This window comes from Panthera uncia, chromosome X (assembly GCF_023721935.1).
Source record: "Panthera uncia isolate 11264 chromosome X, Puncia_PCG_1.0, whole genome shotgun sequence".
Lineage (NCBI taxonomy): Eukaryota > Metazoa > Chordata > Mammalia > Carnivora > Felidae > Panthera > Panthera uncia.
In genome coordinates, this window is record NC_064817.1 from 82517405 (window position 1) to 82589493 (window position 72089).

General features: G+C 36.5%; 1 protein-coding gene and 1 pseudogene across 2 annotated transcripts; both read right to left on the reverse strand.

Annotated features, from left to right (window-relative positions):
- Positions 1 to 17543: 17543 nt before the first annotated feature.
- Positions 17544 to 42964, reverse strand: PWWP3B (PWWP domain containing 3B). Of its 2 annotated transcripts, XM_049644149.1 has the most exons (5): positions 42739 to 42964; positions 32526 to 32657; positions 24696 to 24829; positions 22327 to 22398; positions 17544 to 21288 (listed from the first exon to the last, which is right to left on the reverse strand). In XM_049644149.1, exon 5 carries the CDS (start codon positions 21065 to 21067, stop codon positions 18986 to 18988), a length of 2082 nt encoding a protein of 693 aa, XP_049500106.1. In that variant the 5' UTR covers positions 21068 to 21288; positions 22327 to 22398; positions 24696 to 24829; positions 32526 to 32657; positions 42739 to 42964; the 3' UTR covers positions 17544 to 18985. The 2 variants fall into 2 exon arrangements, with proteins under 2 accessions (XP_049500106.1, XP_049500108.1); XM_049644151.1 differs by lacking the exons at positions 24696 to 24829; positions 32526 to 32657; positions 42739 to 42964 and adding an exon at positions 35309 to 35465.
- An 8049-nt stretch (positions 42965 to 51013) lies between these two features.
- LOC125931360 (histone acetyltransferase type B catalytic subunit-like) overlaps positions 51014 to 72089 on the reverse strand; it is a 27658-nt pseudogene continuing 6582 nt past the window's right edge.

Here is a 72089-nt window from a genome sequence, read left to right on the forward strand (position 1 = left end):
CAGAGTGGCTGCACCAGCTTGCATTCCCACCATCAATGCAAAAGAGATCCTCTTTCTCTGCATCCTTGCCAACATCTGTTGTTGCCTGAGTTGTTAATGTTAGCCATTCTGACAGGTCTGAGGTCATATCTCATTGTGGTTTTGATTTGTATTTCCCTGATGATGAGTGATGTTGAGCATCTTTTCATGTGTCTGTTGGCTATCTGGATGTCTTCTTTTGAGAAGTGTCTATTCATGTCTTTTGCCCATTTCTTCACTGGATTATTTGTTTTTTGGGTGTTGAGTTTGATAAGTTCTTTATAGATTTTGAATACTAACCCTTTATCTGATATGTCATTTGCAAATATGATCTCCCATTCTGTCGGTTGCCTTTTAGTTTTGCTGATTGTTTCCTTCGCTGTGCAGAAGCTTTTTATTTTGATGAGGTCCCAGTAGTTTGGTTTTGCTTTTGTTTCCCTTGCCTCTGGAGACGTGTTGAGTAAGAAGTTGCTGTGGCCAAGATCAAAGAGGTTTTTGCCTGCTTTCTCCTTGAGGATTTTGATGGCTTCCTGTCTTACATTGAGGTCTTTCATCCATTGTGAATTTATTTTTGTGTATGGTGTAAGAAAGTGGTCCAGGTTCATTCTTCTGCATGTCACTGTCCAGCTTTCCCAGCACCACTTGCTGAAGAGACTGTCTTTATTCCATTGGATATTCTTTCCTGCTTTGTCAAAGATTAGTTGGCCATACGTTTGTGGGTCCATTTCTGGGTTCTCTATTCTGTTCCATTGATCTGAGTGGATGTTCTTGTGCCAGTACCATACTGTCTTGATGATTACAGCTTTGTAGTATAGCTTGAAGTCGGGGATTGTGATGCCTCATGCTTTGGTTTTCTTTTTCAAGATTGCAAAAGCTTTAAATTTAAAACGTGTAGGGGCTTCTGGATGGCTCAGTCAGGTAAGCAACCAACTCTTGATTTTTGCCTCAGGTCATGATCTCACAGGTTCCTGGGATTGAGCCCTGCATTGGGTTCTGTGTTGACAGCAGGGAGCCTGCTTGGGATTCTCTTTCTATCTCTCTCTGCTCCTGCTCCTGTGTTTCTCTTAAAATAAATTAATTAAAAAAAAAGAAGTTAGTTAGACAATAATCTCTGCGGCCCTGAAGCTGGCATTCTAAGAAGCTCATCATGTGTACAAGTATAAAACAGAAGATACTTCCATATTTTTAAGGCAATTATCTCATGGAAAATTATGTTCCTAGAGCACAGTACATGATGTTGCCAAAGACTATAGCAACAGTTGAATGGCACTTGATGAAAAGAGAGTATGTGAACAAAATCTTGGCTTCAGTATTGCTGATCATTTTATGCAACTTGTTTAGATGAAAAGTCTAATCATAAATTCAATGAAAGAGATATCCATTTAAGAAGTCAATTATAGAATCATGTTATTTAAACACTCATTAATACTGTTACCTCTATCAGAGGGTGTCATTTGAGACATTGCTATCTTCTAAGTTTAGAAATTGGCAACAATTAATAGCCCCACTCACTGTCTTACCCAAGGTTCCTATCTTTACTATGCAATACATTTAAATCCTCCTAATTTCCATTTATACTCTGAGCCTCTTGATTTTGGTATGATGATACTTAGTGCATATGGGTTTTGTCTAGTGACAGTTTCCAGACACTTTCATGAGCATACATTTTTAATCCTATGCCATAAGAGCTGTTACCACTTATTCATATAAAGGAATTGTGTGGGTCTTGTGAAACCTGCATAGAACTGATCAGTCAGTTCAGCAAGATCACAGGATAAAGGATCAACATGCAAACAGTTGACGTGCAAAGATGGAAATTAAAAAAAAAACCAATATGATTTATTATAACTTTAAACAAAATGAAATACTTAGGTGTACACTTATCAAAGCATGTACAGGATCTGTAGGCTGATAATTACAAAATGTAGATAAAAGAAATCAAAGAAGATCTAAAATGGAAAGGCATACTGCATTCATGGGTTGGAAGACTCAAAATAGTAAAGATGTAAATTCTCCCTAAATTTATCTATAGCTTGATTGCAATTCCTATAAAAATATTAGAACTTTTTTTTATAAACATAGATAATCTTATTCAAAATTGTATGTATAAAGGCACAGGACTTAGCACACCCAAAACAAATTTGTAAAAGAAGAATAACACCACTCCTCCCAATGTTGTGTGTGTGTGCTCTGTCTCTATATCACCTCTATCTACCTCTATCTCTATTGCTATCTCTATCTCTATCACTATCTCTATCTCTGTCTTCTATATGGTGATTAAGATATTGTTGTACTGGTGTGGAGACAGATATATAGCTCAACCTCACAGAACTGACAACCTAGAAATAGACTCCTACAACTATGCCCAACTGATCTATGACAAAGTTGTAAAAATAATCCAGTAGAAGACAGATAAGCTTTTCAACAAATGGTGTGGAAAAAATGGACATCTATAGACAAAAAAAGAGAAAAGAACATTGACATAAACATCACAGTTTCTTAAAAAAACTTAACTTAAAATGGAATAGCCTTAAATGTAAAGCACAAAGTTATAAAATTTCTAGACAAGAAATAAAGCATAGGAGAAAATCTTTAGGACCTAAGCCAAAGCAGTTCTTAGTATTTACATTAAAAGCATAATGAAATAAGGAAAAATTGATCAATTAGACCTTAACAAAATTCAAAGCTTTTGCTCTCAAAAGTCCATGTGGAGAGGATGAAAAGAAAAGTTACAAGGGCACCTGGGTGGCTCAGTTGGTTAAGTGTCTGACTCCTGGTTTCATTTCGGGTCATGATCTGATGACTTCATGGGTCTGAGCCCCACATCGGGCTCTTTGTTGGCAGTGCCAAACCTGCTTGGGATTCTCTCTCTCTCCTCTCTCTCTGCCCTTACCTCACTCGCACTGTCTCTGTCTCTTTCAAAATAAGAAAATAAACTTTAAAAAGAAAACAAAGAAATAAAAAAGCTACAAACTGACCAAACCAATTTTTACAGTACACATCCAACAAAGAACTAGCATTTATGCTAATTGGAATATGCTCAAAAAATAGAATATACAGGTGAAAAACAAGCACATGAAGAGGTATTCAATACCTTTAACCATTGGAAAAATGCAAATTAAAATAACAATGAGGTATCACTATACACCTATTAGAAGGGCTAAAATAAAAGGTAATGCCAATGCCAAATGTTGGCGAAGATGCAGAGAAATGGTATCACTTACATATTACTAGTGGAAAGGTAAAATGGTACATACAGTCTGGGGAATTTTTTTTGGCAAGTTCTTGTAAGGCTGAGCATGCCATTACCAAAGGACCCAGCAAGTGCACACTTGGGCATTTATCTCAGAGAAATGAAAATTTACAATCACAAAAATTCCTCACACAAATGTTCACAGCAGCTTTATTTGTAGTAGTCTAAAATGAAAACAGCTCAGATGTCCTTCAAAGGATAAATGATTAAAGAAACTGTAGAACAGCCATACTATGGAATACCACTCAACAATAAAAAAGAACAAGCTCTACACACAACTTGAATGAATATGGTGAGTGAAAAAAGATAAATACGAGAGGCTATAAACATTATTATTTCATTTACGTAACACTTTAAAAATAATATTTGAGAAATGGAAGACAGATTAGTGTTTGCTAGTGGTTAGGGATGGACAAAGGAGGAGAGAGAAGTAAGCATGTTTACAAAAGAGCAACAAAACAGGTCTTTTTAGTGTTGGAACTGTTCAGTATCTTGACCTGCCATATAGGTAAAAATAGACAACCACAATTCTTTGAAAACTAGGTCCACATTACTCCTCTGGCACTGGCAAGCCATACAGGGCATGTAGGCTAGCTATCATTCTCATGGTCACCTCCGAGCTGGCAAGTGGCAAATGATAGGTAAATAAAAATGCCTTAACCATCTCTTACCCAAAATTATCAGCTTATTTCTTTTTTAAGGATCTCATGATTGTATATTTTCTAAAATTATGCTTAAAAACCCATGTTACATAAAATTTACTGTCATAATTATCTTTAAGTGTATAGTTCAGTAACATTAAGTCTATTCATATTGTTGTGAAACAGATCTCCAGATTTTATCTTTACAAACTGAAACTCTATACCTATTAAACAGCAATTCCTCTTTTCTTTCCTCCCCAGCTACTGGTAATCACCATTCTACTTCTGTTTCTATATATTTGACTACTTTGAATACCTCATAGAAGTGGAATTATACAGTATTTGTCTTTCTGTGAATGGCTTATTTGACTTAGCATAATATCTTCAAGGTTCATCTATATGGTAGTTATGGTTGAATAATAGTCCATTGCATGTATACACAATATTTTCCTTATCCATTTTTCAGTCAATGGACATTTGGGTTGCTGTTGTGATTTTATTGGATTCCAGAATTTCCAAAAAGTTGATTCTGACAGTTTTTTGCGAGCTTATAGTTTGCTTCAGTAGACTGAAAGAGACTTGGACTTTTCTACCTCACAATTTCAGCAATGCCATTAGACTATTTTTTACTACTATATCACACTTTGAAATCAACATTGAGAAAGGGTTTAGCAGGAACACCTGGGTGGCTCAGTCAGTTAAGCTTCCAAATCTTGATTTTGGCTTAGTGTGGGATCAAGCCCCATGTTGGGCTCTGCATTGACAGCATGAAGCCTGCTTGGGATTCTCTCTCTCCCTGTCTCTCTGTCCCTCCCATGCCCTTGCTCTCTCTCTCTCTCTCAAAATAAATAAATAAACATTAAAAAAGAAAATGGGTATAACATATTTCAAATTTTGTTTGTAATTATTTTGACTGAAAGTCTGTATTCCTCTTAAAACATTAACTTACTAATTGAAAGGAAAATGGACAACCACCCATCCAATAGAAAATGCAGTATAATTTTTACTAAAGGAATTTCTGTAAAGTGAGGGGGCAATTAGGGAAGTGGCCTCATTTTTCCCACAAATTCAACTTCCATAGTCATTACTGTGAAAAAAATATATGTAAATGACTTCACATGTCAGTTGTAGTTAATCTACCATAAAAGGTAAAAAAATATAGTTAGGTCTAGGGTAAGCCCTTAGTATTTATTTTCACATCAAGTTTTAAAAATACAACAGTTTTTCAAACATTTATTTTCACAAAAAGTAGTGTTTCAAGTTAAGATAAACATTCAGCTTCAGGCTTTAACTTTTAATTTTTTATATTTAACCATATTCAGATAACTGTCAAATTTAGCCAAGTGGCTTTTTCCATCATAAATTTCCAATTCTTAGATCTTGGCTTATCTACTCATTCTAGCAGAAAGGAGTAACTTACCAGTCCGCATTTTTATTGTTGGAACCTATTAGAGATACTTTAGAAATAAGCCAGATGACAAAGCTTGCTTGGTTTATGACAAATGACTATGTTTTGGGAGATACAAGAGTCAGAACAAAGTGCTTATATTTCCTACAGTTTAGAGCAAACTGTATAGGCTCTTAAGCAGTCAGCCTGGACTCATATTCTAGAGTAGCCAGATCATGAATACAATGACTCTAGCTATCTTCCACATATTGTCATATGGCTATATTAAGAGGATCCAGTCGCTTTCAGTTAGGAAGGCAACCAAAAAAAAGCCTGTCTATTTTAAGAAGACATTCATCCATTGAAGAATTGATACTCCCATAAATGAAATTTCAGGAAAGGTAGAGTGAACAATTTTTATCAAGGGTGCCAAAATTGATTTATTACATGTTGAGATTTCATTCATGCACATACACACTGCAGACAGATAATGTGTTAACCTTATTTTTTAATTGCAGACTGTTTTCTTGCAAATGCAACTGAAGTTAGTGATAACACATAATAAAGCATCTTTGTCATTGGCTTGATGTCTCTTTAAAGTGATTTTTCCAAAAATAAATAGGCATTATAGGGAAATTTAAGAATTATGTTTAAAAAATCAACAGATTATATCAATGAAAAAAAGGGAAAAATTCAATATATATTTCAGGAAAATATACATTAAGTTTTGAAAATTATTACTGTTTAATATCTGACACCAGTGCCTTTTCATATAAAAAATATGAATCCTATTTTAAAATATCAAGTACGGTAAAAAGAAATGTTATAAAATAAAATACTTCCCTTTCAAATTATTTGAGGAATTGGTCCATTTCATCTAAGTTATTTGTGTATATATTGTTATTGATAATATTTTATGATCCTTTTCGTGTCCATGAGATCAGCAGTAATATTCCATCTTGCATTCGTAATATTGATCATTTGTGTCTTCTTTTTCTTAGTTACCTTGGCTAAAGTCTTATCAATTTATCGCTCTTTTCCAAAAATCAGCTTTAGGTTTCATTGATTTACTCTATATTGCCCTGTTTTCAAATTTGTTGATTTATGCTCCACTATATATTTTCTATCTTCTGCTTGTTTCAGACATAATGTGCTCTTCTTTCTCTAGTTTTCTAAGGTAAGAACTTAAGTTATTGATTTTGGCAGGATGAATGGGGGAAATGTATGACTCCATCCTATCCAGAGCAGGAAAACATTTCATTCATTCATTCATTGATTCATTCATTGATTCATTCATTGATTCATTCATTCATAATTCCAGTGTAGCTAGCATACAGTATTATGTCAGTTTCAGTTGTATAATATAGTGATTCAACATTTCCATTTATTAGTGCTCATCAAGATAGGTATACTCTTAATCCCCTTCACCTATTTCACCCATCTGGCCATCTACCTGCCCTCTGGTAACCGTTTGATTGTTCTCTACAGTTAAGAGTGCATTTTTTTGTTTTGTCTCTCTGTTTTTCTTTTGTTCCTTTGTTTTGTTTCTTAAATTTGATGTATGAGTGAAATCATATAGTATTTTTCTTTCTCTGACTGGCTTATTTTGCTTAGCATTATACTCTCCAACTCTCTAGATCCTTCCATATTTGTGTAAGTGGCAATATTTTGTTGTTTTTTATGGTTGAATAACATTCCATTGTATATATACAATAATATATATATATATATGGAAGTTCTTCTTTATCCATTTATCTACTAATGGACACATGGGCTGCTACCATAGTTTGTCTATTGTAAATAATGAGGCAATAAACATAAGAGTGCATGTAACTCTTCAAATTAGTGATTCATATTCTTTGGGTAAATACACAGTAGTATGATTACTGGATTGTAGACTAGTCGTATTTTTTCTAATAGTATAATTTTGTTATTATTTTTAAATTCAAGTGTAATTAACATACGGCATTTTGTTAATTTCAGATATTCAATATAATGATCAACAATTCTATACATTACACAGTGTTCATCATGATACACTTGATCCCCTTCACTGATTTCTTATTTTAGTATATATTTACTCAGTTATTTTAAATTCCAGTATAGTTACTTTACCGTGTTATATTAGTTTCAGATGTATAATATAGTGATTCAATAATTTCATATATAACCCAGTGCTTTTCATGGCAAGTGCATTCCTTCATTCCCATTACATATTTCACACATCCCCCTACCAACCGTCCCTCTGGTAGCCATCATTTTGTTCTCTGTAATTAAGAGTCTGTTTCTTGGTCTCTCTCTCTCTCTGTGTTTTTTCCTTTGCTCACTTGTTTTGTTTTTTAATTTCAACATATGACTTAAACCATATGGTATTTGTGTTTCACTGACTAAATTATTTTGCTTAGCATTATACTCTTTAGCTTCATCCATGTCATTGCATAGGGCAAGATTTCATTTTTTAATGGTTGAATAATATTCCATTGTGTATACATATCATTTCTTCTTTATCCATTCATCTACTGACAGACACTTGGGCTGCTTCTGTAGTTTGTCTATTGTAAGTAATGCTGTTATAAACATAGGGGTGCATATATCCCTTTGAAATAGTGTTTTTGTATTCTTTGGGCAAATACCCAGTATTGTGATTACTCAATCATATGGTAATTTTATTTTCAACTTTTGAGAAACCTCAGTATTGTTTTCTAGAGTGGCTGAACCAGGTTTAATTCTCACCAATAGTGCATAAGGAGGGTTCCTTTTTCTCCACATACTTAACCAAACTTGTTTCGTGAGTTTTTGATGTTAGCCATTCTTACAGGTATTAGGAGATATCTTACTGTAGTTTTGATTTGCATTTCCCTGATAAATGATGAGTATTTTTTTCATGTGTCTGTTGGCCATCTGGATGTCTTCTTTGGAGAAATGTCTGTTCATGTCTCCTGCCACTTTTTAATTTGAATTATTTTGTTATTTTGTATACTAACTCTTTATCAGATATATCATTTGCAAATACCTTCTCCCATTCAGTAGATTGCCTTTTAGTTTTGTTGATTGTCACTGTGCAGAAGCTTTTAATTTTGATGTAGTCCCAACAGTTTATTTTTGCTTTTATTTGCCTTACCTCAGGGGACTTATCTGGAAAAGTTACTATGGCCAATATCAGAGAAATTACTGCCTGTACTCTCTTCTGGGATTTTTATGGTTTCAGGTCTCACATTCAGGTCTTTAAACAATTTTGAATTTATTTTTGTGTATGGTGTAATAAAGTGGTCCAGTTTCATTCTTTTGCATGTAGCTGTACAGTTTTCCCAACACCATTTGTTGAAGTGACAAACTTTTTCCCATTACACATTTTTGCTTCCTTTGTCAAAGATTGACTGACCATATAATTGTATGCTTATTTCTGGGTTGTCTATTCTGTTCTATGATCTATGTGTCTATTTTTGTGCCAGTATCATACTCTTTTGATTACTAAATCTTTGTAATATAATTTGAAGCCTGGAATTATGATGCTTCCAGTTTTTTTTTTTAACTTTTTTCAAGATTGCTTTGGTTATTTGGGGTGTTTTGTGATTCCATAAAAAAATTTAAGATTTTTCTACTTCTGTGCAAAATGCTGTTGCTATTTTTATAGAGATTGCATTAAATGTGCAGATTGCTTTAGGTAGTATAGACATTTTAACAATATTTTTTTCTGTTAATTCATGAGCATGGAACGTCTTTCCATTACTTTGCATTGTCTTCAATTTCTTTCATCAATGTGTTATAGTTTTCAGAGTACAGGTCTTTCATCTTTTTGGTTAAGTTTATTCTTTCTAAATTTTTTTAATGTTTATTTATTTTTGAGAGAGAGAGAGAGAGAGAGAGAGAGAGAGAGGGAATGGGGGAAGAGCAGAGAGAGAGAGGGAGACACAGAATTTGAAGCAGGCTCCAGGCTCCAGGCTCTGAGCTGTCAGTGCAGAGTCCGACGGGGAGCTTGAATTCACGAACCGTGAGATCAGACCTGAGCCAAGGTCAGACACTTAACTGACTGAGCCACCCAGCCACCCCAAGAAGCTGTTTCTCATTAAAAATTTTTTTTAAATGTTTATTTATGTTTAAGAGAGAAAGAGAGAGAGAGAGAGCAGGGGAGGGGCAGAGAGAGAGGGAGACACAGAATCTGAAGCAGGCTCCAGGCTCTGAGCTGTCAGCACAGACCCCCACGCAGGGCTCAAGCTCATGAACCGTTAGATCATGACCTGAGCCGAAGCCAGACACTCAACCAACTGAGACACCCAGGCACCTCTAAAGCATTTTGTTTTAAAGTATTTTGTCTGATATATTGTTACCCCAGCTTTGTTTTGACAACCATTTGCATGAGAAATGCTTCTCCATCATTTACTTTCAATCTGCATGTCTTTAGGTCTGAAATGTGTCTCTTGTAGGCAGCACATATATGATTCTTGTTTTTTTTTACACATTCCATCACCATATGTCTTTTGATTGGAGTGTTTAGTCTACTTACATTTCAAGTAAATATTTATAAGTATGTATTTTTTTTTTACCATTTTGTTACCTTTTTTGTGGTTGTTTTTGTGGTTCTCTGATCCTTTCATCTCTTGCCCTCTTCCCTCAGTTTGCTGGCTTGCTTTAGTGATATACTTGGATTTCTTTCTTCTTATTTTTTGCATATCTCTTGCTGGTTTTTGATTTGTGGTTAACATTAAGTTTGTATATAACATACATTAATTAGTCTATATTAAGTTGATGGTCGCTTAAGTTTGAACCCATTCTTTACTCCTCTTCCCGCCACGTTTTAGGTATATGTTGTCATATTTTACATCCTTTTATTTTGTGAAGCCCTTGACTAATTTTTACAGATATACTTATTTTTAGTGCTTTTATCCTTTCTACTTTTCTTACTCTTACTTATGGTCCATCCTTCCCCTCAAAGAGTTCCCTTTAACATTTCTTATAAGGCTGGTTTAGTGGTCATGATTTCCTTTACATTTATTTGTCTGGGAAACTCTATCTCTCCTTCTTTTCTGAATGATAGCCTTACTGGACAGAGTGTTCTTAGCTGCAGATTTTTTTTTTCCTTTCAGCACTTTGAATATATCATGCCATTCCCTTCTGGTCTGCAAAGTCTCTGCTGAAAAATTCACTGATAGCCTTATTGGGTTTCCCTGTTATGTAACTTATTTTCTCTTGTTGCTTTTAGAATTCTCTCTTTATCACTACTTTCTGCCATTTTAATTACAGTGTGTTTTTTGGGGGGACCTCCTTGGATTGATTTTGTTGGGCGATCTCTGTCTCCTGGATCTGGATATCTGTTTCTTTCCATAGATTAGAGAAGTTTTCAGCTACTACTTCTTCAAATGAATTTTCTTCTCCCTTCTGTCTCTCCTTTTGGTATCCACATTATGTGAATGTTACAACTGATGGAGTTGTTGAATTACCTAAGTCTATACTCATTTTTCATATTTTTTCTCTTACCTGCTTAGCTCAATTGCTTTTCATTACTCTGTCTGCCATGTCACTAATTCATCCCTCTGCTTCCTCTGGTCTGCTATTTATTCCATCTATTGTATTTTATTTTTATTTATTGTGTTCATCTCTGACTGCTTGTTTATGTTTTCTATCTCTTTGATAAGGGTCCCACTGATGTCTTCCACTCTTTTCTCAAGTCCAGTGAGTATATTTATGATCATTACTTTAAATTCTCTGTCAGGCATAATACTTTTCTCCATTTAGCTTAAGTCTCTTTCTGTGGTTTTGTCCTGTTCTTTCATTTGGGACATATACCTCATAGTTTCCTCATTTTGTCTAACTCTATTTGTTTCTCTGTGTTAGGAAAGTCATCTTGCATCCTGCTCTTAAAAGTAATTGCCTATGAAGATGAGGTCCTTTAGTGCCCTGCAATGCAGTGTCCCCTGTTCACCAGAACTTGACTACAGGAATGTCTCCTGTGTGTGTTGCATGCACACAACTGCTGCATGCTGCTGTTGTGTCTTGGCTGCTTTTTTCTTCATTCTAGTTATCTTCAGTGGCTTTCTTTGCCTGCTGTAGGCATGTTGGGTCTCTGTGTTATTAGTGGACCAGTCTGGAGCCGCCTTGGGCTTGAGTTGAGTCACACCAGGCTTTTGCTAAAGATGCAGTAGTACCAAACTGTGTGGCAGTTTCCCTGTGTTGTTCACTGAAAAATTTTCATTGGTGGGCGGGGCCTGCATTCAGACCAGCTGTCTGCCTCCATCCCACTTCTGGGGCTACAGTGTGACTGGCATGTATGGTTATCTTTCCCTCTTTCTAGGCAGTAGTCACTTTGGAGTGGTGCTGGCCTCTGTTGGAGCTGCTTGTGCACTTCCAGGCTTGTGGCAATGCTTTGGATGGGCTCTAGCTGATGGCATATTGGAGGGTATGTGCTGCTTCTGGGACTGGGCCATAATGGGGTATGCAGTTTTAGCATGGCGACTGCTGGTCTAGTTGCAAAATGATATCTGCTGTTGTGGCTCCGAGGCCCCATGCTAGCCTGGGAAGATCTGCAAAGCCCATGTGCTTGGGGCGTGCTATTTCAACAAGGTACCCACTGGTCTTCTGCAGGACTGGCTTCTGCTGCTCCCACCACCACCACTGAGACCAAGGACTTGAAAAATGTGCCAGTCAGGAGACACAGTATTGGCAAGGTTTGCACTGGTCTTCTGTAGGAGGGGACCCACAGTGTTGGGACTGCGGTGAGCAGGACTGGGAAGGGAGGATCAGAGAAAGCTGGGGGTGGGAGAGAGGGACACATTGTTAGCAAGTTAGGTAGTGTGAATGCTCGTACTGTGATAGTTCCTACAGGTGGCTTTGCGTTTATGCTGGGGGGCAGAGGAGGGAGATGGTGCCTGTCAGCTCTTTTTTTCCTGGAGAGATCTTCCTGTGATCCCTGCCCCTCTAAGATGTGCTCTGAAATGAGTAAGCTACTCTTCCTCCTGTATGTCCCAGGCTGTATCTCTGTGAACTATTTGTTCTGCTGTCTCTTTAAGGGTGGGGACTCAGCTTCTTCTTGCCCTCTGGGCTTTCCCAGACAGGAGTCCAATTTTTAAAATTCCAGGTTTTAAGTCCTGTTGGTTGTAAGAACTCATGAAATTTGAAAATTTGTCCCCTCTCACTTTCAAAGCCAAGTGTTATGGAGATATTTCCCTGTGTGTGCACTCTGGTATGACAGTCTGTTTCTCCCCTTCTCTGTGCCTATGGCTTCTTCGCCTTATAGATGGCTATGGTCCATCTAGCTTTCTGCACATCTCTACTTTTCTTACCCTCTTTGATGTGGCCTCTTCTATACCTTTAGTTGTGGAGTTTGTTTTTCCAGCCTTCAAGTCATTTTCTGGGTTATTTACACTGATGTGAGTGTTATCTAGTTGTATCTGTGGGATGAGGCAAGCTTAGGGTCCTCTTACTCTGCATTTTCCCAGCCTCTCCTGGAAAATGTACTTTTTTGAAAAAATTTTTTTACATTTATTTATTTTTGAGAAAAAGAGTGAGACAAAGCGTGAGCAGGGGAGGGGCAGAGAGAGAAGGAGACATAGAATCTGAAGCAGGCTCCAGGCTCAGAGCAAGCAGTCAGCACAGAGCCTGATGTGGGGCTCGAACCTACAAACTGTGAGATCATGACCTGAGCCAAAGTTGGACGCTCAACAGACTGAGCCACCCAGGTTCCCCTGGAAAATGTACTTTTAATAGTTTTTACTTATGAATAAATTTAAAATCTTTAATACATTTTTGATATATAAGTACCTAATTATGATATATTTTGATATAGAAGTACCTAATTTTGATATATAAGTACCTAATTTAATACATTTTTGATATATAAGTACCTAATTATATTTTATAAAATATAAACAGAATTATTGCTGGTTGTCTTAGCCTGAGTGCCCACAAAAGAGAATGCAATACAACAGTTTCCACATGAGTAGTTCATTTGGGTAAATGGTTCCAGTGAGTCAGAGTAAGGAAAATGAGGGGTGAAACAGAAAAGTGGAAAGATCAAAGATGTGTTATGAAGTTTCACACCACTATAGGCAAGCGTAGTTGATCCTGTGGGTTCTGTGTGACCTGTGGGTCCAAAGTTGGTATGCATTTTTGTGAGAACAAATAACTACCACTATCTATTCTAAGATAGAATGAGTGTAGTGCATTCAAAGTGGAATGAGGTAGCTGAATGATATCCTTGAAGGAAGGTTTCAGAATTGAGGGCCCAGAATCAGCTGTTGCTCTTAGGGAGTTATACATTCAGCAGTAGCAGTAGCTTAATCACTCTTAGTGAGGGAGATCCAAAGCTATTGAACTCCATCCTTGTCACCATGACAATTCATCATTCCTTGTGCCAGAACTAAGATGACTGAGGACAGAAGCTGTTTCATATCCACAGCATGAGGCATCAGATCCACGTGGTTAAGTGCCTTTTTTACAGTCAATTCCTTGGATAGTTATTATTATGAGGCACAGAGATGCATATGCTTTGTTTCCATTCCCATAGTCCCTCTACATGCCTCTTATCCAAACTTTCTTGTCCTCAATTTCCAATTTTTCTTCCAAGATCTTGACATACCAAATCATTCTTCACAGTCCAGGACATCACCTCAAGCTACTATTCAGTCCAGGACATCACCTCAAGCTACTATTCCGTCCATGTAAAGTGAAGGATCAGGTGGAATACTCACAGCTCTGCCAACTGGTAGGTTTCTCCTTTGAATATTATCCTTTAGGGCTTTTCCAACTGAAGCTGAAGTATGGTGGCAGTTCATTTACAGCTATCATCAATATTTAATGTGCTGACACATTTTGCACTATCATCAATATTTAGTGTGCTGACACATTGTACACTATCTTCCATTAGCTGATCGTACATCACCCCATACCCCAGGAGGGACATCATTGCAACAATGGCCAATGTCATAGGGGTTTGTGAAATCTGATTTATTTGTCCCTTCTCAGGCTGCATCTTGAATGTAGCATTTCCACCATAGGGTGGACTGCTCTTAAACCTGCCAGACCTTGGGGCACCTAGGTGGCTCAGTCAGTTAAGCCTCTGACTTTTGTTGGCTCAGTTTTGTGAGTTTGTGCCCCATTTTGGGCTCTGCAGTGACTCTGCAGAGCCTGCTTGGGATTCTTTCTCTCCCTCTCCCTCTCTCTCTCTCTGCCTGTCCCCAGCTTGCACTTTCTGTCTCTCTCAAAATAAATAAACTTAAAAAAATTATTTAAACCTGTCATAACTTATCACTTGGTGCATCTTATAATGTACAGCTTATGGTGGAGTGCTCCTATATATAGTCATTTGTTCTCTTGGCTAGGCACTCTATAGCTACTAAGCCTCTAATAGCATATAAGAAGCTGTTCTTTTTTAAAGACTTTTCAGAAATACTTATTTTTTTAATGTTTATTTATTTTGAGAGAGAGAGAGATGGAGCATGAGCTGGGGAGGGGCAGAGAGAGAGGGAGACACAGAATTTGAAGCAGGCTCCAGGCTCTGAGCTGTTACTGCAGAGTCCGACGGGGGGCTTGAAATCACGAATTGTGAGATCAGACCTGAGCTGAAGTCAGACACTTAACTGACTGAGCCACCCAGCCACCCCAAGAAGCTGTTTTTATTTTTTATTTTTTAATTTTTTAATGTTTATTTATTTCTGAGAGAGAGAGAGAGACTGAGTGCGAGCAGGGGAGGGCCAGAGAGGGAGACACAGAATCTGAAGCAGACTCCAGGCTCTGAGCTGTCAGCACAGAGCCTGACCCAGGGCTTGAACTCATGGACCATGAGATCATGACCTGAGCCAAAGTCAGATGCTTAACCAACTGAGCCAACCAGGCGCCCCAAGAAGCTGTTTTTTAAATAACAAGTAGTTTACAGGCACAGAATATATGGATTTTGTTCAGAATCCCAGGATTCTGTGTTGTGCCTCCCATATTATGGCTTAGAATGACTAGATAGTGCATCCTTATCTACCATAGATACCACCATAAGCACTATCAGATATGCTGAATCATACGGTCAGAGTAGCAGGACAACTTGCACTGCAGATCTGAAAAATTGGTGGGGGACCATGATATTCCACCAGACCTGCTAACATCAGACTTTGCCTTGCCAAGTCTCATGTTTTCCTTTTTGTATTAAAGACAAAATGGACACCTGTCCATACATTTAGCCCTGGAATACAATATATAAAGCATCGCCACAGATTTTTGTCAGTCCAAAAAGCCTCGCTCCACTCTGACCTTGTTTCCCATTATGGTAATGATGTCCTGAAGTTTTGTGCTTGGCACCTGGGCCTGGAATCCTATCATCTTTATTGCAGCATAGTTTACTTCCAATCATGGTTTGCAGAGGAGAGCCAATATTGAGCTTCTAAAAAAATGTGTTTCCCCTCATCCACAGAGTCATTATAGTAGAGTCTTCTCTGCCCACCCCCCCACAGGAAAATAGTTTAGAGATAGGTCCTCTTGTCTCACACTAGAAATCATTTCTAATACTTTCACTCCCTTTGACCTTTTCACCAATTCTTCAGCATTCTGGCAAGGAAGTTCCAGTATTGCTATCTCATTTACTATAGGTTGTTGTCCAAGCTTAAAGAAGTCACCTGAGCAGCATATTAAGGCAGCTCTAGGTCACTGAATTCTGAGTCATAGTTTTGCATTCCCATGTTAGTAAGTACTCTTGTATATTCGCTTTTTTTCTGCTTCCTTCTCTTGATAATTCATTATCCTCAAAGTCAATTCCAACATATATTATCCCGGTTCGTGCTAGTACATATCAGCCAGTCTCTGTAGTTCCTTCTGGATTTTCCACCTAAACAAAGACTACATTTTGCTCTTTGTGCTGTGATACCTCACCCTTAAGAGTTAGAAGTAATGAAATATATCAATGCTGGGTGTTGAGGAAGACAAGCAATTTCTTTTGAGGTAGCTGCCTTAGATGAGGTTATTGCCTTGTCTTTAGGAACAGAGAGTCTGCTCTCCAATTATAAGGGTTAAGGGGCTGCTTTTGCCAGGCTGAGGATTCAGGGGATTGTAGATATTCAAGATTCTCATATTCATTACCATTCCAACTCCTAGAGTTCTACTCTTTATTAGAATACATACATTGATATAGAGACATGTAATGTGAATGCAGTTTCCATGAAACTCTTCTAGCCTTACAATTAGTACCTGTGCCTTATATTCAGTAGTCTTCTTTATGACTGAAGGAGATGAAGGTCTCCTTAACCTAATGGGTTAGTGTAGATGACAGGTTGGGCATTCTTACTAGACACACAAACTTGGGTTAGAGATTCAGATTAGGGCAGTCTTAGAGGCTGCTCCAACAACCACTTTAGACTGAAAGGTATCTCAGAATCCACGCTGAGTTGGAAGCCAAATTCATTCACTCCCATACCTCAAATGCCAACCCATTTAAAGAGAATAGATGCATGTCTGAAGCACATTTCCCTCACTGCAATAAATGCTACAACATGACATCCCAGGAGGAGTCAGTTACCCTCCTTTTACTCCAAACCATATACTCAGGACTCAAATATGGGGAAGCCTGGGGCTCTTGTTTTGAAATATAAGCAGTCCACAAGGTTAATAAATACTTCTCACTATTATGATGTAGTGCATCCTAATCATTTTAGAAATTAAATTATCATCTGGTTCACCTTAGATCTAACCCTGTCGTTTGGGGTACCTTAAATCCTCAGAGTTGAGCTTTAAACCACACATTGTTTGCTCTCCTGACTCACAACCATATGAATGAATGAATGAGGTAGGAAAGAAAATATTGGAACCAAGTGATAGAGTTGGCTCCATTGAGAAAACTGAAGGTTGGTAATAGATTGGAATCAAAGGGACACAGTTTTATAGAGTAAATACAGTGTTTTCTCAGGGTACAAGGTCACATATAGTGTGGTGATGTCTGTTGTCAAATACATCTCAGAACCATGAAGAAGCTATATGGATTGATTCGGCTGTATGCCCAGAGTCTTGGTCTTTGTCAGGCAGGGTCCAAAGAAGGTTCTGTGGAATCTGAAGCTTATACAATTTAGATGGCTTTCTTTTAAAATAATACAAAATCAATCATGAAAGTGAATATTTATTTAGAATGATAATGTATAACAAGTGTTAAACTTATGACGACTACAATAGGCAAAAATTCCAAATTATAATATGTGTGTGTGTGTATAATTTTTTTTACAGAAACAGTACTTTGGAGGCTGCACAATCTGAAGTATGATAAAGTGACAATCCAAAGTGAAAGGTGTAATAGTTTTATTGCAAATCAAAACATAAAACATTTGTAACTTTTACATAAACATGTGGCCATGTGAACACATAACAAAAACCCAAGAATGGTATGTGCCTCACTCAGTAAAAATGCAGACAGGTAAATGTTAAGCCTTTAGCATTTATTTTTACATCTATTTTTAAAAATAAAGCAGCTCTCCTAATATTTATTCTCACTAAAGTCTTGTTTCAAGTTAGAATAAACAATTCATTGGCTTCAAACTTTAACTTTTAATTGTATATTTTAAATCATATTCAGATAACTGCCAATTTTGGCCAAATGAAGGCTTTTTCTGTGACCCATTTCCAAATTCACAGATTCTGGTCCATCCACTCTTTCTAGTAGCCTGGAATAACGTACCAGTTGGCATTTATACTACTGGAACCAACTAGAACTATCTTACGAATAAGCCAGATGATAAGGATTGGTTGGTTTGAAACAAATGACTGTATATTCAGAGATACAAGACTCAGATCAAAGTGCTTGAATTTCTATAGTTTATATCAAATTAGATGGGCTTTTAAGCAGTCAGCCCGGATTCATTCATCTAGAGTAGCCAGACCATGAATACAATGACTCTAGCTGCCTTTCACATGTGGTCAGACGGCTATATTAAGATACAGTCTCACTGTTAATGAAGACAGCCAAAAGGCAAGAAACCATTCAGCTATTGAATAAAAGACACTCCATAAATGGAATTTCAGGGAAACATAAAATGAACAATCCTGTTCAAGGCTGCCAAAATTATTTTCTGCATGCTGAGATGTTATTAACACACATAAAGACTGCATGCAGGTAATCTACTTTATTTTTGAATTCCAGACTGTTATCTTGCAAAAGCAATTGCAGTTAGTTATAGTATATAGCAAAGCATCTCTCTATCTTTGGTTCCATGTCTCAGAGATATTTTTTTCCAAAAATAAATAGGCATGGCAGGAAAAATAATTCAACTATCTTAAGAGAAAACCCAATATTTTATAAAAATTAGGCAAAAAATATATGTGATGTTCTTTAGACTTTTTTCTAATTATCTCTGTTAATATCTAACACCAGTACAATTTTAATATTAAAATGATTGTGCACACTGTATTTAACTATACAGCATAGACACAAAAATGTCAAAAAACAAAACAGTACTTTCCCTTAAAAATAATTTAGGAATTATGCATTCTAAAAATGTATGGGAAAGTAGAACTGCTGACATATGTTAGTAAAATTGACTTTGAAGAAGTGTAAGAAAAGAAAACAAAAATGTAGTAATAGTCACAAATCCTAGAGATCTAAAAAAAAAAGTGAATACATTACCCAAACTTTCTCATTTCTGGAAAATATATGTTAGAATTGCTCAGCGACTTTTTAAAACTAATATGTATGTAATTTTTCTGTTATGGTTGGGACTCTCAAGAGATTTAATGAGACTCATTTGTTAATGGTTTCCGTCTCTTTTCAAATAAGATTTTTGCATCAAATAATTCTCTTTCCCTGTATCCTAGGGATGGTCCCTTTAGATACTTTGCTTCAGCTGCCTTGTAATCTAATCCATCAACAGCAGAAATTGAACAAATGATAGCTTCTGGCAGAAGAACTTCCAGGATAAATTTAATTTTATCATCTCTTATCAGAGTCAGCATTCTTTCATCTATTTGTTTGTAGACTTCTTGTAAATATTTCACCACCTCATCCAACTGATCTTCATCCTCAAAGTATGTTTCAATACAGGGAGTGAACCTATTTGCATTCAAAAATGATTTCAGCCACCTGGATCCTTTTGTACCTTTTAAAATGGCTAGAAGATGGTTCTCTGTTCCCTTTGCATTCACAATGAAGTCCACTAAGTTCTTGTTGGCTCGGTCCCGAGCAGCCTTCATTCGGTCAGGAAGAATTTTCTGGAAGGACATTTTCTTGGTCTGGGAAGTCACAACCATCTGTTCCACAGGATTCTCATTATGCAGCTTAGGAAATAAGTTCCTGAAGGTATCCTGTTTGATTACTTTCCTAATCGGATAACTAATATCAGCAGCATAATACTCAAGGAAAGAGCCTGCAAAAGAACCACAACCTAGTCTTACTCTGTAGTCACAAATCAGCGAGATGCACCAGTCAATACTTTCACTGTATTCTTCTCTGGCTTTATCCACTAGTGCTTGTTTCTCTTTACAATCAAATTTCTTTAATTTTCTAAAAGGCACCCTAATACCTCTCTTTTCAGGATTCATATTTGCCTCAACAAAAAGCACACTTGCTTTTCTCTCCTTTCGCCTGATGCTCTTCACCACTGCTGGCCAAAATGGGTATTTTTGATATTTAAACCAGACTATCATTCCTGTTTCAAATGAACGAGGCTCATAATTAAAAACAAAGCGTGGAAGTTCTTCATCTTCCTCATTCTCATCTACTATGGAAGTATCAATAGGATTTAGATTCACTGACTTATCAGAAGCTTGAAGGTCTTCTCCAAGTTCTTCAAAATCCAGTCTCTGAGGATTTCTTTCATTATTCACAAGAAGGAGTGAATAATCCAAGACATTGTTAGAGGCACTAAATGAAACTTGACATTCCCATGAACAATGCCTGGGGGATGTCACAGCACTTGCTTCTGATTCTACAGGTTGATTCTGGCTGGTATCTGAGCACGGATTTGAAGGGCCCTCTCCAGGATCTTCAATATTCTCTGAGAAGGAAGAGCATTCAGAGGAAATAGCCTGGGTCTCTGGGCAAATGTCCTGTGCCTCCTCTTTCAAAGCTTTGGGCACAGTGAGTGTATCTAATGGCAAAGTTGGAGTGAACTTTTCATCTTTAACACATACATCCTCCTCTTTGATTGTGGAATGCAAAGGCATAACTGTTGAGATATCAATCTTTTTCTTGCTTTCCTTTTCATCATCATCTTCTGAAAGTGAAGGAAATCTCTGGCACCAGCTGGAGTTTTCTGATGACTTTGTTTCCATTTCACTTGGAAGAGTATCAATGGTTGCATGCACCTGTGATTTATCATCATACAGGGAATCATTATTCTCTAATGATACTAACGAGGATGTTGCATTTTCACTTTCCTCAAGACATTCTGATAAGTCTCCTTCATGCTTCCGGTACTTTTTATGAGGGGGTGAATCAGAAAGTTTTTGTGGATCATTTTGAGACAGAGTAGTGGTTGCTTTGTCATATGAACTGCTTGCTTGACTCAAATATATTCTTTCATTCAGAATATCCAGTGCCACTTTTAATGACCTTTCATAGGCTGTTTCCTCTCTAGGTGGAGTGCTGACTTCTGACTGTGCTGCTAGTGAGGAGGCAATGGCTTCAATTTGAGATTTATTTAGAATCTTTGTTTCCGTGCTTTCCACTTTAATTTTTTCATCTAGTGAGAGTATTTGAACTTCTAGGGAAAATGTCTTTTTTCTTTTACTGTTTAATGAAGTCTCATATCTAGACAAAACTTTTGCCGGCCATAACTGATCTTTCCAGTTGCACAGGACATACTCAGCATCCATTATGATTTATATATGTGTGCCAAGAGGTTATTATCAGAGATTGAGGTGTCTGGCTATTCTTGACTCTGCTAAGACAGTTTCAACCAAAAGCAATACTCTGACCAAAGCCTCTTTTGTGTTAGGACTACAAAGGATATACAGCTTGTGTCACCTGTTCTTCTCCAGCTGAATTTCTCAAGGATGCTTGAACATCTTGTTTGAATGGGACAATATGGAGGATACTAGAATAAGTCAAAGGAAAAGAAGAAAGGTATCAGCAAGTTTTTGCCCAAGTAGAGGCGGGCAATTGCAAACAGAGAAGTAAAAGAAAGAACAATGCTCAATGGGGTATCAATTGGGAGGAGAAAAAAGCAACATAATGTAAGATGGGGGACAAGAATTGGAGGAATGGTTTTATAATATCTCAAATTCAAAAACTTGCCCTTATTACTACACATGATTATTAAGGAGTAAATTTGTATACATAATGGCAGAGGTGGAAGAGGTTGCAGTGATATGTCAGGGAATCTATGTTATTAGCTGCTTTGGGACTTAGGTGTCCCCTAATGTTTTACCTAGGCCAGTGGGACTCTATGCACGCATCAGAATAATCTGGAGCACTTGATAAAACTACATTTCTAGCTCCTATCCTGAGAGTTATATTTGAGGGTCTAGATAGGACCCAACATTTTATATTTCTAAAAAGTTCTCAAGTGATTCTAATGCTTCTGGTCCAAGAACTCCTTGAGAAGCACTGTTCTAGATGAACGAACAGCTTTATAATTTTTAAGCTATAAACAAATGTTTCTCCGTTCACCCAAAGCAGGCAGACAAAGATAATAGGATTATGTATTTCCTGGACTGAGACAACATACAATGACCTTGTTAAAAGCATGAACTTAGGAGGCAGAGATTCAGAATGACTGCTATGTTCAGTTATTAGGATAGTTATCAAGGATTTCTTGAGAGTCAGGTAGCTGACTAGGACCTCATAGTAGAAATCTTAATAGCCTTTTGCATAACTTTTTCATAGTGGTTAAACACATGAGATTCTTTCCCCAAACTGGAAACTCTGATGCTTAATTATGAAATGTTATGGCTATAGAACAGGGAGCAAAATAAATTATACCTCATATGTTCAAACAAACATAATTTTAATATGAAACGTGGGTTTTAATTTAAAATGGTATGGTTGCAGAGCAGGAAGCAACATGAATTACACCACATGTTCTCAACATATTTTTAATGTGAAATGTTTCATGAAATGGAAAGTGCCTTACCCAACTTGTGACTCGTGAAGGGTCTGGCCCTATGATCTGGTTGTCTCCATTCGTACTCTAAAAGGAGAGAAGCTGTCCAAAAAGAGACAAACCAATTAAATGTAAAAGGCATAAAGAAACTTCCCTACCAAAACTTTAGCAGGCATGTCATTCTGAAACATAGAAATGGGATGAAATCTCATCTATGACATAGATACCATGTTTATTTTCCTTCTTGTTCTTATTATTTAAATACACTCTCTGTGATACAATTATGCTATTTGGTTCATGCTGAAATAATCTCTCAGGAAAACTGTAAGGGAGGGATAAGAGAGAAGGGAAGTAACAACTACCTTGTGTCTATTATAAGCCAGACTATAGACTTTTGTTTGAATCTTCACATCGATCACCATGTGTATTTTTCCTTCTTTAAATATATAATTTTCTCAACAGAATTTTGATTACACTCGATATACTGTATCATAGTTCACTAATACAAAATATGTGTCATTGTTCTGTTTGCCTACTTCAAAAAATGGTTGCCTGGAGAAATTCGGGAAACCTGACAAGTGCCATCTTGTGACCAAAACCAGAACTGCAGCCTCCTGGAGAAGTACAGACAAGGCTTCAACCATTATCAGATCCTTCTCATGAGAGAAGGGTGGGAACTGCATTTAGCCAGCCAGGAGCCTTCCCAGGTTTCTATAATTTTTTGTTATAACCTCAAGGATTTTATTGTATAGAATTATAACAGGATTATAATGTCTTCAACTATAATATTTCTGGTTATAAAAATATCCAGAAGCAAACTTAAAAGATACAAAAAGATATATGTAAAATAAAGTACAGCTCTATACAAATATTCACTAGGAATATTTTTTCTTTCCAGAATTTTTACATGTATAAATGAATGCATATAATTTCAAACCAACTTCAGATCTCGAGAGCAGAGTTTGAACATCATTCTACATAAATTATTTTCCACATGATATTTCATGAATTACTTAAAATGATATTTTTCCCACATTTGCAACATTTTATGTTAGTATTTTCCCTTATGATGTAAAATCAAGTAAATGAATAAACATATATTAATACTATTTTAAATAGAGAGCAGTAAAGCTAGCTCTGTATCTCCAACTACACAAATAATCCCATTAATTCTGTGGCAGACACATTTTCCGTGATTTGGTTGCAAGTCCTGTAGTAGCATACACATATTTCACTAACATACATATTTAATTTTAAGTGAAGTTATATGATAAATGCTATGATCTAATTTGGTTTTCTCACTTCATACCATTTATTTCTCAGACATTTCAAATCGCCAGATGTAGGAGTTCATGTTTCTATTCTCCAGATACATAGTACACCATGCTTTGTAACAATTTTAAAAACTGTTTATAGAAATAAACCACTGTATCTCACTCTTAGATCACACCCCTGCTGACCACAGCCATATCTGTGGTCTGGAAGAATTAGCTGCAAGGAGAACATATGCAGGTCTGTAGCCTGTAACACAGCAACCAGATTACATGTTTGATCAGGTCTAGAAAAATTTCCACTATTGGCAAAAAAAGGGGGGGTATGTTTGCATGTCTGCATGTATCTATGAATGCTTGCTTATGTGTTTGAAACAAAGTGGGCATGTTGCTTCAGCTTTATTTTTCTTTGCTGATTATAAAAATAATCATGGCAACAAATTTGACAATAAATTTCATATTAAAAAAATAAAATAAAATTTTCTAAATTTTGAAAAAAAAATCATGGGAAAACCTACTCTAAAGATGCTGAAATACACTAAAAAATAACATTGAAATAGTAACCTGACCACCCAGAAATGCTAACATGGGAGTTTATTTTCTCCCAGGTTTTGCTTCTACTCACACATATATACATGCATATATATGTGCAAATGTCTTCACTCAACTACATACATGCTCCCCTTTCCATATTCATGTACATATGACACATACGTAGTATTTCTATATGGTAATCAATTCACAGGAGTATTTCCTCCCAAGTTGTTAAATATTTTTATCTATCATTTTTGTGTGTAACTTAATAAACGCTTAAAAATTCAAACAGTAACAGAATGTCTAACAATATAAACAAGTGATGCCAAGTCAATAAATTAGCATGAACGGCCATGTTGCACAGAGGCCTTAATATAGAGGCTGTAATCTGATCACCCCTTCTCTTACTATAGACTTTTAAAGCATTGGGAGATACAACATTTCCAAAGGATTAAGTCCTTCAAAACACCAGCAATTCTCTGAAAAGCACATACCTTTCCCACCACTCCAAGACCACCCTCCTTGTTTTTCTCATCTCTACTCCAGGGCCCTGAGAAGTCCCTAGAAAATAATTAGCTTTAAGACAGCCATTACCTTGAAGCTTCTTGTCAGCTGCAGACTGGTGAAATGCAGCTCCTCCCCCAAGACTGGCCAGGCACAGCTCAGTTCCAAGCTTCTCAGAGAATTCTCCGCCCAGTCCCTGTGATGGGGATGACAGAGGCACGTCCCTGAATCAGAGAAGGGAGAATTGCCAAGTTAAACTAGTGAAGTATGAAAGGGTAAAATGTTTTTTTTTTCCCAAAGAACTTTAAAGTGGAATAGCAACAAGTGCCTGTTTAATTTCCACTCAACTATGAGAGCGTGCAATTTTTGGATAAAAAGAGGTTAGCAAACCACTTTATTAAAACACAAAAATTTAGTTTAAAATATTCCTAACATATTTTTTTCCTTGCCTTCTTTTGTACTTTACCTTTACAGGTAAATTTTACAGCCCAGCTGTTAAACCTCCAATAAAATAGCTCATTAGGGGTCTTGACTGGGAATGCACTAAAACTATACCTTATTTTAGAGAGATTGCTTTATATATTTTTTTCTTTTTCCAGGACATGGTAAATCTCTCCTTTTATTGTTTTTCTATTAAATGCTTTAGAAAAGTTTCAGAGAATTCTTCACAAGCATGGATATTTCTGACTAAAGGCTGAGAATCACTGGTTTTGCAGGAAAGTACCCATTTCACATACCCTCATCAATAGTTGGAAATTCCTTCTTTTATTTTGTTGGTATTTTTCACTCAGGCAATTCAATGTGGGGATAATTAATTTATAAAAATTTACATGTCTTTGTATGTCTGAAATGTATTTTGTTGTTTTTTTAAATTTTTTGAATGTTTGTTTATTTTTGAGAGAGAGAAAGATAGGGTATGAGGGGGCAGAGAGAGAGGGAGACACAGAATTTGAAGCAGGGTCCAGGCTCTGAGCTGTCATCACAGAGCCTGATGTGGGTCTAGAACTCACAAGCTGTGAGACCATGACCTGAGCCGAAGTCAGACGCTTAACCAACTGAGCCATCCAGGTACCCTTTAAAGGTATTTTGCAAATTTTATTCATTAAAATTTTCCTGTGTTAAATTTAAATTTAGATTTCCTGATTTAACTTAGAAAGCCAATTTTCAATATCATTAGTGATAATTTGGGGATGAAGATATTTAAGGATGACATGTTTTATTTGGCCACTCTATCATGTAATATATAACATATATATTATAAAAATCTACCATTATATAAGGATTAACATTGGAACAGTAAGTATCAATAAATTAATGAAGGTCATCTCTAGACTCGTATATTATTGGGGGCTCTAACAATTAGAGTATGTAATGTTCTGTATATAAACAACCCCTAAATCTCAGAGGCTCAGCCACAGAAGTTTATTTTCCTGATGTCAAAATACAATGCAAGTCATCATGTGGCTATTATAGGCAGGGAGCTCTATTCCAAGCAGTCATTAAGAGACTCAAACTTCTTCCATCCTATGGCTATACCATCTTCTTTAGCCTTGAAGTCCTCAACTGCATTTTTTTTTGCATCTGGCTAGCAATCTTATAAAGAGGGAGGCTGGAGAATACTGTGGCAGGTTTTAGGGACAGGTCTAGCAAACATCACTGCTAGTCACAGTCAACTAGCTAGAACTGCCATAGAGCCTCGGGGAGGCAGTCTCCCTGTGACCCAAGAGAAAAATGAAATGGAGTTTGGTGAGCCCCTTAGCATTCTCTCTGCCAAAGTTTTGAAAGTTTTCCCTTTCAATCTTTTATAGATTTCCTTTATTGTTTAATGCTTTTTTTGTTTACAACCACATATCATAGTTATAATGACTGCATCAGAAACTTCTAGTTGCTCACCCAAAATCCACTGTTTCCATTTGTCCTCATTAGCAGAACCCCAGTCGCATTCAGGGTACAGTGTAAACTCTTAAAATAGTACTTTTTCCAGACTCTCTTACTGTACAAGCCATGGTCATATGATGGAATTTCTTGCCAAAGAATGTAAGCAGAAATACTTGTAAAGATTCCAGAGAAGGTACTTCCAGATGGAGTAAACAGCCAACTTGGGCTTTTTTCACTTTCCTTCTTTCTCTTGCTTCCTCCCTAGAATTTGACCATGGTGGAATTCAGACAGTCATTCTGGACCAAGTGATGTAGAAAAAAGATGAAACTCACTAGGGATGGAAGATCCTGAACCCCTCAATAATGGGGCCAGCTCATTCCTATAACTTAATGACACAATAAACTTCTATCTTATGCAAATCACTATGTTTTCCAGTCTCTCTTTCTAGTAGCAGAACAAAACAGTCGATCTTGCAATCACTAACAAAAATAATATCATTTTTATTACAGAATTAATACTTTTCAAAGATTTCAAGGTATTACTATATAATGTAAAGAGATTCCACTATATATTTTATAAATGAAATATTTATTATCCTTTCTTCTCATTTCACATGTTTAGAAAAAAACAAATGCAAATAAAGTATGGCCATTACATCAAAACTATACTTTCTTTCATTTGTCTATTTTCTATATTGCACATGAATCAAGAAATGCTACATTACCTTACCATTTTCCAAACAAAATGCAAAGGAAAAGATTAATTCCTTCGATAATATTTTATGTTTTATTGTTCTGTATAGCAGGAGGTGGAAAGGAATGATAACCGATAATAAAAAAGCTATTATTATTGCTATTATTATAATGAAGATATATAATAATTATGAATATAATAATATCTAATACCTGTTCCCAGCACTCAACATATTATCTCATTTAATAATCAGATGGTTATTTCATGGAGAGTCCCATAACTAACTCATTCTGCACAACAGTAGTATTATTCAGAATAACGACAAAAATTGGGGTGCAAGGTGGCTCAGTCAGTTAAGCATCTGACTCTTGATTTTCGCTCAGGTCATGATCTCACCATTTGTGAGACTGAGCCCCGCATCGGGTCCTGCACTGACACCGTGGAGCCTGCTTGGGATTCTTTCTCACCTTCTCTCTCTGCCCCTCCCTCTCACTCTCTCTTTCTCAAAAACAAATAAATAAACATTAAAAAAATTGATAAAAATTATAGAAGCCAGAAGTGTTTCTTACCATGTGCCAGGTGTTCTACCAGGTGCTGTGTATACACCATCTCTCTTAATTCTCACAAAATCTTGTTAGGTGGGTGTTATGAGTATTCCCATTTCGTAGATAAGGCTTTAGAGAGGTTAATGAATGTTTACAAGGATATCTAGAGAGCATGTGGTGCATGGAATTTTAATCCAGGTACTTTAACTCTAGAGTCCATGCTCTTAATCACTAAGATACACTGTACCTACCCCACTGCAAATGGAAAAATGCTCTGTAAATGTGCCTGGATGAACAGGTGAATTAGTTAATGTTGAAATAATTATGTATTGGGAGTTGACAGAACCTCTTGATAAGTATAGAGAGAACCTGTGACTTGTTTCTAATCAATAGAATTTGGCAAAAGTGATGGGATGTCACTCACTCCCATAATTATATTAGGTTATTTTGGAAGTTGAAGTTTTAAAAAGTACCATTTATAATATCATCAAAAACCAGGAAATACTAAGATAGAACAAATCTAACAAATACGTGCACAATTTGTATGCTGAAGACTTCAAAACACTGATGAAAGATATTAAAGAAGACCTAAATAAATGAATATGTCATGTTCATTGACTAAGTATTTTTAGGATGTAACTTCTTCCCAAACCTATCAATAGAATCATTATAATCTCAACCAAAATCCCAGCAGAAATTTTTTTTTTTTGGAGATTGGAAAGTTATCTCTATACACAGAAAAGCAATGGAACTAGAATAGGCAGACCATTTTTGGGAAGGAAATATGAAATTTGAAGACTCATGCTATCTGATTTTAAGATTACAGCAATCAAGTGTATTATTAATTAGTTATCAATTATTAATTATTATAGTGTACTATTAACATTAAATAGACACAGATAAATAGAACATAAATAGATCAGCAAATATGGTCAACAGATTTTTGACAATGGTAATAAATGGAGAAATGATGGTCTTTTAAACAAATAGTGCTGGAAAAATTGGACATCATATGCAAAAATATTCGTCTTGACCCCTTACCTATGACCATATACAAAAATGAACTCAAAATAAATTACTGACCTAAATGTAAAAGCAAAAACTATAAAACTTCTATAGAAAACAAAGTAGAAAGCCTTTGAGGCTTTCATTTAAACAAAGATTTTTAAGACATAAAAAGCATGCACCATAAAAAATTTGATAAATTGGACTTGAAAACTTCTGCTTTTAGAAAAATAAGATGAAAATCCACAGGAGGATATATTTGCATAACACATATCTAATAAAGAACATTTATTCAGCATATAGAAGAAACTCTTATAATTTAACAATAAGATTAACAACCCAATAAAAAATGGACAATTTAAATAAGACCATCATCGAAGAAGATATATGAATATCAAGTGAACACATTGAAAGATGCTCAACACTATTAACAGGTAAGGATATGCAAGTAAAATCACAATAAGACATCACTTTATAAGAATGGCTAATATTAAAAAGAGAAAAACCCTGACAGTATCAACTGCTGGCAATGATGCAGAGCCACTAGAACTCATACACTGCTGGTGAAAATACAAGATATCACAGTTACTTTAGAAAACAGTATGGCAGTTTCTAACATAGTTAGACACACATTTACCATATAACCCAGAATCCCACTCCTAGGTATTTATCCAAGAGAAATAAAAACTTATATACACACAGAGATCTGTTCTGGAATGTTTATAACAACTTTAATCATAATCACCCCAAATTATAAATCTACTGGTGAGTAGATACATAAATTGTAGATATTAGAACACTTCTAAGCTATGATAACAAATTACTGATACAAACATCAACATGGGTAAATGTCAGAAACATCATGCTAAGTAAAAGAATCCAGATTAAAAAAAAAACCTATGTATTATATGGCTGCATTTATAAGACATTTTTGAAAATAAAAAACTATAAGGACATAAATTAGATCAGTGGTCACCAGGAATTAGAGTGAGTATTGATTACAATGGGGCAAGAGGGAACAATTTGGAATTATAGTAATGATCTATAGCCTGACTGTATTCATCATTACATGACTACAGATCTTTGTGAAAACTCATCAAACTATACACTTAAAAGTTTTTAAGTCTATGTAAATTACACCTCAATAAATCTGAGCCTTAAAAAAGGTATTCAAAATCAGAATATGACCTATATAAGAAGACTGGATTTTACTGTGTAAGTAATGGGGATACATACAAGAGTTTGATATTCATTAGATGTTAGTTAACACACGACAAATGTCAAGAATCCAGATGACATCAGCACCTTACAGTTTGTAAACTTATCCTCATTGGCAGAGCTTTTAACTACACTGAAGTTCTCACATAACCACTCAACTATGTGAATGGAAGGAAAAGAAGCAGTAAAAGCCAAAGTGTTATAATCTGGAGACAGAGATCCGGATAAGAAGTATGCCCCTCAATGAGAAAATATAAGCCAAGTAATATACAAGAGAAAGAATGGTTATAGAATAAACAAATAGCAACACTCGTAAAAAACCATGAGGGGGCCATGAGCACTGGTAAAACAAGGAATTGCAAATACTACAAGGAATTTGCAGATATACAAAATATTGAATAGGCACAAACAAATAATGGACACTGGCTATAAACAAAGTTAAAATCTTATTATTAACGTTCACTGGCTGAATGTGAGCCCATCTGAAGAGGAGGAACATTAGAAGAAAACTTACTAAGAATGAACATCTCAGGTAAGAAAAAAGGCTAGCCAGATAGTGCATCCCTGCCAGAGCCAAAGGGACTCCATAATCTCTGGTCAAGTGTATGTGACCATGATAGGGAAAAAAGAAAAAAAAAAACAGTGACTCAGGGGTCACAAGAAGATAAACCTGCCATGCCTGAAGATTTTGTATTCCCCAGATAATGCTAAAACCTACACAGTGCTAACAGTTGAAGTTGCTAGGAAATTAAGATTCAGGATGATGAAGTGGGAAATATATTAAAAGAAATAAAATAAAGGAAAGGTTGATGAGGACCTCACAACTTCATCATTATAGCACATATCAAACAAAGCTTTCCTACACTTTGAAGTAGAGAGACTCAGCTATGTTCTTAGGATTAACAAGCAAAGAGAAAGAACTGTATGGGCTCTACCTTGGGGAACTTAAAAAAGGAATCCCCTTCCTGTTCTCTCCCCTCCACACTCCATTATTCTCAGAGACACCCATAGGAAAAGATCCAGGCTGAACCAAAATTATTTCTTGTTACCACTCTTAATGTACTTATCAGTTTTATCAGTTTTTCAGACATATGACAGACTACTAAAAGATACAATGTCTAAATTTCAGAGTTTCTCAGATAAGCATTATGGTAAGGTTGTTATGTGTTAGAAGTTTTCAAATAGATAAACAGACATGGGTTTGGGACCAGGTTCTAACTTTACTACCTAACTGGAGGGGCAACTGGTACTACTAGATACCAAAATATATTACAAGGAAGGGTGCCTGGGTGGCTCAGTTGGTTAGGGGTCCAACTTCAGCTCAGGTCATGATCTTGTGGTTTGTGAGTTCAAGCCCCGCATCAAGCTCTGTGCTGACAGCTCAGAGCCTGGAGCCTGCTTCAGATTCTGTGTCTCTCTCTCTCTCTGCCCTTTCCCTACTTGCTCTCTGTCTCTGCCTCTCAAAAATGAGTAAACATTAAAAAATTTTAAAGATAGAAAAATATATTACAAGGAAAAATAATTTGTAAAAGTTCAGTAACAGTCTAAGTGTGCATAGCAAGGATATGAACATAAGAAAGGGAAAATGGAGTTCAAAATGAATCACTGAAGATCTGAATCTGTGTGTGATTGGTACATCTGGATATAGATTAGAAATCTGAATAGTTTATAAAAATCCTTAGGTCATTGGGCTATGTTTGACTGCCCAGGTAGCCACAAAAACAGTGATTTTAGAGGCCTCTATTGCCTTAGAGCTACTAAATAGTTTTCTCATTCAGTACTAATACATATCCTGCTGAAAACTTGTTAGGAAGCTTGAATTCGTAATTTTGAATGGGAGATAATAAGAAAATATTTACTTAAACAGAAGGCAAAGAGAAAAGAAAATAAGCAAAAGGATTTCTTCTGTCAAAGAAGGAAGGTAGAAAATGAAAATGGAGAGGACATACAAAAAGATGAATAAATACCTGGCACCAAAAAAAAACCATATTGTGGTTGGGGAAAAATATTTGAAAGTTCAAAAAAAGATCTATAATTCTCCACTATGTAATACTTATTGTAGCTATTACATATAAAATATGAATGAGTACGTGTATGGTAGGGGATGGGGGGTGTTGGGGAATGTGTCAGGGAGACCATTTTTCTTATTGGATATTTTGATACTTTGGGGCCTCTTGAGGTTAATTCTAGGGTAATCTTAACTTTTTAAAGTTGCCAGTGCTGTTCTATCTACCCAAGGCAGTCAGACGGATACTGGGGTTTGTACAGCACCATGACCTCATTAAGAAGATGAGCTTAGGAGTTAGATATTTTGAGAGGCTGCCATAGCTACCTACTGAATAGGGTAGTTCTCAAGGATTTATTGAGAGTCAGACAGTTGGCAGAGACCTGAAAGTCTTCCATAAGTACACTTCCATTTGTATAATTTCTTCATAGGAGTTTAACATATTTAATTCTTTCCTAACACTAGAATCTCTGACTTATAATTTAAAATGCTATGGCTAGTGAGCCAGAATAAAAATAAAGTGTGCTGCATATTCTCAACTTAACCATGTTTTAACATGAAATGAGAAGTCTTACCCAATGTCACGTGGATCATGGAGGATCTGGTTCTGTAATCTGGTTGTCTTGATTCTCACTCCAGTTGCTTGTCCAGCAGAGCCATCTCCCTGCTCAGCACTTCTGAGGTTACACTGTGTTTCTGGGATTCAACTGAAATCACATGCAGATTCCCCAGGTCATGCACATCTTTGATATTAACCTACACTATCCAAAAGTAGACAGGGAATCAAACCAATTAAGTGGAAAAGGTGTGGGGAGCCTGGGTGGCTCAGTCGGTTAAGCCTCTGACTTTGGCTCAGGTCATGATCTCACAGCTCTTGGGGTCAAGCCACTTCTCAGGCTCTGTGCTGACAGCTCAGAGCCTGGAGCCTACTTCAAATTCTGTGTCTCCCTCACTCTCTCTGCCCCTCCCCCACTCACGCTCTCTCTCTCGCTCTCAAAAATAAATAAACATTAAAAAAATATAAAGGGCGCCTGTGTGGCTCAGTCCATTAAGCGTCGGACTTCAGCCCAGGTCATGATTTCACGGTTTGTGAGCTCGAACCCCACATTAGTCTCTGCTGACAGCACAGAGGCTGCTTTGGATCCTCTGTCTCCCTTTCTCTCTCTCTCAAAAATAAAATAAACATTAAAATTTTTTTAAAAATGGAAAAGGTGTAAAGAAACTTCCCTACCACAATTTTAGCAGGTGTGTCATTCTGAAAAACAGGAATGAGACAAAATCTCATCTATGATATAGATGCCATGCTTATATTCTTTTGTTGTTCTTATTTGAAATGTTCTCTGTGCATTTCAGTTGTTATTTGGTTCATACTGATATCATCTTTATTAGTAAAAGGTGAGGTGAGGACAGAAGAGTAGGGAAATAACAATTGCCTTGTGTCTTCTATAGGCCAAATTCTATGCAGTTACTTTTAAAAAGAGTCCTTTCTGGTTGAGTTCTCACATCAGTCTTCATGTGGAGTTTTTTCTTCTAGACACATCCGTTTTTTTTCAATAGAACTATAATCACATTCTACATGCCATCTCATAGTCTACTAATACAAAATACGCTTCATGGCTTTGTTTCCACACTTCATAAAAACAGTTGCCTGGAAAAAATTTGGAAAATCTGGCAAGCGCCATCTTGTGACCAGTACCAGAACTGCACTGTATTACTGCCAGATCCTTTTGGAAGGGTGGGAACTACATGCTGCCAAGCCAGCAGTTTTCTCAGGCTTCTAGAATATACCATGCTTAAATTTAGAGTTTTGTTATGCATTATGCAAAAAATGGAATGCTAATGTCTACTTCCAATGGTCTGATAAAAAATTGCATACTTAATGAAAATTGAAAAGATGTGATTTATAAATAGAAAGTATAATTTTAGAAAAATAATATTATTGTTTCCTGAATATTTTTCCATAATATTTATTTAAAAATATATCGGAATGCATATGATTTCAGACCAGCTTTTTTATCATGCTCAAGTGCATGGTTTGAAAGTTTTCCCATATCAGTATTTTCAATGTGATTTTTTAATGACTTGCTTCAAATGTAATTTCCCCCTAATTTATAAGATTTTACTTCAAACTTTTTTCCTGCTACTATTAAAAAATGAATAACTATGTATTAAGGATTATTTTTACGTAGAGATAGTAAAGACTGTCCTATGTCTACAACCACACAATGCCATTAGCAGCTGGCCTTATATTTTGGGGGATTTTGTCATACATGTTGTATTAAAGCAGTCCTTTATCTTTAAATGACATAATATAGTGCTTGCCATTCTGTAATTTCCAGTTTTCACTTAATATTACTTCTCAGACATTTTTTCAAATCATCACATGTTTATACTTCCATTTGTCACCTATATACCATTCAACTGTATGGATGCACCATGCCACATCATATTTTTAAAACTGCTCATAGAAATAAGCCAAATCCCCTGTCCCACTAATAAACTTAAAAGATATAGAAAAATGGTTCTTGCTGACCACAGCCATACCTGTGGCCTGAAAGAATGAGTTGCAAGGAGGACACACAGGCAGGGTGGTAGCCAACACAGCAACCAGGCTACACGCTTGATCAGGTCCAGGAAAATTTCCACTATCGTCAAAAGACAAGGAGGGGGGTATGTTTGCATGTCTGTTGTGTCTGTGAACGTTTATGTGTCTGAAACCAGACAGGTACATCGTTTCAGCTTTATGTTGCTCTTCTAAGTATAAAAATAATCATGGAACAAAATAATTCTAAAAATGCTGAAACCAAATAAAAATGTATTTTGAAATCCCCAGTAATCTAAACACTTCAGAGATGCTGACTGTTAGCATGGGAGTCTAGCTCTCTCTTTAATGAAAATGCATATATTTTTCACAAGTGTTATCACTCAACAGCATATATGAATCTCTTCCACATTCGATTGTGCACATTTATATTTGTGTTTGTATGTGCCAATCACTTTTTATGTTTACATTTTTCTCAGTTACTTTTTGTGTAGAATAATAAATGTTTACATCAAAATATAATTACAATCTAACAAAAATAGAAACATGCATGCCACGTAAAAAATTAACATGAACAGCATGCCTCACTGAATTTAGAATTTAGAAGCTGTAATCTGATCGTTCATTCCCACTGTGGACTTCAAAAAATATCGAGAAACTAAATTTTCATGGGATTGATTGTCACAGTAACAGCAATTTTCCCCAAATCATAGTGCATTCCCACCTCCCCCGGGCAACAATGTTTGGTTTTTTTCACCGTAACACCAAAGCCCGAAGAAATTCCCAGTAAATAACTAGCTTTAAGACAGCCATTACCTTGAAGCTTCTTGTCAGCTGCAGCCTCCTGAAATGCAGCCCCTCCCCCAAGACTGGCCAGGCACAGCTCAGTTCCAAGCTTCTCAGAGAATGCTCCACCCCCTCCCTGTGATGGGGGAAGTAGGGGGGCTTTCCCTCAATTAGAGGGAGGAGAATCGCCAAGTTAACTGAAATTCACTTAAAGGGGAAAAACGTTCATTTTTAAAAGACTTGAAAGTGAAATGACAACACGTGTCTCTCTAATAACCATTCAAACCACAGGTAAGGTGATTTCCCGAAAAGAAGTAGCAAATCCTTTTATCATAAAATAAAGACCCAGTTAAAATAGCTCTTGCATATTTTTCTTGCTTTTGGCACCTTATTTCTATAAGATTTTAAGACCCCGCTGGTGACTGTCCATAAAAAAGAGCTGTTAGATCCTTGTTTGTGATCACAGTGAATCAATACATTATTTTGTGAAGAATTAATTGTCTACAATTTTGGCTCTGGGACATGATATGTCTTTGTCTCATTTATCGTTCAGAATATCTTCTAGTTGTTTTCAAGTACAGTCATTGCTAAACATAAAACATCAACCAAAATCCTTAGAGAAAAGATATATGTCTCTGAATATACTGAAATTTAAAAATATGGTAAAAACACAATAAACCAAAGTTGAAAACAGAAGAACAAACTTGAGAGAACCATTTTCAATTAAAAAAATTTCTAAAGTAGCACTTCCAAATTAATAAGAAATAAACAGCAAAATGGGGGCTCCTGGGTGCCTCAGTCAGTTGAGTGTCCCACTTCAGCTCAGGGCATGATCTTGTGGTTTGTGAGTTCGGGCCCCAGGTCTGGCTGTGTGCTGACAGTTGAGAGCCTGGAGCCTGCTTTGGATTCTGTGTCTCCCCCTCTATCTTCCCCTCCCATGCTCATGCTCTGTCTCCCTCTGTCTCTCAATAATGAATAAACATTAAAAAATTAAGAAAAATAAGAAATAAACAGCAAAATGAAAAAAAAAAAAAGAGCAAAGGATATAAACAGGCAGTTCACAATATTCTGAGGGAATAGTTCTTCCCTGCTCCTAATATTTACTTCCTCTAATCAAGCACAAGTAATTCAACTACAGGTATCTCTGTCCTTTTTGTATGGTTGCAAGCTTCTAGGCTGTTTGTTAGATTTGTTTAAATGTGGTGGTTGGGGCACCTGGGTGGGTCAGTCAGTTGTGTTCAACTTTGGCTCAGGTTATGATCTTGCAGTTCCTAACTCTGAGCTCTGTGTCAGGCTCTGTGCTGACAGCTCAGAACCTGGAGCCTGCTTTGGATTCTGTGTCTCCCTCTGTCTCTGCCCCGCCCCGGCTTGTACTCTCTCTCTTTCAAAAATAAACATTAAAAAAAAATTTAAATGTGGTGTTATAAGGGCCACTTGATTTTAACAATAATCAATGCCCTGCAACTTATCTTCCCCATTGTACAAAGCTGACATTTTGGCTCCCATCTGCAAATTTATTTGTTTTATATCAATTTGCTCAATTTGTTCATTGGAGAAAAGAAAGTGCTATTCATGGGCCTTCCCCAAACCCAAACATTCTAAATAAAAATTAAAACTGGGCCATACATGGAAGATACTCACCTTCCCTAATCACCAAACAGATGCAAACAAAAACAGAAATGAGATTTTTCTACCTAATTTAAATCACGAAAATGCAAGGAAATGATACAATGGACAGTTGACCAGAAAATGAGGAAATGGGCACTCTTACCCATGTGCAAGGTCATGAAGTTGGAAAGAGGTCAAAACAAAATTAAAGCCAAAGTCTACCTGACTCCCAAACAAAAGGATCTTCTCTACAAGTATTCCCTGCCTCCTGGGCTTGGAGTCCTGACTCTTTGGTAGAACCAAGGATGATGTCATTTACTTTCAGATTGTGAGGAAATTGGCAAATGTAGCCCCAGAGTGAGCATTGCTTAATCTCATCTCCCTTCTGGTAAACACATTGGTGAACTACAACCACTTTCAGTAGCTACCATACTTATATATAAACTCTCCATCTTTTATATACATCCACATTCCCACACAAATTTAAAAATATTTTTCTGCACTATGTTTTTGCACTGACCATATCTGCATGATAGCATTCACTTGGCCACGGAGTAGGTAGGACATATCTCTTTTGTGTTTCAGAGCCTGGCAATACCTTTCCCTTAGGATATAGCAGGGACTGGAAATCATTTGTTAGGTAGAGAAATGCCCCAGTTTATTCCATCCTCATTTTACATTTGTCAACTCCTTGTGCTTTTGTTGTTTGCAGATTCTAGTTCAATATTAGAAAATCATTTTTCTATCTGCTTTTATTGAGCTTTTGTGTTTATAAAATATTCAAGAAATTAAGGTTTAAATTTAGATTTTTAACTTAGAGGTGTTGTTTCCCAGGAAGTGCAAAAACCTACACACTACCAGTGGATCATTCAGAGGGTTCGTTCTCTTAAGATAATGTTATGCCAAGTTTAAAAACAAAAAAATTATAAAACATAAGTAAAGTTGGTGAGATGCTCACAACCCTATCCATTACCACAGTGAACGAGTAAACACAATTCCTGCCTCCTGCCACCTCTGACTATTCAGGTTACAGAAACAGAACTGCAGTATGACACAGCTCTTCCTGTAATTAGCAAACAAGAGAAAGAAAACTGCACTGGGGACTCTGAAGAAAGAAGAAGCCATCATTCTTCCAGAGACAGATAACAGCAGTGTTAGGCTGGGTCAAAATAATTCTGCTAACCAATCTGAATAAAGGACATCAAGGGCTGTTTGGTGAGGAGATATGGATTTTTGTTGGCACAATCCAATGCCTAGCTTTTAAGAATTTGTCATGGAGGCATTATGACAGAGTTACGTTTCTGAGGGTTCAAACAGGCAAGCAGGCAGACAGTTTTGGGTTTGAGACCTTTATTAATTCAGTGGAGAGAAAAATATCAAATCCTTGGCAACTATGCTAAGTTGTCATCTCCCCATATTAGATAACATAGTTAAGAAAGACACATGAGTCACACGTTATCTCTGATATTAACCTAGGTTGTCTAAAAATTAAATCACATTTAATGTTAGAATAAAAAAGAGTTTATTACCTGTATAAGTGAGTAGAAAGAGACAGATGAAACAGGAAGTATGGGAAAGGGGGTAAAAGATGTCCTAACGTAATCACAGAGAAACTGAATTTGCACATGTTCAATTAATGCATCTGACAAGAAGTCAATCAATAGATACACTATATGCTGGGAAAATCCTTACATCAATGATCTGGTTTTAGCTACCTGGTTTTCTCAAAAAGCAGTGTTTTTAAGGAACCCTTAACTCTTCTTACTAGGGCTAGTAAATGGTTCTCACGTGCTGTAGCCTCTTATCTTTCTGAAACTTCAAAAAATAGCCTGAATAAACTGTTTTCAATGGGTGACAACTGAATTAGATTAAAACACAGTGGAAAAGAAAAGGGATCAAATAAAAGTTTACTTTGCTAAGCAGAAAGAACATGGAAAATAAGGATGAAGATAACATAAAAATCAGAAGAATTAGTGAGTATCAGTGGAGGTCAGAGATATGGAACACATTTTGGGGGAGAGGAACAAAAACAGAAGAAGTATTATGGTAACAAACCCAAATCCTATCTTTATTATTTCTAATGTAATATAAGAAGGGAACGTATGTGGGAGAGGCTCTGGCAGTATCAGGGACATTATTTGTGTTTCTGGATAATTTGGGCCTTTTGGACCCCACTGGGTTATCATGAGGGAAAGCTTGGCTTTATGTTTCCTAAGCTTCGAGTGCTGCCCCATCTGTCCAAAGCAACCAAAGATCTCACAGACACAGATAGGAGGGTTCAGCACCAACCTCACTAAGAGCATGACTTTAGGAGTCGGATTCGTGATCGCTGCTGAGAAAGAGTTAAATGTTAAACCACTATAAGATACTATTCAGAAGACTATACAGATGTCTATTTAAGGAAGGTCATAAGACCTTAAGCAGGTTTTAAGAAATCTTTGTAGCTATGTTATCTAGGATGTGGTGATGACAACCTAAAATAGTGGTGAAAGAATAGAGAGTCAGGCCATTGGCTGAAACCTCAGGTAGATACCTGAATAGACGCTTGCACAATTTTCCTCACAGTGGTTTGACACATGAGATTTCCCCCCACCCCCAAATGAGAAACTTTGACTCTTAATTACAGAATAGGGAAGAATATTAATTGTACCTCTAATTCTCAACCTAATGTAATTTTAATATGAAATGTGGCTTTTAATTTAAAATGCTATGGCTAGAAAGCAGGAAGCAAAATGAATTAAATTCCAAGTTCTCAACATGTTTTTAACATGAAATATTTCATGAAATGGGGAAAGCTTTACCCAGTATCTCATAAATTATGGGAAGGCTGGTCCTGTGATCTTCTTGTCTTGATTCTTACTCCAACTGCTTGTCCGGCAGAGCGTTCTCCCTGCTCAGCACTTCTAAGGTCGCACTGCCTTTCTAGGGCTCAACTGAGACCACATGCAGATTTCCTAAGTCATGTGCATCTTTGATATTAACCTACTCTGCCCAAAAAGAGAGAGGGAATCAAACCAATTAAATGGAAAAGGCATAAAGAAACTTCGCTACCAAAACTTTAGCAGATGTGTTATTCTGAAGCACAGAAATGAAGTGAAGTTTCATCTGTGATGAAGATGCTATCTTCATTACCCATTTTGTTGTTATTTGAAATGCTCTCTGTGATACAATTGCTATTTGGTTCATGCTAAAATAAGCCCTCTCATGAAAAGTATGATTTGGGGACAGGAAAGAAGGGACATAACAATTGCCTGTGTCTTTCACATCCAAACCTGTATAGCTACTTTTTTTTTTTTTTTAATGCTTTCTGTTTGAATTCTAACATCGGTCCTAGTATGGGTGCTTTTTCTGTTATACATGTGAAAATTTTCAATGGAACTACAATCAAATTCTATGTATTGTTTCATAATCTGCTGATGAAAAATAAGTTTCATTGTTTTGTTCATCCACTTCATAAAAATGGGTGCCTGGAGAAAAATTAGGACACCTAGCAAGTGCCATCTTGTGACTGTAAACAGAACTGCAGATACCCTGGTCCTTCGTGGGGGAAGAGTGGGACCTACAGTTATGCAGACAGTGGCCTTAGGCTTCTATATGTTTTCATTCTTTCTCTTTTATATATATATGTACATATATATATATATATATACACACACACATAATATATTTCCTCAATTTAAGAATTGTGTTAGACAAAAATGGAATCATAATTCCTCATTTTAATGGCTTTTATTATAATATCTCTCATGCATTATTGTAGTTCTTACTTCATCTTTTAATTTTTCAAAGAAAGCAAATCCCCACCATAATGGTCAAAATATAATGGTTCGCTCTATATATTTCTAGATTTTTTTCTACAGATATTTATAAATGTGTATGTTTTTTAAACAAGAATGTATTTTATCATCTCTCCACATCAATAAATATTTTCTGCATTATCTTGCCATTCCACTTTCCCTTGGGATAAGTAGGAATTACTTTTAAACAAGTTGTCTATATTTCTAAAATTTTATCTCATTTTCTCATAATGAAAATTATTTCAGGTTACTATTTTCAAAATAAGGTTAAGAAATTTTTTTAATGTTTTTATTAAAACATTAAAAACAGAGAGAGACAGAGCATGAGCAGGGGAGGGGCAGAGAGAGAGGGAGACACAGAATCAAAAGCAGGCTCCAGGTTCTAAGCTGTTAGCACAGAGCCTGACACGGGGCTCGAACTCATGGACTGTGAGATCATGACTTGAGCTGAAGTCGGATGCTTAACTGACTGAGCCACCCAGGTGCCCCTCAAAGTAAGATTTTTTTAATGGAGAAATATTATATATAGAAGATTGAAGTGTGCTGTCTGTGCAACTAAACCTATATCCCCAATTAATAAAGTAGCATGCATATTTCCAGATTTTTCTGGCATATATTGTATTAACATAATATAGGCCATTCTGAAATTTGCCTATTTTTGGAATATATCATGGACACTTTTTATTATTATTGCATTTAGTTCAATGCATTAGCTTCTTTTTACAGCTGCATAGTACTCAACATTATGTATGCACTATCCCATGTAACTATTCTATAGTATGTTTTAAGCATTTTTTGAATTATTTCCCAAGAGTACATGAAAATAAAAATAAATACCTTCTGCTTGAACCCAAATCTGGATTGTAGTCTAAATATCTGAACTGCAAGAAAACCCAAGCAAACAGATAACCAGCCTTCTCAGATACACCTCCAGATAAAGACAATGGAGTGTGCATGGTATCTATTTAAAATCGGTAACAAAATGGATTTTCCTTTTCAGCTCCATTATGTATTTCCAAAAAAATCTAAAGGTACATAAAATCTAAAGAAGAAAATACACACCATCATTACTTCAACCACTGAGACGTTTACTGCTTACATTTGGGTCTAATCCCTTTGATTATTTCCCTCATCATACATGTTCTAGAATGTACTATCAGAGATTACATTTATTCACCCATATATTTGAATATCTTTCCATGTTTATACACACACACACACACACACACGCACACATTTTGGGGAAGATAGTTTTCTCCCCCATGTTTTAAAATTCTGTTTTTTATGCTGACATAAGTATTACATGCTAAGTGAAATGTGGAAGGAAGAAGTGGAAAATTTCCTCTTCTTTTCCTCCAGACATCCTTTATTACTAGACATAGTGTTTGTTGTGTTTTATTATATTAATATATGTCCATTATTCCTTAGCTTATGATTTTTCAGGTATTTTTCAGATTATAGCAAATAAAGGAATACATCATTCTTTTGATAGATAGGTAGAGATGTAGACAAAGATGGTCTTCTAAACATACATAAAAAGGCAATTCTTTTAAGGCATTGAGTATCCCTTGACAAATAACCAAACTCCTAATTTTCAGAAGTATTTAAATCTGCACAGTTATACATTACTTCAGATTATTACCATACAAACTCCACCACAACAGTAAGATTTGTTAGAAATACAATACAACCAAAGTAATATAAAAAGCCAACACCCCCAACTAACTTCATTTTTCATTTGGGATTATCACAGTCTTTTTTCACAAGAAGAAAGATTAATTTCTCAACTTTTGTTTCGTCATTTATCTCTTGTTACCACTGCTTTTTGTTTCAAACCAAAAATGCCTTATTCAGAAGTTAGCTTTGGCAACCTCATGAACTATTTTTCCTGCAGGTGTAATCTGATCACCACCTCCCCCACTTTCAAAATGTGGACTTTTAAAATATCTGGAGGAATACAAAATCCAGATATCAATTCCCTCACAGAAACAACGACTCCCACGAAAAGACACTCCTTTCCCTTTACTCCAAACCAGCAGTCCCTTCTTTTCTCACCTTTACTCGGAAGTTTCCAGAAATCTCCGAAAATAACTAGGTTTTACGACAGCCATTACCTCCAAGCTTCTCTTCAGCGGAAGCCTCCAAGTCTGTATGTTAGTTAATACGGCTCCTCCCCCAAGACTGGCCAGGCACAGCTCACATCCAAGCTTCTAGAGAATGCTCCGCCCCCTCCCTGTGATGAAGAAAGCAGGAGGTGCTTCCTTCATTTAGAGGGAGGAGAATCACAAGTTAAACAGAAATACAGTTAAAAGGAAGAACTTACCCTTCTAAAGAATTTTGAAGTGTAATGGAAACATGTCTGTTCAGTTTCCATTCAAACCCCTAGGGTGGGTGATTTCCTGAAAACAAAAAAGAAAAAAAAAGAAAAGAAGTAGAGGTAGCAAATTTCTTTTTCCTCTAATAAAGATGCAGTTAAAGATTTCCTCACGTTTTTTCCAGGCCTTCTCTTATACTTTATCTCTGGTAAATTTGAAACCTGCTAGTCAAGGTCCACTACAAAAGCATGCTAAGTGTCTTGATGGGGATTGTAATGAATGAATACTTTATTTTAGGTAGAATTAATTATTTAAAATTTTGAATCTGAACCTGGGACATAATATGTATTTCTTTTCACTTAGATCTAATACTTCCTTCCTTAAGTCACTTCTAAACAAAAATCCTGAAACAAAATCTAGCTATACTCAAATTGAAAAAAAATAACCATATGTGTCAATAGTAAAATCACAATAAGCAAAAGTAAAAATTCAACCACAAACTTAGAATGCTTTTCAATCCATATGATTGCATAAACAAAAATATCCCTAAACTAGTTCTTATATTTCATTGAGAAAGAAATGAACAGTAAGGTAGAGAAACTGGCAAAGGACACAAACAATTCACAAGGTTCTTCGTTACTCCTGATATTTATTTCCCTGTGAAGAAAGCACAAGTAGTGCAGTTAGAAGGTTTTTCTTCTAGACTAAACAGGCCTCTAGGCTGATGGATAGTTTGCTTAAACCATGGGGTCTGTTAGTACCATTTCACTCTCATAACGAGCAATATCCTGCAATTCGCTTTCCTCTCTTAATAAAGCTGACATTTTTGTTTCATCTGCTATTTCATGTATTTTGTTGCTATTGTTGCAATTTGTTCATTGTTTCCAGGATGTATAAACTTTTATGTATCTACAATTAACCTCAAAATGTATAATAATGTAAACACATTGCTGGAAAAGTAAGAAACTTTTGTGTAGCTCTATCAGAAGTAGGAGAAAAATGCTGGTCAGCTCTTCCTGAGGCTCTTTTAACATACAAAACATTTTGATCCCTTCCAGATTAAAGTCTTTTTATTTTGGTCTTGTAATATCTGATATGATTTCTAACAGCACATTCTCTCAAGGGCTCTAATATAATTTTGAAAACCAAATCTTCTCAGTATTGCAATTCTATGAAAACTGTTCCTGTTCATGGGAATCTTTACAAAACTGTGGAAGCGGCTCTGCTGTTTATCAAGGACATAATACTAAGAAACTGCTCGTTGAAACATAGCAACACTAACAACAGAGAACTGGTCAACTTTGTTCTTCAAAATGGAAAAACTGTGAGAAACATTGCTATTCAGAACAAAAAGGTTCTACTCTGAGCGTTGCTTTTTTATTGTTTTTGATACTGTTGTAATTTTCTTTGGTATTAAAAAATGCTTTAAAAAGAAACCAGTGGAATATAGACAATAAATATACCAAAATATAAAATATTGAATATACCAAGTGTTGGTGAAGATAAGGGGAAACTAAAGGTTCATGCACTGCTTGACTGTAAACTGGAATTCGTATTTCGAAAAATGTTTGATGTGATTCTCTAAAGTTGAACATTATAGAGATTAACAGAGAACATTTAGGGCTTTTGGTAGCAGAGTGGCATGACTAAATAGGTGGTAGAGAAATGATCTCCACCAAGAGAGATACATATACTCCAGAGCACATATGAGACCATCCAGTCGGGCCTAGGAAGCAAATGTTCAAAAATTTTCATTTTTTTCATTTTATTTATAAGCTTTTATTTATAAACACTTTTAAATGCTCATAATAAATTATTTTTACTCTAATATATACTTTATAAAAATATGAACTGGGGGGCTTCAACAAATTTTTCACAGTAGTGAGAATAAAAAATATGTAGAAATCTCTGCTTTATGGGCCTCATAGCTGACCTAGTCCTTCCACTTCTTGATTTGCACTGTTTGGGACTATTATATTATAAAAAGGCTAATTAATCTGAACTTCCTAGATTGCCTCAATTACTGATTTTGCTGCTCATAGAAGTTGCCATTACTCATGAAATGTTTAAGATAATAACGAGAAACTGAATTGCAGTAAGCCAAGTTTTCACAAAAGGATCAGTTCTTGCCAACTTCAGACAATGCTACAAAATATGTGGCCCTACAATTATTCTATTTGGAATATATTATAGTATAGGTTTTCACTGAAATATTATACAGCCAAAATTTTAATGTTAACAATGATTGTGGTTTTTTAAATGTTTATTTACATTTGAAAGAGACAGAGAGAGAGATAGCACAAGCGGGGGAGGGGCAGAGAGAGGGGGAGAGAGACAATCCCAAGCAGGCTCCTTGCTGTCAGCACAGAGCCGGATATGGGGCTCGAACCCATAAACCACGAGATCATGACCTGAGCCAAAATCAAGAGCCGACTGAGCCACCCAGGTGCCCCATGATTGTGGTTTTTTTTTTTTTAATGTCAACTTAATTTCTAAGTTCTCTAGTTGACTTTAAGACCTCAAAAGTAATGAGGGAATATTTTTTGGATACCTGGGAAATTCCTCAGAAGATCAGAATCCATAAACACAGAGCATCAAACATACCAAGTTGCAATGCAATAATTTTTAATTACAGTTTTATGTATAAAATTATTTACTTTTTATATATTTCTAATTAAAATGGCAATATTTTCAGCAGTTAAAATTATATTTTAAAGCTTAAGGTTAAACCTTTTCATGTATCTGGGGCTGTATGTTTAAATATATACATATAATGATACATTAATGTAAATAAGAGCAACCTAGGAATAATAGAAAGGAGAGGATTAAGCAGTTAAAATGAAAACTGATCTTAGAATGTACAATTTCCCTTCCCAATGAGATCGTATAGACTTATTATTTTTTTTTCCTTTATTCTATCCAGATTGCAGAAAGTTTTAATATGCCTCACCTGTATGTATATTTTATTTTATTGTATTTTATTTTATTTTATTTTATTTTATTTTATTATTATTATTTTTTTAATATGAAATTTATTGTCAAATTGGTTTCCATACAACACCCAGTGCTCATCCCAACAGGTGCCCTCCTCAATGCCCATCACCCACTTTCCCCTCCCTCCCACCCCCCCATCAACCCTCAGTTTATTCTCAGTTTTTGAAAGTCTCTTATAGTTTGGCTCCCTCCTTCTCTAACGTTTTTTTTTCTTTCCTTCCCCTCCCCCCACGGTCTTCTGTTAAGTTTCTCAGGATCCACATAAGAGTGAAAACATATGGTATCTGTCTTTCTCTGTATGTATATTTTAATTTTTTTAATGTTTTAATTTATATTTGAGACAGAGAGAGACAGAGCATGAGCAGGGGAGGGGCAGAGAGAGAGGGAGACACAGAATCTGAAGCAGGCTCCAGGCTCTGAGCTGTCAGCACAGAGCCTGACGCGGGGCTGGAACTCATGGACTGTGAGATCATGACCTGAGCCGAAGTCGGATGCTTAACAGACTGAGTCACCCAAGCGCCCCTCTCTGTATATTTTAAACTCAGAACAGTTAAGTTGTATCCTTTGACACTGTCTTTTATTGTATTCATAGATTCTGCATTTAAGGAAAAGCTAAAGTTTTTACTCATTGATTTGCTTCTTTCTGCTATGTTTATTTTATTATACTTTGTAGTTCTTTTTTATTGAGGTATAGTTGACATACAATATCTGTTAACTTCAGGTGCTATGTTTATTTTAAATGTTGCATTGTCACTTGGTTTAACAAGGTAGCCAATGATAAAACTGTTCCTTATTCTCAGATACCTATGATCAAATTTGAACTGAGCAGCCAGTTTCCCCTAAAAGACCCTTTTGTTATTTTCTTCTCCAAAATCTAACCCTAAATGTAGAGTAATAAAACTGTCAAGATGTCTCTTATACCCAAATCAACTTTAGCAGTTTCTAGATACCTAGAAGATAATACAAAAGGCTTATTCCCTCACCTTATAAAAGAAGGAATGAAAAACAGACAAGTATATTTTTTATGTTCTTTATTTTGTAATTAGATTCACAGTGTTAGAGGGACCACTATTGTTTCAGATACACCTTATAGAAAAACTGTCAAATCAAAGAGGGGAAATCAACTCCTACATTAATTTTGTATAACTGAAGTACTATTGATGTAAATATGTTTCAGTAACTGTCCCTTTAGGATATGTAGAAACATGCTCTTAGGTGCATGGGCAGACACAACTTACATAAAGAGTAAGTCAAAATGAGAATGATTATTGTTTTTTGGAGGAGGAAACCAAAAGGAGTGTCAGTCAAAGAAGAACAATTGTCCCCAAACTAAGAAATGGGTAAACTTTATATTCTGCATCTTTGTTTCAGCTTGAAAAAAATTACTGGCACTACCATCATTTAGTGATTTGTTTCCAATCTCTGTTGATTATGTTTCATGCTTTCCTGATAGATGTCCCTATTATGCACATTGCTGGAGAATAAAACTGAGCCCCAATCTCAGGCAGATATATTCTGAACATTTGCTACTTAAATGCATTTGCTTGTTATCTTCTGACTGATAGCATGTACCATCCTGCTACAAGCTTCCTTTGTAATAACTGGAACATTATATGTTTAAAGACATTATGTGTTTAAGACTTTGTGAAAGAAGATTTTAATTGGTATAAAAATCTACTTGCTTATGTAAGCATTCCTAGTCTCCAAATTTGTAATCATTCCATTTCAATATTCTTTCTGACTGGGCACACTCTCTTTTAAATGACTTTGTCATCTTCTTGGTTCCCTTACTAGTGAGTTAATGAAATTTGACACCTTAGAGATAAACTTATTTAAAGCAAATTTTTACTTGATGATATACAAAGCATGTAACAATCGTGAAGGCATAGGCCTTGACCAATACCCAACACTGGCTATAAGTAAATAGTATGGTCATAAAAATGTATCTTGTTTGCACACCTTTACTACAAGAGCAGAAGAAAAGAACTTCCTGGAGTTGAGTGCTCAGATACAGAAGTGAGTCACTTCCAGGGCCAAAGGGGGCTGAGAAATTTCTGGTCAAATGTGTGGAAACATGGTGGTGAAGGACAAAATGCTTCCAGTGGAGAGAAATGAACTCACTCTGACACATTGCCTGCAGGGACACAAGTTTGAGTTTGACTCGTTTTGAGGATTTTGTGTTCCTGAGTCAATACTAAAACCTACATATTGCAAATTGCTAATGAAACTATGGGGTAGACCACTTAGAGTGATTTAACAGTAGGATTTTAAAAAAGATATAAGTGAAGTTGTTGAAGACTGACAACTACATTATCACAGTGCACAGTTCACAACCACAAGCTCTTGTCACACTCTGAGATAACAGGTTACAGTTGCAGTATAGACACAGCTCTTCTTGGGATTAACAAAGAACAGGACCCTTTGTGGTCTTTCTGGAGGACTCTAAAACAAGAAGGAGCCATCTGACTCTCTAGGGGACCCCTAAAAGAAGGACTAGGTTGGATCAGAATTATTCTTATATGCATATTAAATACAGGTCATCATCATTTTCCAGTGTGTGTGTGTGTGTGTGTGTGTATATATATATATATATATATATATATGAGACTATTCACAAGGTCCACTGTCTAGCCTTTAGAAATTATTGGGAGGTTTATTACTGGATGGTTACATATTTGATATTCTCAATATAACAGGCGATCTTATAGATAAGAATTTATTTCCCAGCTCTGCCACTTATTAGTCATGTGATCTTTAGTAGCTTCTTTCACTTGTATGTACAAAGTACATACAAAGACAAAATGTGAATAATCTTAATACCTACCTCTAGGTTTGATAGAAGGAATCAAAACAACTTGAAATGTTCACTTGAAATGAAACCATCTGAGAATTTCCAGGAAACTACTGAAAAAAGAACTGTAAGTAGAGAAGACTAATGCTATCATTTATGAAGCCACATAAACAAAGTGACAATGATTGAAACTGTTTAGTGCTAACCTACTTAGGTGTATAGCAAGAGACTAATGAAGGCATAGCAAGCATAGAAAAAAAAAAGGGAAAATGAAGCCTCAAATGAATTACAGAGTATCTGAAGATACACATAGTCTACTAATGTATGTGAATATAGATGAAAAATCCAGCATGGATTTTCTATGCTCTAGAAAAATCCTTGGGGCATTGATCTGTGTTTAATTCCTGGTTTTCTACTAAAGCAGTGCTTTTAATCAGACTCTTGTTTTAGGATTACTAATTGCCCTCACCTTGTCTTTTACTCCTTTAACTCTGAGGAGGTTGAAACTTTGTTTTAATTGGACTGTATACTGTGTTAAGGACAGGACAGAGCAGAAGAATCAGCAAAGAAATGTCTATATCAAAGAAGGGATATTTTTTAAAGTTTTTGTTTAAATTCCATTGTAATATTAGTTTCAGGTGTACAACACAGTGATTCAACATTTCAGTACAACACCCAGTACTCATCACAAGTGCCCTTCTTAATTAACATCAGCTATTTCACCTACCCCCCCCCCAACCTACCCTCTGGTAACCATCATTTTGTTCCCTATAGTTAAGAGTCTGTTTCTTGCTTTGCCTCTCTCTCTTTTTTTCCCTTTGCTCATTTGTTTTGTTTCTTAAATTCCACATATGAGTGAAATCATATAGTATATGTCTTTCTCTGCTGACTTATTTCACTTAGCATAATACTCTCTGGCTCCATCCACGTCACTGCAAATGGCAAGATTTCATTCTTTTTTATTCCATTGTGTGTGTGTGATACATATAGCACTTTTTCTTTATCAATCCATCAATCAGTGCACACTTGGGCTGTTTCTATAATTTGACTATTGTGGATAATGTTGCTATAAATATGGGGGTGCATGTATCCCTTTGAATTAGTATTTTTGTATTGTTTAGGTAAATACCTAGTAGTGTGATTACTGGATGATTGTAGGGTAGTTCTATTTTTAACTTTCTGAAGGGCATCCATACTGTTTTCCATAGTGGCTGTATCATTTTGCATTCCCACCAACAGTGCAAGAGGGTTCCCCTTTCCCCACATCCTCACCAACACCTGTTGTTTCTTGTGTTGTTGATTTTAGCCACTCTGACAGGTGTGAGGTGGTATCTCATTGTAGTTTTGATTTGTCTTTCCCTGATGATGAGTCATGTTGAGCATGTTTTCATGTCTGTTGGCCATTTGTATGTCTTCTTTGGAGAAATATCTTTTCATGTCTTCTGCCCATTTTTTATTTTATTTATTTTGTTTTTAAATTCTTTAACGTTTATTTATTTTTCAGAGAGAGAGAGAGAGACAGCAAGCAGGGGAGGGGCAGAAAGAGAGGGAGACACAGGATCTGAGCTGTCAGCACAGAGCCTGACACAGGGCTTGAACCCATGAACTGCGAGATCATCACCTAAGACGAAGTTGGTTGCTTAACCAACTGAGCCACCCAGGTGCCCCGTCTTCTGCCCATTTTTAACTGTATTATCCATTTTTGGGGAGTTGAATTGCATAAGTTCTTTTTTTTTAATCACAACTAAACATTTATTATTCTGTTAAGTGGAGCAATTGCAGTGGTATTTCAGAATATATATATATATATATAAACAGTATATATATAACAGACTCTAAACAGTATTTTAAAATATAAAATCTCTCCAAAAGAAAATATTCAACTACAGGTAAGATAGATAGCTTTTAATATAAGAAAGGGGCGCCTGGGTGCCTTAGTCAATTGGGCGTCCAACTTCGGCTCAGGTCATGATCTCATGGTTTGTGAGTTCAAGCCCTGCGTCGGGCTCTGTGCTGACAGTTCAGAACCTAGAGCCTGCTTTGGATTCTGTGTCTCCCTCTCTCTCTGCCCCTCCCATGTTCATGCTCTGTCTCTCTCTAATACATAAAAAACGTTAAAAAATTTAATATAAGAAAATGTTACAAGCTTTTAAAATTAAAGTCATCATCAGATTTTCCATAACACTATGTACAGAAATGTGCAAACTTCCTGTACAGAGCAGACTAATCTTTACTCTTGAGCAAGATGTTCAATAGCATATTGGTAATCTTCCACAAGTTCCCAAAAGCTTTCTTGCAGCTTTTCATGTTGACTGCTTATTTCTATTTGATTCATCTGTTTTGTCAATTCTTCTGGTCTGAGATATTTTCTCCTTTTAGCACGATCTCTCTGCTTTTTCTTATACCGGCTAATCCATCTTCTTTTAATGCCCAGTCAATAGCTTCTGAATTGTTCAGCATCACTCACGTCAGTTACCAGTAGTCGAAGATTTTCATAAACCTGTCTAGCATGCACTTATTTATTTTGAACTTCTGTTGGGACTCTATTGCTATATCTTCATTGAATTCTTGCATCAACTTTTCCTGGGAAAAACATGACAAGGCTTGACAAAGCTTCACAAGCACAAAGTCTCTTAATTTCACATAGCTTTTTGATGGATCTTCCACTGTAATATCAAGAACAGAAGGAGATAAAATGTGGTATCTATGAGCTGTTTCCAAGAATTTGAGGACCATGGCCTTGACCTTGAAATAGATTCAGTATCAGCATCTGAATTATATATGACTGGATTTTGTCTGGATACACATAGTAATTATAGACTGTCAGGTAGCTTGTGGTTGCAAAGAGTGTAGCCCCATCTTTATTATACTTCTCAACGACTAGAAACTAGTGTTATCTTTCATAATCCACGTCAATACAGCTAGCAGTTTCAATAAACCACATCAAAAGTGACTGAAGCCTTTAATGATATTCTCAAATGCTTTTACATGCCATGCCAGACTTGTATATCTGAAAGGTAAAGTTTTCTCCTCTTGTTGGACTGAGAATAGAGACATTTCCAAATGTCTTGAAATCAACTTCTTTTCCCAGCAAAGAGAGAAAATAATTCGTGTTTGTACAAAATTTAGGTGGAATGATTTGTCCAATTTTGCCCTTTACATCATCTGCCTCTACACAGTCAAAGTCTTCATCAACTCTAGATGCATATTTGACATGAAACAATGTTGACAGGCTACAAGCAATATAGCATGATAGGTTCTTCAGATCCTTGTAACAAAATCATTTTCATCATCCCCAAAGAGTTGATGGATTTATTCAAGTCAGAAAGTTCTAATTTAATTCTCAAGATCTTCAGGAAAATGAGCTATTTTTAGTTCAATTACTGTGTTGGTATTACATTTGTACTCTGAAAGTTTCTTCTCCACTGCACTCTGGTACTTAATCCAAAATTTCTCCAAATTTCACCAAATCCGACCATTTCCAAGCTGCAAGAAACTGTGGCTGAGGAAGGGAATCTATAAGTTCTTTATACATTTTGAATACTAACATTTTATCTTTTGCAATATCATTTGCAATAACCATTTGCAAATATCTTTTCCCAGTCTATAGGTTGCCTTTTAGTTTTGCTGTTTGCTTCATTGTGCAAAAGCTTTTTATTTTGTGATGTCCTTTTATTTTATTTTTGTTTTTGTTTCCCTTGGCTCAGAAGACATATCTAGAAATATGTTGTTATGACCAGCGCCAGAGAAATTACTGTCTGTGCTCTCTTCTAAGATTTTTATGCTTTGGGGTCTCAAATTTAAGTCTTTAATCCATTTTGAATTTATTTTTGTGTATTCTGTAAGAAAGTGGTCCAGTTTCATTCTTTTACATGCAGCTGTCCAGTTTTCCCAACACTATTTGTTGAAGATTCTGTCTTTTTTCCATTGGATATTCTTTCCTGCTTTGTCAAAGTGTTAATTGTCCATATAGTTGTGAGTTTATTTCCGGGTTTTCTATTCTGTTCCATCGATCTGTGTGTCTATTTTTGGGCCAGTACCATGCTATTTTGATCACTACAGCTTTGTAATATAGCTTAAGTCTGGAATTGTGATGTTTTCAGCTTAGCCTTTCTTTCTCATGATTGCTTTGGCTATTCAGGGTTTTTTGTGGTTCCATACAAATGTTGGGAATGTTTGTTCTAGTTCTGTGAAAAATGCTGGTGGTATTTTTATAGGGACTGCATTAAATGTGCAGATTGCTTTGGGTAATATAGACATTTTAACAATATTTGTCCTTCCAAACCATGAGCATGGACTATTTTTCCATTTCTTTGTGTCCTCTTCAATTTCTTTCTTCAGTGTTTCATAGTTTTCAGAGTATAGGTGTTTCACCTCTTTGGTTAGGTTTATACTTAGGTATTTTATTGTTTTTTTGGTACAATTGTAAATGGGATTGATTCCTTAGTTTCTCTTTCTGCTGCTTTATTATTGGTATATAAAAATGCAACAGATTTCTTTACATTGATTTTGTATACTGTGACTTTACTGAATTCACTTATCAGTTCTATCAGTTTTTTGGTGGAGTCTTTCAGGTTTTCTATATAGTGTATCATGTCATCTGAAAATAGTGAATGTTTTACATCTTTCTTGCAAATTTCGATGCCATTTATTTATTTATTTATTTATGTATTTACTGTTGTCTGATTGCTGTGGCTAGGACTTTCCAGTACTATATTAAATAACAGTGGTGAGAGTGGACATTCCTGTCTCATTTCCAACTGTCGGGGAAGATCTCTCAGTTTTTCCCCATTGAGGATGACATTAGCTGTGTGTTTTTCGTATATGACCTTTATTATGTTGAGGTATGTTCTCTCTAAAACATGAGTGTTTTTATCATAAATGGATTATGTACTCTGTCAAATGCTCTTTGTGCATCTATTGAAATGATCCTATGGTTCTTATCCTTTCTTTTATTAATGTGTTGTATCACATTGATTGATTTATGTATACTGAACCAACACTGCAACACAGAAGGAAATCCCACTTGATCATGGTGAATGATTTTTTTAAATGTATTGTGGGATTAGTTTTGCTAGTATTTTTTTGAGAATTTTTACATTTATGTTCATCAGGGATTCAAAGAAAGAAACTTGTCAATGAGAATATAGTAGAGGTATGAGAATGAAGAGAAAAGAGTAGGGATCATACAAAGGCCTCATGCATGGAATATACTTGAAAGAAAAGAACTATAAGAGTCTTATCATAACACCCCAACATCATCACATTCTAACTATTGTTAATTTACTTTAAGGTGTAAGTATGTATGTATGTATTCATGTGTGCAAGAGAAAGCAACACTGGTGTTACAGATGCCCACAAGCTCAAAGTAACTTGCCACTTTTCTCATCAGAGCCAAAGCCCATGAGAGCCCTGAAGCTATGGGGATCAGAGGATACAAGTGTTGTGTTACCAAACCTTCTGGAACTCCCAAGGCCACTGTTAAAACAAGAGCCAGGAGCACATAGCTGCCTAGGCTGTTAGAACATCTGTGACTTATCACCATAGCTGGGACCCTTCTGTTTGAGTAGGAACCAAGGAGACTACACTTCCACTGAGAAGCCTGTGTTCCTGCTGAGGATCCCATTTCCCCACTGTTGCTGCTGTACTTTCAGGAAGTGTGGCAAAAAAAGAAAAGAAAAAAATAAAGCAAAACAAAGGAAAATAATGGAAAAAGGAAAGGAAAAAGGAAAGGAAAGGAAAGGAAAGGGGAAAGGACCCAATCAGGTGCCCTGAGAATTCACATTTTTTACACACTTATGTTATAACATTGACAAAATTTGGCAAGACATTCACAAAATATACCCTAAAATACAAAAATTTTTATGTCATCCAGTCTACCATTTTTTAATACAACTTGTATTTCAGTCATCAACAACCAAATACATTCATTTAAGACTACATATCTGGAAATGTAGCAAAAATATTTTAAATACAGGAAAAATAAATTACATGTACATATAGATAGGAACTATGTAGGAAATATTTCTGCAGATCAAGTGATCATGATTTGGAACAACTTCAAAGAATTATTAACATATTACAACTTCCAAAAAAAGGGTTAATGAGAGAAGCAAATGTCCAAAAAGGATATGAAAATTTGCTTAACATTAATAGTAATTGGAAAACATATATATTAAAACAGCAATGATGTACCACTAGCATCCATTGGGTTAAATATTTTTAAAGCTTCATAATATTACATCTTGACGAGGATGTGTAGAAATGAGTATACACATAAGTTGCATAATCTAGGTAGGGAATTTAACAAAGCACCTTGAAAGGAAAATTAGCAGTCTCTATATACATTTAAAGTTAGCCTACCTAGGGAACACAAATTGATGTAGTCACCATGGAAAACAATACGGAGTTTCTTCAAAAAATTAAAAACAGAATTACCATATGATCCATTAATCCCACTACTGGGTATTTACCCAAAGAATTAAAACACTAATTTGAAAAGATATATGCACTCCTATGTTTATTGCAGCATTCTTTAAATAGCCAAGACATAGAAGTAACCCAAGTGTCCATCCATAGATGAATGGATAAAGAAGATGTGAATATTAGCTATTAAAAAAAAGAATGGGGCACCTGAGTGGTTCACTCGGTTCAGCATCCAACTTCAGCTCAGGTTATGATCTCGTGGTCCATGAGTTTGAGCCCCATGTTAGGCTCTGTGCTGACAGCTCAGAGCCTGGAGCCTGCTTCAGATTCTGTGTCTCCCTCTCTCTCTGCCCCTCCCCAACTCATGTCTCTCTCTCAAAAAATAAATAAACATTAAAAAAAAAGAATGAGGTCTTGCAATTTGTAACAACATGGATGGACATAGAGAGTATAATGTTAAGTGAAATAAGTCTAACAGAGAAGACAAATACCATATGATTTTAGTCATATGTGGAATTTACAAAAGAAAATAAGGGTGCCTAGGTGGCTCAGTCAGTTAAGTGTCCAACTTCGACTCAGGACATGATCTCATGGTTTGTAGGTTCGGGCCCCACATTAGGCTCTGTGTTGACAGCTTGGAGCCTGGAGCCTGCTTTGGATTCTGTCTGTCTCTCTCTCTCTCTCTCTCTGCCCCTCCCCTGCTGTGCTCTGTCTCTGTATTTCAAAAATAAATACATGTTAAAAAATTTTTAAAAAAAGAAAGAAAACAAATGATGGAAAGAACCCAAATGTCCATCGAATGATGAATGAATAAAGAAGATGTGAGATATATATATATATATACACACACACACACAATGAAATACTACTCAGCAATGAAAAAGAATTAAATCTTGCCATTTGAAACAACGTGGATGGAACTAGAGGGTATTATACTAAGCTAAATAAGTCAGTTCAAGAAAGACAGATATCATATGATTTCACTCATATGTGGAGTTTGAGAAACACAACGGGTGAACATAGGGGAAGGGAAGGAAAAATAAAATAAAAACAGAGGGATAGGCAAACCATAAAACCATATGACACTCTTAACTACAGAGAACAGAGAGTTCCGGGGATGGGTTAAATGGTTATGGGCATTAAGGAGGGCACTTTTTTTGGAATGAGCACTGGGTGTTATATGTAAGAGATGAATGAATCACTGGGTTCTGCTCCTGAAGCCAAGACTATGCTGTATTTAACTAACTTGAATTTAAATTAAAAAATGAAAACAAATGAAGAAAGAAAAAAGAGACAAACAAAACAGTAGACTCTTAAATACGGAGAACAAACTGGTGGTTGCCACAGGGGATGTGAGTGGGGATGATTGAAATAATAAAGGAGATCAACTGTACACTTATCATGATGAGCACTGAATAATGTATAGAATTGTTAAATCATTATAGCATGCACCTGAAACTAATATAACACTGTATGTGAATTATACTTGAATAAGAAATAATAAAGTAAAATAAATAATAAAAATAAAATGAGCCTATTTAGATTTTTGTTTTTGGAAATTACAACCTAGCTTCTTGAGAAACACATATAAGGAGGAAGAAAGAAGGATAAAAACTACCTGTTTGAAAGTATAAGAAAATTAGTGAGGCAATCAAACTTGCAGGAGACAAGAATCCCAAAAAAATGTGAAGAGGTGAGACTCTGCCCGAATTTGACAGGGTGTTTCCCCATAAGATATTTGCTGATTTTGAAAGCAGCATCTAAGATATTTTGGATCTGAATAGATCTTCCAGCAGCATCATGGGGCTTGAGAAACAAAAACTGGATTTTTGGGTCTGATACGCAGAAAAATGTCCTATGAATGCCCCAAAATTTCAGTAAAGAATTATGAAGAACTGGGTACTAAGAATAAAAATTAACTGGAAATTGATCAGCCCTCTCAAAGATTGAATCCCGGCTTTGAATCCCTGCTTGAATTAGGGTCCTCTGCCTTAGGCATAACAGCCTTGATGCAAAGGGCTAAAGGGGGAGATGTAATTGCTGTCTCAGGATGAAATGGAATACAGAATGAATGGAAGAAATATAAGAAATGAAAATAGCAGAGAATTTCTAAAGATACTGAAAGGCATCCAAACAAAAATTTAAGAAGTGCTACAAACTCCAAAGCAGATACAAAGAACGTCACACCTAAACACATTATGGTGCGATTATTGAAAATCAAATGCAAAGGAAAAAAGATAGCACACATTATTTAAATAGACTTTAATGATGCATTGTTTTTAAAAAGTTATAATCATGGCGTGCCTGGGTGGTTCAGTTGGTTAAGCATCCAACTCTTGATCTTGGCTCAGGTCATTGTCTAACGGTCCATGAGATTGAACCCTATATCAGGCACCATGCTTACAGCATGGAACCTGCTTGGGGTTCTCTCTCTCCCTCTCTCTCTGCCTCTCCCTGCTTGTGAACATGTTCTTGCTGTCTCTCAAAATAAATAAACTTTACATTTTTTTAATGTTTATTTATTTTTGAGAGAGGGACAGAGCACAAGCGGGGAAGGGGCAGAGAAAGAGAGAGAGGGAGACACAGAATCCGAAGCAGGTTCCAGGCTCTGAGCTGTCAGCACAGGGCCCGACCTGGGGCTTGAACTCAGAAACTGTGAGATCATGACCTGAGCTGAAGTCAGATGCTTAACTGACTGAGCCACCCAGACACCCCTCAAAATAAATAAGCTTTAAAAGCATATGTGCATATATAAAAATTTTTAAAAGTTAGAATCATGAAAGGGAACAAAAAAAGAATTTGAGATAGCACAGAGGAAGCAACAAACAGAGGGATCAGTTACCACCACCAGAGATAAGGTGAAAAAAGAGGAAGAGATTGGGGTTATTCAAACATTTTTAAAACCTCTAGTTGTGGAACTCAAAAATCACAAGACCCTCCCATCACAGGTGTCATGTCATCTTAAGTCACAGAATAAGAGGTGTACAGACACAATTAGAACATCAATCATCCTTTGGCAGGAGCAACCAACATCCCCCACACAAGAGAAAGGATCAGATGGCACTTGGCCCCAGTAATACCTGCCCCTTAAAAAATACAAAAGCTCATAATAGTGGTAGATACTCAATAGAAATGGTGTGGATGCAGGTATTACTCTTTTTCCTGCCTGTAAATATGCTACTACATATTTCTGTTTCCAGGATATAAGGGCATAACCAAGGTATTGTAGAAAACTGAATGTCATTATGAAGTTCTGATTGTTGTTTGTTTTCTATGCAAACTAGAAAATACAAGTTCATCCTCAGAGGTAGACCCTTAATCTAAACATGAGCCATAAACTAAACATAACCTTCCTAATCCATTAATGAATTAGTAAATAAAATATTAAAGCTTTTCAAACAGTGGGTTATGGAGGACACAAAGGGACATTAACAGGTTTATCCTTTCCAACAGACACATATACATGGGTTTCAGTGCCTTTTAAGGATGGCTGTAACAGATATCTATGGTGGAACAGATTTTGAAGCCCACAAAGCCCCAAATCCGATCCCAACACTCATTTTCCATAAATGACCTCAAGATCCAAAGATGAGAGAATGGAGACATGTCTTAGATATGTCTGATGACCTTCCCTAAAAGCTTCAGGTCGGAGTCACTTACTAATGGGCTTTGGACCCTCAGTCTAAATCCCCAATCAAACACACACATTAAAATCTGCAAAGATTGAGTCATATCAAGGTACAAAGCATAAAACTTCAGTGCATAATTGTGTTCAATATCTGGACCTCCAAACATAAATTACTTTATCCCAGGCAACATAAAAATTATAATACAGATGGTTCACAAGATTAACCTACGCATGGGCATAATTACATGTGTAACACCATTAACATAGCTTTTCTATGGCACCTTCACAAGCCCTTCCTTAAAACACTTCTCAATGGTCACACATTTCTTTCAAAGCTAGAAATGAATGAATGGATAAGAAAATATGAAAAAGTTAAAACCTGGAGATAACGAAGACTCAGATGACAAAGGAGAACCTAAGTAACATATGTGAGTAAATTTTTATTAGAGATCCATATCAAGAGTGAAAATTTCCCAGTTACAACAGTCACTATAACTTTAATAAGGAGGAGAAAATTTAATGCAGACAAGCTACATAGGTACAGAGAAAACAAACCAACACTGAAGCAATGCTAAGGCCAAATGGTGTAGATAATCATTGGACAAATGTGTATGATGAAAGTGGACAAATATTTAAGCTTATGGAGAAGAGAAATGAACTCTAACAAAGTACTGTATTTTGTTGTGACTACAAGGAGAGAAACTGAGCTTGTCATATTTGGGAGATTGCATTCCTTAGGAAATGCTAAACCTATACTCTGTATTGGAGTTAAGTAAATTTTATCATTCTGTGATGAAACCAGCAAACAAATAAGTAAGTAGCTTTGCAAAGGATCTCACAACCTCACCATCAGAGTGCATTAATTAGCATCATGTTACACAAATTTGAGTTATTCCAGTTAGAAAGACACAACTGTGCTATGGCTTTGATTGACTTGGGGAGATCAATACAAACATTAATTTTAATTTTTAATTAATAACATTAATAGAAAATACCCTCTTTGTTCAGGCTTGGGTACTCTAAACAAGATGAAGCCATCTCATACCTCTGGAAAACACAAAAGAAGAGCCATCCAGGGTAAGATTATATATGTTGCCAAGCAGAACAGTTTTTACTATTCTTGGTAAGAAGAATCACATAAAAGGAGATCCATATTCAGAAATAAAATACTGAGAGGATAAATAGCAGTGTTATTCCACTTATTAAAGCTTATTTGGAATGACTTACTAGGCCATTAGCTTAGCAAAGGTGTGAGGAAAAGGCCACTCTCAGGCATGTTCCCAAAGTCATGCAGGTGGGACGTAGGCAAGCCCAACCTGGACCGAGGTCTGACTCCTTCAAAGTAGTCAAGTGTGTTCTCTCCACATTTTCCCCAAACCTTTGTGAGGAACCAGGCATTGTGGTAGGAGCCAGGATGATGTTCATCCATAGAATGAGAAAATTTGTGACTATAACCTCAGCGTAGGTTTTGATTAATTTTATGGCCTTGATGATCACTTTGGTAGAACTCTGACTATTTTTGGTCATGTCTATCATATTTTTACACTCTTCCTCACACTCTCATGCTTTCACACTCTTACTGTCATACTCACATATTCAGTCTTAGGCTCTTGCTTCCAAAACTTCACATTCTTACATACTCACACTTACACACTCACTCACATACGTTCATATATTTTTAAACTCTCAACCTTAAACAAAACACACCCTCACACACCCATTTATTAACCCTCATTTAACCCTATGTAAGAGACTTCAGCCTAATCATAGAATGATCTAAGTCAGCGGCTCATAGACACTAGCAGACAGACAAAACATCGTTTAAGGATCATAAGATTATATTTCAAATTAAATTATAAGGCTTTTCATAGTCTTAAAGACATATGCCATAGCAGCCTATTAGAATCCCAAGGTACAGAAGGAATTTCTTTTGCTTTCATGGAGTAGATTATAAGTTGATACACAGGAAGGTCCCAAATGTTTTAAAGAAATCACCTCAGCTTGAACTGAAATGGATAAGGATTGGGGGGCCTGGGTTGCTCAGTTGGTTAAGTCTCTGACTCTTGATTTTGGCTCAGTTCCTGATCTCACATTGTGAGATCAAGCCTCGTGTTTGGTTCCTTGCTGAGCATGGAGCCTGCTTAAGATTCTCTCTCTCTCCCTATGCCCCTCCCCCTACTCTCAAAAAAAAAAAAAAAAGAAAGGGATAAGGATTATACAAAATAAAAAGAGGCATATGGACACTCAAACTTTTCTGAGTGTAGAAGACAGGTTACTCAGTTTTATTTATTCATTTTAAAAGTTTGCTTATGTATTTTGAGAGGGGGGGGAGTGGCAGAGAGAGAGGGAGAAAGAGAATCCCAAACAGGCTCCATGCTGGCATTGCAGAGAAGATCATGACCTGAGTTTAGATCAAGAGTTGGACGTTTAACCAACTGAGCAACCCAAGAACCTCTGGTTACTCAGTTTTAAACACAGTCTGCTTCTTAGGGAAAAATAAAGATAACTCAGAAAGTAAAAGCAAGATCCACAAAGCAAATGAAGAACCACAGAGAGTAGATCTCAGGGGGTAGGACTAATCCCTAGTCAAGGAACGTCAAGAGGAGACTAGTTAGAATTTGAATTGCCATATTCAGTGGCTGTTATGTGCCTATTATTTCCCCTTCTGAATGGTAGTGTATATAGTAATTTTCCTGTACCTGTCTCAAATTTTATGTTGGGAAGGGAGGTAGCAATTATTTGTCACATTAACTCACAGGTCTTCAGATTGAGAATGGTACTCAAATAGGTGAATCTGAAGAACAATACCTGAAGAGCCTCATGTGCACTGGGACCTAACTGAGATAAGATCTTGGTCTTGAGCAGAATTTTTAGTGGTAAGAGACTTTGGAAGGTCTTGAAGGAGACAAGTGTAATTTGCATCCTGAAGGAATATAAATAATTGTGGCCATATGGAAGATTGTAGAAGACTATTTTCCAAAGATGGTTACTACCTCATCTTCCATCCTACATGCTGTTTAAGAACATTGTTATACACCATTGAGGCTTGGGGAGTCTATGTTCCTTCTCCTTCCAACTGGGCAGGTTTGGGAGAATGTTTCATCTAATGGAGTTTGGTGAAGATGACATTATTTGACTTTCAAGGATAGACAATAAGAGTCAATACAACTTCCATATGGCTTTCTGGGACACTTGCTTTTGAATCTTGAGCTGCCATGTAATAAGTCTAATTATCTGGAGGCCACCATGATATAAGGAAGCTAAGTCATGTACAGAGTTCATGTGCAAACATGAGCTCTGACTTACAGTCAGCATTTGAGTTCTTCCAGTCCAGGTATCATATGTGTGAGTGAATGTCCCTTTATATTATTTCATTTCCCAGCAAATGAGTGACTCCTAAATTTCAAGTCTATCAAGCAGAGGCACCAGATATAATGGAGCAGAGATGTCTTTTCTACTGTTCCATCTCAGAGTTACTGACTTAGAAAATCTGATAGCATAATACAATTTTTGTTTTATACCACTATATTTTGGATGATTTGTTAAATGTAATAATAACCAGAATAGGAATTGACATCAGAAGTGTTTCTAGAGGTACCATTTTAAGGATGCATTCTCTGAATTAGTTCTTGATAATTGGAAATTGGTTCTCTGATCTTAATATATTTAAAGACATCAATGATTCTGTTTCCATTGGCAAAGGGTACAATGATAGTTCATGGTGTACATCAGCAAAACAGTTTTTTATATTATCACCTGTAGACACCTGGAAGCAAATGCATATTTATGGCAAGACTTTGGGTGACCACAACACATGTGTAGCTATAAAACAGGTTAGTGAAAATAAGTATTATAAAGGGAAGATTTTTTGCTTCTACATGTTCCAGAGAACTTGAGAAAGAAAATGATGAGCTCAGGGCTTTAAATTCCTATATCAAATTTTGGATAGGGAACCAAACCACACCTCTGACTGTTCTAAAAAATAGTCATCATCTTTTGTAGTCATGAGGCTAAGATTTCTGAAAAGTTAAACTGAAGTGTAATCTTGTGGAATGCTGAAGTATGATACAAGTTTAGTTTTCAACCTCATGGGTTCTCTTACATTAAAGTTAGAATGTTGATAGGGAAGAGATTAAACAATGAGGATTTAGACAAGGACATACAGGAAAATCAGGTTTAATCTAAAATCCTTGATATCCTAAATTCTGCTGCTCTGCCTTTGCTACTAGTAGCAGCCTTTACACTCATGTCTGAGAAGATCAGTCTCCTCTAGCATGAAAAACTTCTAATGGGCTTACCTGAGGTAGTTGCCTTTCAAGTGACTACTGATTCACCTTAGGACCTACCCATACAATGTACCATTGCTTTTATTTTTCATTTTATTTTTTCCAACATTATTAAGATATGATTGACATATAATACATGGAAGTTTAAAATGTGTTGATTTGATATACTTATATATATTAGTCCTTCACCCTTTATCTGCAGTTTTGCTTTCCACGGTTTTAGTTACCCGTGGTCAACTGCAGTTTGAAAGTAGAGTATCCTTTTTTTTGACAAATCATCAAAAGGCCAATAGTAGCTTAACACTATGTCACAATGCCTGTGTCATTCACCTCACTTCATTTCATCATGTAGGCACTTTACCATTTTATATCATCACAAAAGGATGAGTACAGTAAGGTAAGATATTTTGAGAGAGAGAGAGACAGAGAGAGAGAAGGCACATTCACATAACTTTTATTATGGTGTATTGTTATAATTGTTCTCTTTTATTATTGTAAATCTCTTACTATGCCTAATTTATAAATTAAAATTTATCCTAGATTTGTATGTAAGGGAAAAAAACATAATATATATGGGGCTTGGTACTATCCATGGCTTCACACACCCACTAGGTGTCTAGGGATATTAGAAAATATCTGCCAACAGACAATGGGGGGCTACTGTACTGCAAAATGATTACTACTATAGTGTTAGTTAACACCTCCATAATGTAACAGTTTCCATTGCTTTTAGACCTATAACCAGATTCAAGTCCTAGCAGCTTCCAGAACATGAATTCAAAAGTATAGCCTATGAATAAATGTGATATACATAAAATGAGTTATATGATCGTGTTCACTTATATTAATGGAAACCAAAGAAACATATACAGAAATAGATCCTAAAGTTGTTAGGTCAGATGATAAAAATGTGTAGCATTGGGCCAAATTTACTTATATGGTCTCACTGAGTAGAGACCTCATATTTAATATGCCAGATAGAGTGGCAAGAGTGAACCTAACAGTTTTCTTAGTTATTTAACAGAAACATGGACCCAAAGACATCCTATAGTAAATGAAATTAAAATGTCAGAACTTCCTTAGAACAGCAGAGATAAAACTATCCAAAGGTTTAGAGGGTTTGAAAGGATAGACTGGATTTATCACTTAATACCTCCACAATGGTGTCCGGAAAAGCCCAGAAGATTCTCTTTACCAAAGCTGTCAGAAACACATTCCTGAGGTGAGCTCCAGAATTATTGAAGGCTTTGTGAGGTATAATCTTGTTAGGGCACGATAAGAGTGGAAACTGCTACCATCGAATTGGGCTTCCTGAACTGAAAAAGGACATTGTGTTCCTGGTTTGGAAGGAGCCAAGTGGAGACATATATTTGCCAAAGACAAGATGAGTATTATTATTATAATAGGTGGCAGAGCTCAAGCAGTAATAATAATTTTCTGACTCACAGTGATCTTTGGTATTGACAAGTTGATTATGGTGTCCCTAGATGGGCAGCCTACTCAATTCTTCATCTGTATAAATAAAATGACTCTATATCTAATGAGTTGAAATCTAACTTAAATCACTATAATAGTCACAGCCTCTCATCAGTTTCCATACTGGAGCCACTTCACAGACGGGATGCCCTATAAAAAGGGAGAAGCCAGATCTCCTTGAAAAAGGATTATGCTACCCAGCCAAAATAAATATTGTAAATCTTCATTTGGTCTTCCCTAAAAGGACTTGCATCCACTTACCAGGACAACTGTGCATTGAGGAAACAGGGAAGAAATCAGACTTGTCAAAGGTTACTAGACATTGACTCTGAAGTAACTCTAAATCCTGGCGACCCAAAATGCCACTGGAATTTTCACTCAAGTAAGTGACACAGCTCCTGCTAACCTGTTGTTATCTCCTTCACAGAAGACATGAAGCATAATAGACAAACTTAGAAACTGAACTGAACCAATTCCCACACTGGTTTCCTGATTCATAGAATATGATCTATTATGATAGGGAAGGTCAAATGAAGAATAGTAAAACTGTCTCTAACTATCCATATAGTAAATCAAAAGCAAATGGAGGAAACTTCAGAGGTTAGCACCACCATCAAGGACTTGAAATATTCAGGGAGTAGAGATTATCATAACAGTCCCATTCAACATTCTGATCTGGCCTGTGCAGGAGAGGGATGGATTTTTTAGATTAACAGGGGATTATTGTAAACGTGGTCAGATGATATTTGGGATGGTGGAAGATGGTGGCATAGGAGAACGCTGGGCTCACCTTGTCTTGCTGATCACTTAGATTCCACCCACATCTGCCTAAATAACCCAGAAAACCGCCAGAAGACTAGCAGAACAGACTCTCCAGAGCCAAGCATAGACAAGAGACCCACGGAAGATGGTAGGAAGGGCGGAGAGGCGGTGCTTGCTATGTGGACTGGCGGGAGGGAGCCAGGGCAGTGGAGGGGCAGCCAGCCTGGCAAGGCAGAGCCCCTGAGTCTGGCTTGGAAAAGAGGAAGGGCCGGACTCTGTGAGTACTGACTGCCAGTGGGACTTAACATCTGGAATGTTAAAGGTCAACAGCTCTGCTCTCGGAGAACAGGGAAGGCAAGAGGACGCTGGGAGGGAGGGTTGTTGAGCCCTGGAAGACAGAGCTCAGCTTGGTGGGGGAACAAAGGTACTGTCAAGCACCATTTCTCTCTCCCATCCCCCGGCTGAAAATCCAAAGGGAACCAGTTCCCATCACCAAACTTGCTTGCATGGCGCAAACGCCCAATGCTGTGCTTCTGTAGATCCATCCCTCCCATGGGCCTGCCTCCCTTCTGGCGCTGCAGGGCCCCTCCCACAGGGGACCACCTACAGCAAAGCAAGCTAAGCCTGCCCCTCCTGCCCCTGTGCACCTTGCAGATCCACCCCAGCTACTATGCCCTTGGCCAGATCCCATCAAAGCAATACCACAAGCCTGGCATTGTGCAAGTAGCCCAGACAGGGGCCACACCACTCCACAGTGAGTCCTGCCCCTGGGAGAGGGGAAGATAAGGTACACACCAGTCTGAATGTGGCCTCAGTGGTGGGCTGGGGGCAGACATCGGGTCTGACTGCAGCCCGCCCACCAACACAAGTTACCCTGGACAGCACAGGGGAAGTGCCCTGCAGTTTGGAGCCACTGCAAGGACTACCCAAAATGATGAAATGGAAGAATTCTCCTCAAAAGAAACTCCAGGAAGTAGCGACAGCTAACGAATTGATCAAAAACGATTTAAGTAATGTAACGGAAGAAGAATTTAGAATAATAGTCATAAAATTAATTGCTGGGCTTGAAAAAAGCATAAAGGACAGCAGAGAATCTATTACTACAGAGATCAAGGGACTAAGAAATAATCATGAGGAGCTAAAAAATGCTATAAATGAGGTGCAAAATAAAATGGAGGCACTCATAACATGGAGTGAAGAGGCAGAGGAGAGAATAGGTGAATTAGAAGATAAAATTATGGAAAAAGAGGAAGCTGAGAAAAAGAGAGATAAAAAAATCCAGGAGTATGAAGGGAGAATTAGAGAACTAAGTGATGCAATCAAACAGAACTATATCCATATCATAGGAATTCCAGAAGAAGAAGAGAGAGAAAGGGGCTAAAGGTGTACCTGAACAAATCATAGCTTAGAACTTCCCCAATCTGGGGAAGGAAAAAAGCATTGAAATCCAAGAGGCACAGAGAACTCCCTTCAGACGTAACTTGAATAGATCTTCTGCATGACATATCATAGTGAAACTGGCAAAATACAAGGATAAAGAGAAAATTCTGAAAGCAGCTAAGGATAAACAGTCTCTAACTTACAAAGGCAGACCCATAAGACTAGTGGCAGACCTATCTACTGAAACTTGGCAGGCCAGAAAGGAATGGCAGGAAATCTTCAATGTGATGAACAGAAAAAATATGCAGCTGAGAATCCTCTATCCAGCAAGTCTGTCATTCAGAATAGGAGATATAAAGGTTTTCCCAAACAAAAACTGAAGGAATTCATCACCACTAAACTACCCCTGCAAGAGATCCTAAGGGGGACTCTGTGAGTGAAATGTTGCAAGAACTACAAAGTACCAGAGACATTACTACAAGTATGAAACCTACAGACATCACAATGACTCTAAACCCGTATCTTTCAATAATAACACTGATTTTAAATGGTCTAAATGCTCCAAACAAAAGACATAGGGTATCAGAATGGATAAAGAAGAATAAGACCAATCTATTTGCTGTCTACAAGAGACTCATTTTAGACCTGAGGACACCTTCAGATTGAGAGTGAGGGGATGGAGAACCCTCTATCATGCTACTGGAAGTCAAAAGAAAGCTGGAGTAGCCATACTTATATCAGACAAACTAGACTTTAAATTAAAGGCTGTAACAAGAGATGAAGAAGGGCATTATATAATAATTACAGGGTCTATCCTTAAGGAAGAGCTAACAAATATAAATGTCTATGCGCTGGATACGGAAGCCCCCAAATATATAAAACAATCACAAATGTAAGCAACGTTATTGATAAGAATGTAGTAATTGCAGGAGATGTTAATACTCCACTTAAAGCAATGGATAGAACATCTAAACAGATAATAAATAAAGAAACAAGGGACCTGAATAATATATTGGATCAGATGGACTTGACAGATATATTTAGAACTCTGCATCCCAAAGCAACAGAATATACTTTCTTCTCGAGTGCACATGGAACATTCTTCAAGATAGATCACATATTGGGACACAAAACAGCCCTTAAAAAGTCTAAAAGAATTGAGATCATACCATGCACACTTTCAGACAACAATGCTACAAAGCTTGAAATCAAGCACAGGAAAAAGTCTGGAAAACCTCCAAAAGCATGGAGATTAAAGAACACATTCTACTAAAGAATGAACGGGTCAACCAGGCAATTAGAGAAGAAATTTAAAAATATATGGAAACAAATGAAAATGAAAAGACAATGATCCAAATGCTTTGGGATGCAGCGAAGGCAGTCCTGAGAGGAAAATACATTCCAATCCAGGCCTATCTCAAGAAACAAGAAAAATCCCAAATACAAAATCTAACAGCACACCTAAAGGAAATAGAAGCAGAACAGCAAAGACACCCCAAACCCAGCAGAAGAAGAGAAATAATAAAGATCAGAGCAGAAATAAAAAATATACAATCTAAAAAACGTGGGGAACAGATCAATGAAACCAAGAGTTGGTTTTTTTGAAAAAAAAAATAGACAAAATTGATAAATCTCTAGCCAGGCTTCTCAAAAAGAAAAGTGAGAGGATCCAAATAAATAAAATCATGAATTAAAATGGAATTATTACAACCAATCCCTCAGAAATACAAGCAATTATCAGGGAATACTATGAAAAATTATATGCCAACAAACAGGACAACCTGGACAAATTTCTAAGCACCCACACAATTCCAACTCAAACAGGAAGAAATAGAAAGCTTAAACAGACCCATAAGCAGTGAAGAAATGGAATCAGTTATCAATAATCTCCCAACAAATAAGAGTCCAGGACGAGATGGCTTCCCTGGGGAATTCTACCAGACATTTAAAGCAGAGTTAATACCTATCCTTCTCAATCTCTTCCAAAAAATAGAAAGGGAAGGAAAACTTCCAGACTCATTCTAGGAAGCCAGCATTCCTTTGATTCCTAAACCAGACAGAGACCCAGCAAAAAAAGAGAACTACAGGCCAATATCCCCAATGAATATGGATGCAAAACTTCTCAACAAGATACTATCAAATTGAATTTAACAGCATATAAATAGAATTGCTCACCATGATCAAGTGGGATTCATTCCTGGGCTTCAGGGCTGGTTCAACATTCGCCAATCAATCAGTGTGATACATCACATTAATGAAAGAAAGGAAAAGAACCATATGACCCTGTCAATCTATGCAGAAAAAGCATTTGACAAAATTCAGCATCCTTTTGTAATAAAAACCCTCGAGAAAGGATAGAAGGAACATACTTAAACATCGTAAAAGCCATTACAAAAAGCCCACAGCTAATATCATCCTCAATGGGGAAAAACAGAGCTTTCCCCCTGAGATCAGGAACACGACAGAGATGTCCACTCTCACCACTGTTGTTTAACATATTGTTGGAAGTTCTAGCATCAGCAGACAACAAAAGGAATCAAAGGCATCAAAATTGGCAAAGATGAAGTCAAGCTTTCACTTTTTGCAGATGACCTGATACTATACATGGAAAACCTGATAGACTCCACCAAAAGTCTGCTAGAACTGATACATGAATTCAGCAAGGTCACAGCATACAAAATTAATGTCCAGAAATCAGTTGCATTCTTATACACTAATAATGAAGCAACAGAAAGACAAATAAAGAAACCTATCCCATTCACAATTGCGCCAAGTATCATAAAATACCTAGGAATAAACCTAACCGAAGATGTAAAAGACCTGTATGGCGAAAACTATAGAAAGCTTATGAAGGAATTTGAAGAAGATATAAAGAAATGGAAAAACATTCCAAGCTCATGGATTGGAAGAATAAATGTTGTTAAAATGTCAATACTACCCAAAGCTATCTACACATTCAATGCAATCCCAATCAAAATTGCACCAGCATTCTTCTCCAAGCTAGAACAAGCAATCTTAAAATTCATATGGAACCACAAAAGGCCCCGAATAGCCAAAGTCATTTTGAAGAAGAAGACAAAAGCAAGAGGCATCACAATCCCAGACTTTAGCCTCTACTACAAAGCTGTAATCATCAAGAGAGTATGGTATTGGCACAAAACCAGACACAGAGACCAATGGAATAGAATAGAGACTGAAGAATTGGACCCACAAAAGTATGGCCAGCTAATCTTTGACAAAGCAGAAAAGAATATCCAGTAGAAAAAAAGACAGTCTCTTTAACAAATGGTACTGGGAGAACTGGACAGCAACATACAGAAGAATGAAACTAGACCACTTTCTTACACCATTCACAAAAATAAACTCAAAATGGATGAAGGACCTGAATGTGAGACTGGAAACCATCAAAACCCTAGAGGAGAAAGAAGGAAGAAACCTCTCTGACCTCAGCTGCAGCAATTTCTTATTTGGCACATCTCCAAAGGCAAGGGAATTAAAAGCAAAAATGAACTCTTGGGACCTCATGAAGATAAAAAGCTTTTGCACTGCAAAGGAAACAATCAACAAAACTAAAAGGCAACTGAAGAAATGGGAAAAGATATTTGCAAGCAATGTATCAGATAAAGGGTTAGTATCCAAAATCTATAAAGAACTCACCAAACTCCACACCCAGAAAACAAATAATCCAGTGAAGAAATGGGCAGAAAACATGAATAGACACTTCTCTAAAGAAGACATCCAGGTGGCCAACCAACACATGAAAAAATGCTCAACATCACTGATCATCAGGGAAATACAAATCAAAACAACACTCAGATATCACCTCATGCCATTCAGAGTGGCTAAAATGAACAAATCAGGAGACTATAGATCCTGGAGAGGATTTGGAGAAACGGGAACCCTCTTGCACTGTTGGTGGGAATGCAAACAGGTGCATCCACTCTGGAAAACAGTGTGGAGATTCCTCAAAAAAATTAAAAATAGATCTACCCTATGACCTAGCCATAGCACTGCTAGGAATTTACCCAAGGGATACAGGAGTGCTGATGCATAGGGGCACTTGTACACCAATGTTTATAGCAGCACTCTCAACAATAGCCAAATTATGGAAAGAGCCTAAATGTCCATCAACTGATGAATGGATAAAGAAATTGTGCTTTATGTATACAATGGAATACTACTTGGCAATGAGAAAGAATGAAATATGGTCTTTTGTAGCAACGTGGATGGAACTGGAGAGTGTTATGCTAAGTGAAATAAATCATACAAAGACAGTTACCATATGTTTTCATTCTTATGTGGATCCTGAGAAACTTAACAGAAGACCATGGGGGAGGGGAGTGAAAAAAAGTTAGAGAGGGAGGGAGCCAAACCATAAGAGACTCTTAATAACTGAGAACAAACTGAGGGTTGATGGGGGGTGGGAGGGTGGGGAGGGTGGGTGATGGATATTGAGGAGGGCACCTGTTGGGATGAACTCTGGGTGTTGTATGGAAACCAATTTGACAATAAATTTCATATTAAAAAAAAGTGGTCAGATGATGACTCCAAATGTACATGCTTTTCAAGATGTGGTTTCTTTGCTGGAGGAAAGAAACATATCCCCGGAAGCCTGGTATGAAGGGTTTTAAAAAAAAATTTTTTTTTAATTATTATTAGTTTTTTTAGCAGTGAAGACCATATAAAGCAGTTTGATTTTGGCTGGCAGGACCAGCAAGTTACTTTTACATTCTATCTCAGAGCTATATTAACTCTCCAGACCTATGTCAAAATCTAATCTACAGAGAGCTTTATCAACTTTCTATACCACAGGACATTATATTGTCGTATTACATTGATGACATCATGTTGATTTGGCCTGATGAGCAGGATGTAGCGACAATCCTGGCAATATGAATACATCCTGAGAAATGGAAAATGAACCCCACAAAAAATTCAGTGGCTGGCCTCCTTGTTGAATATTCCAGGGGTTCAGAGGTAAAGAGAATGTTGAAATACCCCTCAAGGGGAAGAACAAGTTGTAGCAACTGGCCCCTACTACTAGGCAAAATGCCTAGTGGGCTTTTTTGATTTTGAAGTCCATCATATATCTTATTTGGGAGTGCTAATTGTATCCATTTAGGGAGTATGCTAAAAGGCTGTCAGTTTCGAGTGGGGCCCAGAACAAGAAAAGGATCTGTAGTATACCCAAGCTACCATGCTAGCTGCTCTGCCACTTGGTGAATATGGTTTAGCAGATGCAATGGTACTTGCAGTGATTGTGGCAAATCAGAATGTTAGGTGGATAATTTTTCAGACCCCTACAGGTGATAGTTTGATTATATATCTTTCAAATATCTATGGCAAAT

Excerpts from the sequence above, each read along its gene's own strand:
- PWWP3B (XM_049644149.1), bottom strand. The coding sequence starts at position 21,067 with ATGGATGCTGAGTATGTCCTGTGCAACTGGAAAGATCAGTTATGGCCG.